This window comes from Rhopalosiphum padi, chromosome 3 (assembly GCF_020882245.1).
Source record: "Rhopalosiphum padi isolate XX-2018 chromosome 3, ASM2088224v1, whole genome shotgun sequence".
NCBI classification, from domain to species: Eukaryota; Metazoa; Arthropoda; class Insecta; order Hemiptera; family Aphididae; genus Rhopalosiphum; species Rhopalosiphum padi.
Genome location: NC_083599.1, coordinates 23,012,393 through 23,074,790, shown reverse-complemented (window position 1 = coordinate 23,074,790; position 62,398 = coordinate 23,012,393). Strand labels below are relative to the sequence as shown.

At 27.5% G+C, this 62,398-nt stretch overlaps 1 protein-coding gene across 1 annotated transcript; it reads right to left on the bottom strand.

Moving 5' to 3' along the window:
• Positions 1 to 7,116: 7,116 nt before the first annotated feature.
• LOC132927931 (uncharacterized) lies at positions 7,117 to 32,739 on the bottom strand. Its single transcript, XM_060992497.1, has 2 exons — positions 32,452 to 32,739; positions 7,117 to 8,330 (listed from the first exon to the last, which is right to left on the bottom strand). The coding sequence occupies exons 1-2, from the start codon at positions 32,498 to 32,500 to the stop codon at positions 7,720 to 7,722; spliced, it is 660 nt and encodes a 219-aa protein (XP_060848480.1). The 5' UTR covers positions 32,501 to 32,739; the 3' UTR covers positions 7,117 to 7,719.
• Positions 32,740 to 62,398: the final 29,659 nt, after the last annotated feature.

Here is a 62,398-nt window from a genome sequence, read left to right as displayed (position 1 = left end):
AAATAATTATTTAAATCGGACTGGTAGTTTCAGGAATTAGCGCGTTCAAACGGAAGCTCTCCAGATTTATATAATATTAATAATATAGTTAATTTAAAATGCTTTTAATATGTGCTGTGGTCATAACGTTATTTAACACTAAATAAACAATTGAAATTATTCAACGTAATTAAAACATAAAAAGGTAAACGGACGAAATAAAATACCACTAAACAAAATAGGTATGACGATAAACAAAATAATGTGTTTAATGGAATTTGAATAATTATTTAAAAAAATATACCAAAAAGCCAAAATCACGAGTAAATGAAAATAAAATCGTCCTTATAAAATAATATATTATTATTTCACTGTGTATTACTCTATTGCGCGGACGGTCGCGCAATTAAGAGGACGTTATACCCGCATGCAGGGCCTGATTTAGGCATTTTGTGGTCTTAGGCAAAATAAAAAATATAGCCCTTTATTGTCAATAGTAGCATATTATATACAATTTTATGAGTTGTATAAAACAAAATAATAATTTATTACAATTTAGTATTTACAATTTACTTATAACGGAGGCCATAGGCAATTGCCCATCCTGCCTAATGGTAAATATAGCTCTGACCGCTGTGTTGTCTCTGTCTTACTAATGTAGATCATAACAAATTTTCGTTCAGCAGAACACATTTTGTGATGTTAGCTTTAATATTAGCGTAAATTTACCTATTATCAAATTTAAAGGTAAGAATGTTATCTAGGGAATCTCATAGGCTTTTACTGATATCTTAATTTTTAAGTGAGTTATGGTTATGTAAAATATTAAAACTTTAAAATGCTCGTAACTCGCTAAAAAATTAAAATACCAATAAAAGCCTAACATTATTACCTTTAAGTTTGATCATAGGTAAATTGACTCTAATATTAAAGCTAACATCACAAAATGTGTTCTGCTGAACGAAAATTTGCTACGATCTACATTATAGTAAGACAGAGACAACACATGCGGGTATAACGTCCTCTTAATAAAATATAATTCCAGTAGTCCATAGTAAGTCGCATATTATAATATTATAAAGAATATTTTTTTTTTTATCTAAACTGAATAACTATTACTGGTTTACTAGGAAAACTTTATTTATACTCGTATTTTATGCTTCGTTTTAAACTATGTAGGTACGTAGAAATTTGAATTTGACAGGCTAAACATTTAAAAAAATCAATTAAACTCCCCAGCCGGATATCGCGAATTGCAGCCGTACATCAAAGCAGGATTGGATTAATCATATTGGACACTATATATAGGCACAACGCTTAAGGCAGTAATGCCTATACGACTAATGATGGTGTATAGAGACGATGAGCTCAATAATAAACGGAAATTTTATCATACAAATCGGGGAACTCGCTCTGTTGCGTGTACGTACCTCGTCAAAGAATTGGTATAATTACTGTGTAATGGGTTTGTTAAATTCTAATGAAGGCAGTGGCGTACGCAAGGGGGGGGGGCTAATGGGCTGAAGCCCCCCCCCCCACATTGCCCATATTATTTTTATTTTTAATCTCCCAACGATTTAATATAGCGTGTATTTACCCATTTATTAGAACCACGGACTAAGATATTAATAAATATTATATAGATATCATATATTATCTTAGTCCGTGATTATGACCACAGTCCATAGATCTTATAAAAATATAAATTATAATATAAATTTATACATAATTTTTTCATATATTTTTTGTTTATTTTATGCTTAATTTAAGTAAGAAATAAAAAAGCAACTATAGGTATTTTAATTTTTAAGCCAACCATTTTTAAGTCGACCTATAATATTTCTCAGGATATTTTATCACATATTTATATCGATATATTACGTCATATAGTAATTCATTTTTTATATTAAAACGTTCGATTGACTTAATTTTTTTTCAAAAACTAAAAATCGTACCTATTTGTACATTTTATACTTCATTATTGCTATAATATTATTATACTATCTGTTAATATCTGCGTAGCGTTTTATTATATATTATGTTCGTGGTATAACGGCTTATAAAATTAATATAAATATTTCTAAGCCCGTCTTTGAGTAATAGTAGATAATAATAAATCCAGAATGATATAAGTTCCCCACAAACAATGTATTACATCAAATAGATATTTTATTCTCAGCGAAGAATAAATAGAGTTGATTAAAAATAGGAATAATAATGATTTTTATTATTGTGAAGTATATGGGGGAGTGAAATGTTATAATAATTGTTATATTTAATGGATATTATGATGTCTTGACAATTTAGGATCCTATTCATCTATAGGGCCAGCGAATCGCTTGATCCAGCCCTGCAGCAAAGTACTTGTAGTTATATAATTATAAATATAATAAAGCGCATTGCGTATGTTTGTTCGCTAATACGTATGTCATCGAAAATCGAATTATAAAGATAAATAATATTGTATCGAACAAATCACTGCAATCGTGTTTGATTTTTATCGCGGAAATAACTTTTTGATTACTAGACATTCAAAAAAAAATGTATAATCTTTAAATTTAACACTTTTTTTAATTTTAGATTACAACAAAATAACAAGATTTTGTATTTTTTCAAAAATGATTTCAATTTTATTGATCAGTTAAGTTTGCAAGTGTTTAATAACAATTAAATTTATAACTTTGTAATGCCCCTCCCCCTTGTCGGTAGTTTCATATAATAATAAATAATGATATATTTATCATCTAATACCTACAGCAATGTTGTATACAATGCATGGATAATCGGAGAAAATGTACCGCATAGTGAACAAAATAAGATAATATTTCACATAATATGTATTTATTAGGTTGGTTATCGATGCGTGTAAAGATTATAAATTAACATTATAGTGAAGGAAGGCTCCCCCTCCGTGGCTTACAAGTATATTGACATCAAAAGTAATTTGCACCTACTGAGCTAATCTTCAATGTCCGTCGTTGTTCAGCAATTAGACGTTCATTCGTTACGTATTTAATAATATGATATTATATAGTATCGTATTATATTGTTTGTACAAATACAATACACTATTGTACTAACTACTTTATATTATATAATTAGGTATGTATTGATCATATTCTTGTTTTATCTTATATATAAATTATGTATATATGTTTTGTACCAGTAAAGGTTTTTTATGTATTTTTAACGACTAAATTTTAAATATATACACTAAATAGGTACTATAAGTAAAGTTAAACATAATTATTAATTGCAATATTAGTAATACTATATAGACATAGGTTCAAGGCTGTAGGCTGTAAAATATTAAAATCTGGAAACTTGGAAATCTTGTTTCACTTTATATTTTACTATTTTTTAACAATTAAAATAATAACTTACCTATAATAGTAAAACCTATACTCAAATAGTGATTAAGAAGAACCTGGACATATTTTATTAAATTAAAATATGATGATAATAGATTTTGGTTATATAGTAATATTATTTATAATTCCAAATATTTATAATAAAAAGTAAAAAAAAAAAATATATTAAATAGAATGTGTTTAATACAATAAAATAGTATTTAAAATGTACTCAAATACTTGTAAATAGACAATAATCAAAATACGTATTCAATAATCGAAAAAGTATTTTAACGCTGCATATATGTAAGAAATATGCAGTATTTATCACCGAAATATTTAAAATATAATTCATGTCAATTTATTGAAAATATTATAAAACTTTTAATTTATTCAACTGTATTCAAATTTTTGATAATCACAAGAAAATATTTATTTCGATTACCATCCATTCTCTACATGGTAAAAAGTAGAACAAGGATTTTAATGGATTAAAAAATAATCAAATATATATTTAAAGTTGTGCACTTATGGATCAAACAATTTAAAATATGTGATAAAAAAATAAATAACTATTGAACACCATCGTCACGCGTACTATTCGTAATATTCAATAAAAACAGACGTAATAAATGATTTGATAAACTTTGTCTTGCATTTTATTCTAATCTAAACTACCTACTGACCGTTAAGATAAAAAAAAAGAGTCTCTATCATCTTCGTGAAAAAACACAGTTTAATTAAATAGTCGTTGACCTTAATTCACGAAAAACATTTACTAAAGTGCTAGATTTACAATAAACATTAAAAATTTGCCTTTAAAATAAAATATACGATCTATAAATACGCAAAACACGCAAGAGTGTACACCAGCGCTTCTCAACCTGTGGTACGCGAAGAAAATCTCCCTTTATAAAAAAAATTGGAATGAATCATTATTAACATTAAATATTATTTGGTTTATTTGGTTAATAATAATAATTGTACATATTTAATTTAATTTAATTTCTTTTTGTACATTGAATATTTAATTCCTATCATTTTGTAATTCCTGATAAAATAAAATTCTATTCATGTAATATAAACGTAAACATTATTAAGTAAAAAAAATGGTCAGGTGGTACGTAAAAATTTAAAAACTGTGTAGGTGGTACGCGAAAAGATTGAGAACCGCTTGTGTACACTAAGAATGTAACTTTGTATTTTTTCTTACTAGAAAAGCATACGATCAAATTAACTGAAACTATAACTGTGTATAATTAAACGCATTGCCCCTAGCTATAATACCCAAAAAATAATGCGCTTTTTATCGAACTCCAAGCTCTTGTGACGAGACACGTATATGTCGTAGGTATTTCGTGAAATGGATATTGAGAAGATCGATTTCACATTTAGTGGCTACGACGTATACGTCTTATAATGATTATAGTTTAACAACAATTTGAACAATCTATAACACAGAGAGACTTGGGGGAACAGTATACATCGTGGAGTTGGTGGTTTTATATTAATGTGTAGGTGTGCACCTCAATGCCATGATAATAAAAAGTAAACCTGTGATTTTTAAAGTTAGGTAGGTAGTAGGTACATTGTACTTAGATGGTAGACTACCCATTGGTAGTATAAAGAGCTACAATTATAGTTACATTTATCAGCTGTTATACTTATCAAACAAATAATATAATCGTTATCTATTTATTTATTTTTTGTTAATATTAAAAAACGTCAACGCGTATAAGGATTAAGGATTATTTAAAAATAAAAGATTATTAATAAAACAATATAATATAGATAAGTATCATATATTTTACACGCATTATTTTTTTCTATTAAAAATAACATAATTGTATTTTCTTGTTACTTTCAGTAAATTTAAATTTATACATCATATTTATATACCATAATATACACTCATGTATTTAACAATAAATAATTATTTTCTAACGCAAAGGGGGGTACCCTTTTAATACCTATTTATACGCATATGTTTTTCCGATGTTACACGGCTGAGAACGATTTTTGGCAAATCAAATAGATTATATTTTACGCCTTATATTCAAACGATTGAGAACGATTTTTCGAGCGACGTTGTCGTTTATCTAAATTTTTAGCAAGCGTCTTCCTACACGTGTAGTGATTTCTGTTTTGGAGGAAATTCAACACAAACTGTGACAATAATGAAATCAATCTAAAACGATATTATCAAAACCATGACCAGTAATGACTATGATCGTATTATTTCTACAATTAATTCTTACCGGTAGTTTAAACAAACTAAAGATATCATGACTTCGTGTGGTATCTAAAATTTACTAGAAACAATTACTTATGGGAAAAAAAATTTTAATTGTATCTTAAACTGACAAATAATTGATATTTGTATATTTTTTAATGGCAAAAAAATCTATGTTAAATTTTAATAATATATTAGATTAAAATTTAATATCAGATATACTATTTGGTGTTTTTAATCAATGCGGCAACGTTGCATAAAAGTTAACAGGTAAAAACGTTCTCAATCGTGTTCTATATCAGTTTTTTCAATACCGTATAGCAGCGGTTCTCAACTTTTTTATATTCGCGTACCACCTGATCATTTTTTTACTTAATAATGCATACGTTTATATTACATGAATAGAATTTTATTTTATTAGGAATTACAAAATGATAGGAATTAAACATTTAATGTACAAAAAGAAATTAAATTAAATTAAATATGTACAATTATTATTCTTAACCAAATAAACCAAATAATATTTAATATGTTAATAATGATTCATTCCAATTTTTTTTATAAAGGGAGATTTTCTTCGCGTACTACCTATGAGCTTTCCGCGTACCATAGGTTGAGAAGCGCTGCCGTATAGTAAAACTCATTAACCGCATATACGTATACGTAAAAACGCGGATCTAGAAGAAGGGATTTAACCTCTCCCCGAAAATGTTATATATTACGCGTTTATTTATATAAGAAACAGTTCATAAAACGTCTTGAATTATACATAATATACATATACATTTAAAATATAAATACAATTGTTACTATTGTTTTCTAATCTTATCTATGCAATGTTTTCTATAATCTATTATAATAAGTACTAAAATTATAACTGTATATTTCTGATAAAAAAGTTGTACTACTTTCTCACTTCATATTTTTAGATTCACGTTTGCGTAGGTGCCTACAAACCGGGTTGATACAGACCGTACAAAATATTAATGTCAACCTCTAAATTTGAATTTTAAAAATTATAAGTTACTAAATTAGATTATTATATTATGTATACTATTATAGTTTTTGTGCTATGCTATATTGTTATCGAGTAAGATCGACATTTTTGTGCGAATCGTGGCCACCAGCACTATTGGACGATTAAATTATATGTAACACAAAAGTGACCATAATTTGAGCGACAAAACGTCTAAAAATATTTGATACAATTTTCGTTTTGTTAACTATATGTAAAATCGAGAGTATGTTATTGTTATACATACACACGTACTTTGCCAACAACATTTGTGTGCATTTTTTTTCATGTGGCCCGCATGGTACCTATTATAGGTCTTTGCCCCTGCTGATACGTTATTGCAGATATGACTGCTGCAGCAGGTTATAGTGTTTGGATATTTTTTTTCTCTCCAGCGCACGCGTCGTTTCGTACAGTCTTCCTATATATATATACGTTTATAAATAATAATATACATACGTACATACTACACGCATAGTCACTATAAAAACAAAATTGAAAATAGGTTGACACGGGAGATATTAAAATAAAAATTGAAGTTCAATAAAAATAATACTTATATTAATAACAGTGGCGTACGTACATGATATTATTATATTATATTCGCAACAGCAGGTGTTTTTATTATCACGCGTATACATATATATATATATATATAATATTAATATAGCCATACTACACATAAAGGCGTATAGCTTGTGTCGTTCGACGTCGATGACGGGACAGGGACGGGCGCGTATGGCGTTCCTGCCGAGCCGTATAATAATATATATAATACGGTATAATATTAATAATAATATCAAATATGTGTAATAATAAAATAATAATTATATGCACATTGCAGTAGTTTTCATGTATACGGCTGGTCGATGAAACACATAGATAACTGCATATCACGAAACGGGTATTTTTTTTTTTCATAAATATTTTTCGATCACAATGCGTAGGTAGGTATACGATTTACCGGCGATTTCAGAGGCGACGAAAATGTATGATTATATAACGAATACAATATCGTATTATCGTTGTATACAATAATGTTATTTTAGCGTGCATCGTTGACGATCCAAAAGGAAGGGAGAAATTGTTTTCAACAACAACAACAACTGAACAACAACAACAAAAAAAAAAAACACTACCGGTTAAAAACTATGTAACACCGGCGATATCAACGTGGTGTAGATAACTTTGAGTTTGTACAGCGACATGTACACGGCCATTTCCAGTTTTTCGAAAAACATGCTCGCGGCGGTCAATATGATTTGCTCGATCATTTTCACGCCGGCTGTCCTCGGTCGGACGTCGTTCAAGCCGTATCCGTCGGCGCGGCGGTGAGGATTCGCGTCGAGACTTCGGTCCGTTCGTCCGCGGTCGTCGTGGACCCGCGCGACCGGCGACTCGTCCGCACCGTGTCCGATCCTCAGAGCAGACGCGACCGTACTGCAATCGTCGTCGTTTCCGCTTTTGGCGGAAGTTGCGGCGTCCGCGGTGTTGCACAGATCGGCGGTATCGTTGTCGCAAGCGATCGTGTCCACTGCGGCGGCCGACGGGTCAGTGGCGATGGCCGAGGAGGCGGTGGCGATGGCCGAAGACGCAGTGGCGATGGCCGACGAAGCGGTGGCGATGGCCGAAGACGCGGTGGCGATGGCCGAGGAAGCGCTGGCCACTGCCGAGGATACGGTGGCGGTGGTCGCCGGCGGGGCAGCGGAGTCGGCGGAAAACACATCGTCCACAGGCCACAACAGCACCAGTCCTGAGGAAAAGGAAAATTTTCCGTCAGAACATTTCGTACATTAAACAGTATATATTATATAGACAGTGGCGTAGCCATTGGGGGGGAGACAGTGGGCCATCCCCCCATCTGCTGTATCAACTTAATATATAAAAATGAACTATTATTGTTAATTATGTTTTTTTAGTATTTTGGGTTTGGCCTCCCCTTTTTGAAAACGCTGCGTTCCTGGCTACGTTACTGCAGTATATAGATATTGTTTATAACAACGTTTGAGGGACTAGGAAAATAAGTCACGATAACCAATTACCATAGCAAGAATCATTCTAATTAGCTATTTTTGTTTTGCCTTTTATCAAAAAGTATAAAGTGTGTTGATCACAAGTTAAAAAAAAAAATTGTTAGTTTTATTCGCAATGGTTTTTTTTCTTATAAAACTCATTATGTCATTGCATTCGTATGGCCGTTATTAGAACGTATCATAACAACCGATGCAAATCAGCATATATTGTTATAAATAAAATGAGTTTTTAATTGTTATGTCATTATTAAGCCTGGCACGCCACTACAACCGGTATCATTATAATATATAAACGATTTTTACTGTATTAACGTATATAATAATATTACTTGTGCGTTGTACATTAATTAATTTCGGTATACGGGTCGGTAGTATTGCCCATATTATACAGAGTGATTCGCCGATATGCATGCTCATCATCGTTTTTCCTCATTGATAATAATTAATTCATATACTAATTATAACTTTTGAAATTGTTCAGTACCTACTTATAATATACATTCATCAAGACCATAGTATTATCAAGTAACCTGATTTTTTTTTTTCATGCCACTTAAAGAATGTCCTTTGACGATATAAACTTTATTTTTACCAAATTGTCCATATTTATGTTAAGTTATTAAGGAGACAATAATGTCAAAAATATAATATATATATTTTAACTGTTTATGTATACAAATCGAAAGTCAATCGGGTGGTTTTGAATTATTAAACTTAAAATACTAAAGGTAATCATATAATTGTACTAATACTAATGGTAGTTCATATAATTATACGTTTAGAAGATATTACGTGAAACGGGGTTTACTAAGGGTTAAAAATCATAGTAGTTATTATATTGTTTATAATAGTTCATAATTTATAAAAACTTTTCGAGTATAATAGCAAGGTAGACACTATATAAACAAAATACTACTTTTATATTTTTTGTCCTTTTAGTCGTTAGTAGTACGTAAAGTTTAATGACTACCTATATTAAAGTCTTGTAACTATCCTTGTTTTAATTGAGATTTAGATGCGCCAAAATTGAAAAATAATTCACCCGATTTACAATTTACAGCAAACAAGGGTGTTTTTCATTTGAAAAAACAATATTTGTAACGCGTCACGATTTGCTCTTTAATCGCATGAAAAATCTTCTTTTTTTAATATGGTCTTTAAAAACATATTATATTATCTACAACTTTTATAAACCTACAATTAAAAAAATATCCTAATATAATATTTAATTTAATGCATAATATTTATGACATCTTATATGTATCAAGAAAAGTAAAACCAAATCTTATTCTGTTTATTTTTATAGATATTTAAATTCTAGTACAAGACCTTCTAAAAGTCTATACGTTATACTGTATCCACATTGACCTCAACTGGAACAATTTCTATTTATGTATTTAAAAAATGGATGGTTAATATGATATTTGAAAAAAAATATCTTCATGACTTGTACCCGTTATTAGTATACATTTAATCGGTAATTATTATTTAATTGTTTATGTCCCTTATTAATGGTAATATGTTGTACATGGAGAGACATCATTTTTATGCTAATAAATTAGATAACACTGAAAATCAGTAGTACTTCAAGCAATTATAATAAAACAAGACAAGTTATTGGTCAATTTATGAATAATTTTATTCTTATACTCACGTTTTGAAACGTAATAGGTAATCAAGTATTATAAAATGTTGAAAAATGCATTTTGTTTTATTATACAAGACATAGCAGGTAGACTATGTTAATTATATTTATTTTAATCGAACTAATTATAGGTACGTTTATTGTTTTATTGAATCAATAAATTATGGTCAAAACAAAAATGTATTACATTTTCTCTGATCCATGTCAACCGGATTAATAGTTATGAGGCACACATCATACAACGTCGACGTTTTTTAAAATACTGAATGAAATTGAAATATTTTAAATTCAATAGGGTTTCAAGATATTAATTGTTTCGAGGGACAAAGAGGCTATTTTGTTATTTCACGTCCCCTTTTCCTATTGGATAGAATATACTGTGGAATCTATGCGTAGGCGGCTAATGATACGATGTTAATATTGATATTATAATAATATTATACAGATAATTTCATAATGAGAAGCAAAACGAGATCAATGTTGTTATGAACGACATTCTTAAACAGCTATTTTATCGGCTATTTATTATGCTTTCCATTTTAATTTTATTGCATACTTGACAGATTTTTTTTTTAACAGATAATTTTATAATTTATTTACTATGTTATGTAAACCTGAGAGCCACTATTATTCTAACACTGTTAAACACAAATCTATAAAAGCAATTTTAAGGCATGTCAATTGTATCACCAAAACATTGTAAACATTATAAATAAATACAATTCTTATAATGTATATAAGTCCTATAAGATGTGTGTAGAGTAGGTGTATACTGTATATGATGAATATACATACATATTATACGTGTAATTTTAACATTTTTATCATTTAAAAATAATATGATAAACGACATGACCATACTAACAAGTAAATTAAATCTAATTAATTAAATAATAACCTTACTGATATTTCCTGAAAAAAATTAATAGATTGATATTTCCACAAGACTTTCTTACCGGGAAGAACAGAATATATGTCCACTGTCGAAAATAGCCAAAGTATTATCACGTGTTCACTAGCATTACCTTTGATTGCAGTTTTTGAATTTTATTTTATTTTCAAAGTAAATATGAAAGCAAATTCTTAGTTCTTTGGTATTTATGCAGATTATAGAAACATGTTTCAAAATCTCTAAATACCGTAAATAAGAGTTTTATTTAATTAAATACAATAATAATAATTATAGTATGTATTTCATACCGTATTTTTATTTGCTTAGTATAGTTATTTTACGACCATTTTTCTTAATAACTGTGCATTTTATGACGATTCCCAGACTTCAAACTGTTTAAATATTGTTTTTATTTCAAATCTACCTTCGGCATATTCACCTATATCACAATTGAACTTAATAATTTTTAATTTTACTTATGTCATGCATGATGCATGTGTATGTTTATACTATATTATAATTCCATGTTTATGTTCTCACAAATAATTACAGTAGATTCTCGTTATATCAAATCTCAAAGGCAGCGCCGGGCCTAGGGCCTGGCAAGGTGTGCATCTGCCAGGGGCGCAAAATATCGAGTAGGAATGGGGGCGCAAAATTTGATATCATAAAATTTGAATTTGAAAATCTAAGCCAAAATATTTTAATATATTAATATCTGTTATTAGATGCGAGTTGATTAATACTGTGTTAATTCATTAATTGTGTTATATATTTAACACTTTTTTACAATTTTTATAATTAAGCAAAAAATTTACTACAGAAATAAATTTTCATACACGACGATCGACGATGGCTGTTATTGAATGGTATCGTAAAAGGAATATTATATTGTATTTATAATAATGTAAAAAATATTAATGCGTTTCCCATGGCCGACAATTATAAAAATAGAACAGCTATGATATATTATGTATATAAAATAATTATCAGTTTTAAATCGACCAAAATAATATTTTCAAAGATTATATTAAACTTTATTTAATAATTAAAGTATTAAAATAAGCTATACAATATACACACACACAATCGTATTATTAAATTACAATAACAATTATTCGATTATTTTACAATCGACATTCGATTGAATGACAACGCGCATACGGAGCTATACCTACCTAATCTACGCTCTGAAACAGTGAAGCCTGAAATAGAATAAGGTAATTAGGTAAATATTCTAATAGAATTTATTTAAAATTTAACGATTATGAAAAATTATTAGCATTAATATTGTGTCATTTTTCCCGTTGTATTTTATTATTTTATTTTAATTTATGCACAAATTTGCGTACTTTTGGATTAAAGGACATCAAAACACTAATTTTTTTTTTTAATTTTAAGTTTATTGGTGTATTATTGTAGTTAACACAATAAAAAATGTTTTGGTTAAAATCCGAAGTTAAAAAAATGATTATTTAACAAAATAATGAGAGTAGATGGATAGCCGCGTGACGTCATAGAGCCGACGACCGAGCAGTCGCCTATGTTTTACGCGTAAAAGTAGTTTGATTTACACAATGATATTAATAATTTAAAATGGTATTTAAGAATTTTTTTTTCATAATCCGAAGTATATTTATGTGCTTAAGACGATGGTGTGATTTAAAATTGAATATACTTGTTGTTGCATACATATTATAAATTATAATTTAGTAAAATTATTGAGTTCACAACTCGCATTGTATTGTTGCGCAAACCAAAATTTGTTATTATTATCTTTATTTGAATTTGAAATATTATTAAAGTTTTGTTATTTCAACTATTAAAATAAAAAAATTTAAGCTTTACAGTAAGTATTGATTATGCTTATAGATAAATAAGTTAACATTTATTTTTTTATTTTGAGGGGCGCAAATTTTTATTTCGCCAGAAGCGCCGATAATGATCGGCCCGGCCCTGCTCAAAGGGAACAGGAAAGAGTTCGAGATATCAAAAACATTGAGATATCGAGTTTATTAAAATACTTAAAAAAAAAATCGATAAATAATTTGAATGCTTAAATACATAATTTGAATACTTAGAGTACTGATACTACATACATATCAATAAACTACAATAATGAATAAATTAATTTTTTTTCATTTCACTGTACATTGTATACAAATTACTACAACTATTAGTATAATGTTGTTAGAGATAACGACGTTTGGCATAATAAGAATCTACTGTACATTAATAATTTATATTGATCTTTTACTCTTAGTATGTGATGACTTGACACGTACACATTTTTTTTTGAAAACTTCAAGAATTATCCTAAAATAATCTTTTTAAAGTATACAATAAACTACTTATACAGTAACTTGCATAATATGTCAATATGACGTGTAAAATAGTGTTTAAGAATAGAAAGTTGTTTTTAACTTAATCGTATGGTTTTACCTACTTATACGCTAAAAAGGTGTAAGCTCACGCAATTTTTTTCGAATAGATACAATAATATGTTACTGTCCGATGTGGCAATGTCCATAAATATAATAATAATATTCATATAATATTCTATCGATTATCAAGGAAATTTTTTACTCTCGTAAATTCCTGGCATTTTAAATTTTTAACCGCGTATTAAATAATATTTTATCATATACAGTAGCTTCTTACTATCTCGAACTACATTGAAATTCTCTCGAAATTACCATTACACTTATAGCGTTTTGCTCTCGATAACTCAAAATAAAATGACTCGTTTTCGTTATCTCGAATACACAAATAATATTTTTATTACAGTAAGAACAAAAATTAAGCAGTATACAGTCAGTTTAGTGATTGTGTTTTCACGCGTTGGTAATCAATTTTTGCAGTAATTCGTACAATTATACAATGAAATGGAAAATAAGCGTAAAATAAATGTACTTATAATTAGTTTTTACATTCTTACAAAAACAAAAGTAATATTAAACAAACCGTAATGACGGATATAAAAAAAAAATGAATTTATTCATCATTGTAATTTGTAGATATAATATATATGTAGTATTTTAACTTTAAGTACCTATTCAAACTATGCATTTTGAACATATTCACCAATTTATTTTTTAAGAATTTTAACAAAATTCGATATCTTGTGGTTTTTGATATTTCGAACATTTTTCTGTTCCCACTGAGATTTTACACAACGAGAATCTACTGTATATTTATTGATAATTCGAGATGTCTGTACGTGCGTTGTCCGTTGCGCTTTTTCAAGTTGCAAACCCACATAAAAAGGCATATATCAAAGGCAAGAGGCAGCATAGGCTTACAGTTTTACAATGATAATATGATGTAATGACAATACGTGACCCGCTGAAATTGGATTGTACATCATAGCCATGGGCAATACATATACATATACTTGCAATAATGATCAATTTGTATGCTCAACCATAACATATTATTTTACGGCGGAATCGGTAGATATACTCAAAAATTTTACACACGGCTTTTCAACTCCGGTGTGCCCATTGAAAGAAATCGAACAAAATTATTAGTGGGGAACGGATGAGCAACAACAAAAATTTTTGAATAATTTCACAAATTTTTCAAACGATTGTTTCATGTATCTCCCCCTCCTCCCAGAGTGTCACACTGTTTTATTTTCCTATATATTAGGCCAACCGAATGAAGGGGAGGATACATAGGTGTTGTTTCGATGTGACAATATTTTGTCAGGGCATTTTAATAATTTAACGGTTTTTTTATTTTGTTACTATGAACGAAGCTTACGTTATTCAGCTATAGAATATTATAGGTACTAATATTTCGAGCGATATAATCTACTTTTTTACTATCGTGTAAATTTAAAAATAAATAATTTAAGAATATATAGTACTTGTAGTTAAAAAGTCACAATGTATACGCTCGAATCGCCATAATAACCAGAGAGATGACTCAAGCGCAAAACGGTGAGAATATAATATTATTCTCAAGAGGTAATCCGCTGATTGTAAGCACACCAGATGAGTTTACGCTAACTTGTGCAGTTTGCCATTAAAACGTGTAGTTGTTATTCAAATGTTGTTCAGTACGTAAAAATATTAAGACTTAAGAGTTATGAATAATTTTAATGCTTTATTTTATGAATTGTGATTATAAATGGTTGTCATTATTGTTATGAGCATTGATGATATAGTATTATAAAAATTATTTAATAAGATAATGGTTTAAAATATTTTAAATTGCGCGTACAAACCGGGTATGTGGTTGATGAATGTTGAATTTATTATTGTATGGTTAATATAGGAATTTATTATTTAACGTCAAATCGTAAAACATAGTATAACCTGCAACGTTCTAACAATATTTTCTTACCATTTTGCATTTATCTATGTTCGCACGATAAATTATTAACTATCGCTTATTTTTCAGAATCACATAACACTTTCAGTCTTAATGCTTAAATTGTCATTGCCTAATTAAAATTTATATTTAACAGTTCAATAACTCAATAAATAATAAAAAATAAAAAATATTAAATCTAACATAAAATATTATTTTATATATTTATTTTAATATTACTAAACTACACTAAATTTTGTATTTACAGTTTGAACGACAATAGTCCAGTAAAATTTGAAAAAATCCAATATAGGTATAATTTATCGTACCTATAATTATAAAACTATTCGATTTGCAGCTATTGAAGCTTAAATGAAGCAATATGGATATTGGCGAAACAAATAGTTGTATAAATTTATCAATTTTGCACAAGTATATGCATTGTTCTAAAGTATCTAAAATGTCCTTAGCATAAATTCTCTGATATCGGGTATCAATAATTTTTGTCTATATCTTTTATATTATGTTTAAAAAAAAGGAAAAACTATACTAATTCAGATTTCATACATCAATATTAATAGGTGTGATCGATGTAATAACAACGTGATAGTAATTATATAAACAGATTTTTATTAAGCTTAAAGTAAAGTTCACGAAATCGATCGTCGCACTATTTTGAATTTCACTCCTTATGTAACCACCAACAATTTTAAAGTCTAAAAATTACATTTTTTATTTAAAAAATAACTTCTATTAAATTGAAAAATGTAGCTAAAACGATGATCTGTCTAAACGCTAACTTCAAGTATATTTTTATAATATTTATCGCTTCATCAAATCGATCGTATACCTAATGCTGTTTAGACGTAAATTAAGGACAATTTTATTAAATTGCGCGAGTGAAAGACAGAGACAATTGCAATATCGGTAACCATCATTCCGTTCGGGGCTTAGACACGCCTCGTTACGTTTAATGTCCGAATAATATTATGAGTATTATGTTTTAGAGACGAAAAACAAAAACATCGCAGTAACGCCGTTACTAAGGCGCCGTGCGAAATAATAAAAATTTCGATTCAAGTAAGTATCATCATAACCGCTACGGCCACGACTTTTATGGCCTAAAATAAAAAAATATATTAGTCCAGCGCGGCTATGACGCACACTGTATATTACTACATGTGTAATTTCTGAGATTCGTTTTAGAACTGTGGCAGACCAAATAAATAATCGCAACAATGTGCTTGTGCGCTTGTTTATTTTTTTAGTATAAGAACACCGTGCGTGGTGACAGGAACAGTAAAGAGTGTCAAAAGTTTCGTGCGTAACCTAACTTATATTGAAGTGGCAGCTAATAGAAAGAGAGCAAAACGACCAAGCCCGCTCGTCACCCCCAAAGCTCACAACGCACAGTACACAAGTTGACATTGTTTAAATTACATTTTTATAAAAAAAAAACCAATTTATTTAATATTTTAATTATAATATATGTAATAAAATAAAATGTAAGTAAAAATTGTGAAATCTATAAGTATATAATATACACTATGTATTTATTGCACTTAGATCCTGTATAAGTATACAAAGTGATTCACCAACCATGTCCATCTTCATATTTTCCTTTAATAATTAATTTTATGAATTTTGATTTTTAATTTTTAATTATACTCTCAATAATACCATATTTTCCAGTTTTTGAGTGCCTTGATGTATTTTTATTATTAATTTTTATGTCTAAAGACACATTTTTAGTAAAATAAGTTTTGATAATCATTTTTAGTGAGCTTTCTGATAGAAAATTGGATCTAATCGATACTTTTGGAACGTCAACAATTCAAAATTGAAAATTATCAGTACTTTTTAAGTTAATCGCGGATAATAAAGCGGGTAAAAACACTAATAACATTTGTTAAGATTTTAATATATAATTATTAAAATATATTTGTTTTTGTGACCTTGAGATTACTAAAAAGTTAGACCTTCTTCGAATCGTTACTTATTTGTCGTACAAGTACAACGATTTATTATTATATTAAAATGTATTCCATGCATTTCAGTGCCCACTCAATGACGAGATACACGTCTTGACGCCTACTGCACAACAGAGCGGTTACCTATTTGGCGGTGTTTTTTTGTTTTTGGTTTTGGAGTGGTAAGAGGTTACCGTTTTTCTTTGGTTTAAATGTTATAATAGGTCATTTTACTATGATATTATTGAATTGTGTATTACAAAATATATAAATAGGTTAAGGGGGTTGGAAGTGCGTCTTTTTTTTTCTTTAAGGAGTATTCGATAGGCAATTATTATTACGAGCGTGATTGCGTTTATCTATAATACAGTACGAGTAGCAAACTATAATTTTTTTGCGTGAGTCTCCAACACCACCAACATAGTCGAACCGTATAATATATAAATAGACGATGATCATCGACCTTTTTTTTCTTTACTAATGCTATTTTTCAAAATCTGATTTTTTGAATATTTAAATATAGTTAGACATTATTTCTGGATTCTTGAAATTTCTGGTTATATTTAAGGAGTAAGAAAAACTCATCCAATTAATAATTTACATTTTAAAAAAAAGGATTCTAATTTGAACATCATTGAGCAGTAGGTATAAAAAAAAATTTCAAGAATTTGAAAATATGTTCTTAAAGATTAAAGTATATTAAAAAAAAATAGCAAAAATCATAATTTGAATAAATTCATTATTAAAATAAAAAATAGAGGAAGTAAGCATTTTTATTTTTTAGTGAATCATCTTGTAAAGTAGATGTAATCATGACAGACTCGAGCTCTTCGTTATGGCTTTATCGTAAACAAGATTGGCGCGGCGTGAATACGCGATGGAGGTATCTATGTGTAATATTATGAAAAAGAAAATCATTCCCTTAGCGGGCTTCAGGTGGGATGCGTATAAGTATATTATATTTGTCGAGTTCGATAAACACCTATACGTATAAAAAAAACTGTTTTCGCTACTTTAATTTGAACGGACTTTTTTACGCGTGACTGAACACTGAGAGGAAATATGATTTAAAAGGTCACGTGAGCATTATATAGGTATACGTATTTATACTACATATCATAAGTAAATTACTTATGCCACTATATATAATATAGTAAACACGTGTACAGGATGATTCACCAAAAATATATTCGACCTCATTTTTTCTTCAATTATTATTGAAGTATTTATTCAAATTTTGATTTTCCAGAATTTATAAGCAATATTTTTATTTATTTTTTTTTTTATTTTTACAATACGGGACGAACCCTTTAATACATGAATATAATAGTATAATAATAATATAATATAATATTATTCGAGTTATTTAAATATTATTCGGGTAATAAAACTTGCGTATTTTCAATTATTCAGATTTATTATTTATTATATAATATTTATAAAATATCCACTACAAATTTTTTTGTTAGAATGGGTACCACCTTTTTTTTTTTAATAAAGTAAGATATTATAATGATATTATGAAGTAAATGATTTTTTTTTTTTAATGTTTATACATCAAAAGCCGCGTCATTCAAATGAGTAGTTTCTAAGTTATTAAATTCTACATAAAAAATATTATATCTTTATTATAATGATTTTACATCAAATAAAATGTATACGTAATTTTTAGTCTAATATTTATTACACTCGGACAGTTTTTAAATATTATTATAAAATTCATAAACATACGTATTTATATTATTTTATATTTTATATTCAAATCACCATACATATCCATCACTTAAAATAACATTATAACATATTATATTATCATATACGTAAATACTACATTTATATATAAGTACTACAAATAGCTACTAAAGCTCAATAGTTCATGAACTAATCGATTGAATATGCATTTTTACAATATGCGTTATTTTTTTTTCTTTTAATCAGCCGCAGCTTATCAATTTACTGTAACAAAATTAATGGTGTCTTTTAAAAAACAATTTTTTATCGTTGGGACAAGAGGACTCATATTTTTAATGGCAACAAACAAAAAGTGTGTACATATAAATATATATATATATATAGTTTACACTATAAAATATAAATGATTAAGTATTAAAGAACAAATGTGGGCGAGGATGTCCGGTGAATCACCCTGTATATATTGCTTATATTATATATATACACACAAATAGATGGTAGTTATTCGCCACGAGTTATTATTAGGTAAATGATGGCTGCCATCGACGTTCCGAGAACGCAAATATAACTGCAACAATGACAGACGTTTAAAGTCCAAACACGGACAATTAGCATTAATAAAATAAACGCACTATCTATACGTTTTGTTTTTGTCGTCGTAATTATGATATTATATACACGATGACTCATCAACCATCACCCTATTTTTTTTTTCAACAGTGCGGTTATTCAAAATCTGATTTTTAAAATTTTCAAATACCTTTACTATTAAAGTCTTAAATATACCATATTTTGAAATTCTTGAAATTGTTTGTACTACTTAGTAAGTTAATAGTAGTACTTACAGAGTGCCTTGTGGAGTGTATTAACTTATTTTTCAAATGTGATCTCTCCTTTTCTACTATAAACTATACTGCAGATAATTTTTTTGAAAATGTTGACGCATCGAAATCAGACTTCGAACGAGTAGTTAGAAATAAAAAAAGCAGTCAGTTTTTTTTTTAGTCAGGTATTTCTTAATTTTATTTACTAAGGATAATATAGATGCGTAATTAAGGACTATTATCTTTAGTATAAAACATACTAAATTTTAGTAACTGATAAACCACTCGTTCAAATTTTGAAATCAGTTTAATTAACATTAAAAAGGGATTTCTTAATTAAAAGGGAATAAGGAATATCTGCGCTAATTAAATCACCCTGTATACAGTACTGTATAAGTCATATTATTAACTATACTGTCCGAAAACTCTGCGGGAAATATTTCGATAATTGTGATAATATTATATTATACCTATACTAGCTACCTATAGCTGATCCTGCACGTCGTTTTCCGTGACAAATTAAATTTACCACTTCTTAAACTCTGTTAAATGTAAACCGCATACAGTTATTTGGAATGTTTTGACACAATATAAAATATAGGTTTAAAATAATATTAGATAATATAAAAGTATATGTGTAAAATATATATATTAAATAAATATAAAATATGTCAATATGATACTGCGTGTTCCGGCCAAAGTCCAAAATTGGCTAACGTGAACATTAATCTCTGCAGAACGGCTAAAGTAAAAATTCAAAATTATCTATTATATATACTTACCAATTTAGACGTTAATGATGTATGTAATATTGTATTTGTATTGATAAATAATGTATTTGTATTATTTGTAAATATACCACCCACAGATGAAAGTATAATATGTGAAAAAAGATCAACTTGTAACTCAACATGTCATAATTGTTTAACATGTTCAAATCGGATACAAAAATGATGGCACGATCATTAAGTAAGAACTGATTTGAAACGTAAAATGGCGTTGGTGTTATAGCTCGGAGGGTTTTGGGCTGGGAACGCTGAATGCGGTTGTTGTAAGAGATTTTTGCAGAATCCTATAATTGGATTTCGTACGTCCATATCGGCTTAAGATAGAGTTTATAGATTGGTAGTTTAATTGTTAATCTGTAGGGACTGGAAGTTAAAAAAATAGTGGAGAAGACGAAATCGATAATTTAAAGATAAGAGTTTTTTGCGTTTATGTGAAGCTTTAACTTAAAATAAGTTAAATAAAAAAAATAAAAATAAAAATGTAAGTAACAGCTATCTGCTATATTATATAGTCTCGAGTATACCGCGTAGTTGAGTATAAGTTATTTTAATGTACCTTTATGTATTAAATTTGAATCAAATAATAATTTATTGCATACAAAAAACGATTCTGAACAAAGACGAACTTTCAGCTTGTCTTGCTAAGTATATTTTATGATAAAGATTAAAGGTATTAATATTTTATAGTATAAATGTATAATATAATAAAAATATATTATATAATAAATATTATATTGCTATTATAATATGGTAGGTTGAGTTGAATTAATTATTGCCAATAATATTGTACTTGAAAATATCATTGTGTGTATAAAATGTATTGAATCATTTCACTAATGACACTAATGGTGTGCATTAAACATTTCAATTATTATAATTAGTACCAACAAATAATATTTTTAAATTTTAACGAAATAACTAAAATCGTTATTATTTATTTAAATATTTAATTTTGTTCATTTTTAACTTAAAATGTCTATAAAAGAAACTGTATATTTTTATGATTATTTTGGATATAGTAAGAACTATACTAATGTAAAATCTTGTATTAAATTGTTAATCCTTAGTTATAATACAAATTGGAAACATTATAAATCTTCAACTATAAAATGATTTGCTCATTCTCGTAATTTTGTAAAAATTTCAACATCAAATGCTTTACGAAAAAATCATACCATAAATTTTTAATATTTTTAAATAGCTATAATAGAAATTTATGAAAAACCTTGTATTCAATTTTTATGCTTTTTGACTTTGCGATAAACGTTTTATCGATAATTGTAAGAGAAACTAAATTGAAAATAGAAAATATCTACGAGTAGCTCAAATACAGTCAAAATTATTTCACTGCGTATAGAAAATGTTAGTACATACGTATATAAATATTTGATGAAAACTTCAAGTATTCGCGGTAATTTGTTTTTAAGTTACACCAAATAAATAAAATCGATTATGTAGTAAACCCGATTAACGTGCTAAAAGTTGTTTTTCGTGATTATTTATGTTCCGGTTGTTCCGCGAAGAATCTAGTATAAATATTATATTATTCATTAGTAAAAGTAAAAGTCTTAATCCATAATAATATTACATAACGAATTATTTACGTATTTTATTATATCTTTATAATATTTATTATGTATACATAGGTGCCTTATAACAATATAAATCATACATTGTTGCTATAAGCCAGTAATACTTTATTGGTTATTGGCTAAATTAGCCTGTTAATGTATATATTATACACAATTTTACAATTTTATTATTCTTCGTGGCCAAAGTTTGAATAATTGGCTAATGCGTACTTCAACATGCAGTAAGTGAGGTATGTATACATTAAGTAATATACCAACTGCGTGTTAAACAATGGCGTATACCAAGTGATCTGTTTAAAGTAAGACACTATAAAAATATCAAAAAAATTTTAATATTTTTAAAAATATTCGTTCTTACATAATTTAAAGCATTTAAAAACAACATTTTTCTAAAAATAAATACTATTTATTTTAATTTTTAGCTCATCTATTTTTTTTCTATTTTTAGTGACAACATATTGTATTTAATATTTATAGAGGAACGAAGTGGATTCGTACAAAAATACCCAACAAAATGTTACTCCACTTTACTCCGCCCATTTAAACTTTTAATATTTATATATAGCCAATAAACTCCCTAAATAATATATGTAACAAAAATTATTTTGAATATATTAGCGAAAGTTTAGTCACGGTTGGTCAACACGGGGAAGTGAACTTCACTCGCGTCCTAGCCTTCTAGGGTACGGCATTTACCGTACAGGTTGTATATTACAACTATATGATATTATTTTAATGTAAAATATATCAACGAATTGGACCTGCTCGTACTAATATTAGTACCCGTATTTCTAACACAATAGTCAATAAGTGATAACGTGAAGCCCGTCAAAAATGTCGAGCTTCGGAAAACCATTTATTAATAATAATAATTTTAACGAAACGGGCTTTGTGTAGCGCGTCATTTGACGTTAAACACTCGAGTTTCTAGAAAAAACTTAATAACGTATTGAAAAAATATTTATCCAACATAATTTTAAGTCGTTGCAAAACAACATTTTTGGAAAAGAAATGATATTTTTATCGTTATTATTTTTTTTAAGTTTTTTTCTCTTTTGAATGACAATAATATACATTTTTCATTTCATTTACCTACACAAAATATTACTGTTCGGAGCTTTTCGATCTATAAAAATTAAATTTAAAATAAGTCGTCTAAAATAGTTAGAAGTATTATAAAAGTTTAGACGACGAGAGGAGATGTGGACCGACATCTTGTGGGGTATCCTTGTAATTTGTATATACGAATTCACTTCATTATTCATTTAAACTACGCCGGTATTGTCGTTAAAAAAAAAAAATAATAATAATAATATTACGTAAAACGTTAAAAGATTTTGAAATGACGAGTGATGTCTTACGTTAAATTTTGATCATCCAGTATACGTATATCAGACATTATCGAAGGACATCGTAGAATTATTGGCCATTAAGACCGCAGGAAGGACGTCAATATAATAAGACGATCAAAACGATCGAGTCGATCAGGCGCCAATTATTGGAGACGTAATAATATATCGGTTCGAAACGCTATAATAACAATAATAATAATGCACGAAATCGCGGACACGCGCAATACACTCGGAACAATTTCCCGTTCTACAGAACTGCAGTTTGTCGACGCGTATAAGAGCAGCAGTGCTTAAACGGTAAGTAAGTGGGTAGGTATATATTATTTTGCTTTTTAAAAAAACGCACCTTCGACTCGTCATCGTTATCGTGTCGTCGCTGTCGTTATTGCGTTATCTTTACGAACTATGCGAGTCGAGGACGCGGTGACATCTTTCGAGCGTAGTAAATTTAAACGTTTTTTACACGCTCTCCGTGATATTATAAATCGCCATAAATTCACTCGTGTTTTACGCGCGTGATTAATTCTCGGTAAAACTAAATATTATACACTATATTATAACGTAAAATTATATATTATATTTTATACTGTATATAGGTATATACTCGTGGGTACGTAAATTCACTCGACATTATTATGCTATAAATTATAAAGTTAAAGTTTAACGACATTTTTTACGTCCCAAAGCTGCGAGTTCTTGTCGCCGCATAAAGGATGCGATGATAGTTAGCGCGCTTGTGTGTGTGCGTGCACAGCTAGTGTTTTTTTTTCTTCATCGAAGACGAATATTCGGAATATTCGCTTTATTTTATGTCGATTATGTGACGCTTTGTATATAATATAATATATATCACAGAGACGGGCAACTGGCGGCCCGCGGATACTATTTTTAACTGGCCCGTGCTATATACATTTCGAATTACTTAACACAAAAATATAAAACGTTAGAATTTTTATTGTAAAACGTTAGTATAAATTTTTATCTAGCATTGAACTATAAAAATGTCAATTGTAAATTGATTCGACTTTTATTTTTTGCTTTTGCTTTCTATTTTGGGCCCCGTTAGATTTTCACCCTTCAAAAAATTGGCCCTCTAGTAGGAGTATTGAGTTGCTCATCCCCGTAATATATTAATATGAGCTATCGATAAATTGCAAAAAGATCGCATTATCGATTGTTAAATTATTACCTTGTGGATTGTGCACACATATAGAACGATTGGAAAATGAACATTTGACCTCCGACCGCGGATGGTATTTACCGCGAGTGGAAATAATGAAATAGTTTTTACGCCTTAGACAGACACAACATTTCGTCAGCCGACAATTATTTACATTTTATATTTATTTTACCATCAATATTTCAATCAATTGTTTATTACAAACATATTTTCTTAATCTTTTAGCAGTAAATAAATAAAACATTTACACATGGCACGTCATATGTACATTGAAGTTGTTTAGTAAATAATTAATGTGTGTACTAAAAATGTCATTTACAAATAATATTGATATATTATAATCTTTGTTACAGTCATCATCTGACCGTTATAATTGTTATAGTAATGCGTATTGCGCGTCTACAGCTACAGCTGCATAATAATATGTAGTATTAAATATTAAAATTTAATAATTATTATATTACGACGTATACCTAATTGCTATTAAAATGAATATAAATAGTGTAAACAATAGTTTATTAGTTGTTTAAATTGCATAATTATATAGACATATAATAGTCCGCTGTCGGTAAGACGTAAAATGTACATGTCGTACAATATATAGTCGGAGATCGGAGCCTAAAACTCCCTGGCTTAGTCCCGAGTCGTCCGCTCAAATAATGTTTTTTAAACTCTATCAAAATAATACTAAGACAAGTTATATTTACTAAAATCCAATATAGTGACGACTGAATGACTGATTATTGAATAATATTTTACGTCCATCTCAAAAATCTCAAAACTAATGAAACATATATAAATGACTATAGTATATAAACTGTCGGGGCTTATTGTAGAGATTATTCGCTGTAGTTATCCCGATAAAATAATAACATTTTCATTTAAAGAAACATTCATCTTAAACAATGCATATACGTATAGTGCATGTTATAATAATATTATACTTAATATTCAATATGTACACATTGAAATATGTTATCAATTTCCGTAATTATAATTATTGCTCGGTAAGTATGTATGTATAATATAGTGTTTCTGTCAAAAATGTGCGCTCATTGATGAATTGGTAATGGGGATGATTTCGGAGTTTCCTTCGTCTTAACATTTACCAGGATATATCAGTCTATCGTGGCTTACGATAGTGCAGCGTCGGATGTCGAATGTTCTAGTTTCGCAGAACGATCGTCGTGTCCGCGAATACCTGCTATTACGTACTTATATATATAATATATAATTTTCCGGGCAAATATTTTTTCGACCGCAATAAATGGCGCAAAACGTCACGTTTAGCCACCACCATTGTATAATATATTATAATGTAAGTAAACGTAATATCAATACATATTCTATTACGCTATAAATTATAATATATATATATAACGAATTGTAATAAAATAATTATATAGTCGTTATGCGCGGACAAAATGATGGTATAAAACGAGGTACCTGTTATATACCTATATATACGAGTATATATATATATAAATAGCGGTTTCAATTATAATATATATTATAAACTCGGGGAACCGCAACTATATAATTCCCACGTGTACGTGAATTACACGCTGGTTGGCTTTGAAGTTTAGAACTTATAATACTTGTATATAATATACAAAATAAGCACATATATTATGTATTTATAAGGTAGGTAGGTACTCGTATAATTGACTAAGCGCTAAATAATTATAAACACGACGTAATACCGACAGCGCGTGTAATCGGGTGATCCATTTAACGTAAGACACTCGTTATTTAATAACTAAAAAATAAACGTTTTTAAAACATATATTTTCAAGTCGCTAAAGACAAAACATTGTTAAAGCTGTTCACTTTTTATCTTAATGAAAACAGTTTAAAATTTTAAATCAGATAATTTTTTTATCCACAGAAAAAAATAACTAACACAATAATAATATCAAATGTCTAAAAATAGGTTTCAAAAGAGTAAAATTTCAAGTATCTATACGATTATTCGTTTTTAAATTTTGACGAAATAGGAAATGTAGTTAGGAAAATCTCCGTTTTTACCTGCAATAATATAGTAATGATAAAGAAAACTAGCTACCTATATAGTGAATTTTTACTTTCTTTTAAACTTCTAAATTATTAACTATATTTACTTTCTTACTAAAAAAAGATTATGATCAAAGTTAAAAATATAAGCACTTTTTCTACTACAAAAAGTTTCATCAGATAAACAAATCCACAAATCGTTGTAAAATCAATATAATATTCATAATGGTAAAATATTTTAATGGCTTAAAATTTAATAGAGGAGAATATTAAATACTCTAAAATAATCGTTACAATTTCAATTACAATTTGAACAAAATTCAATCGGATTTTTTAATAAATTATTAGTAGGTAATTAGCATGAACTAAGTTAAGAAAATCGAGTATTTTTTGTTTAGTTAAATGATTGCCATTGGTTATAAATTATATTATTACTATAATAATAATTAGAAATATTTTAATAAATACATTAATGAACATTTAAAATCTTCTTTGATATTTTAATTTTGAAGTGAGTTAAGAGGATTTCTTAAATATTTTAAAGTTTATACATAATATAATACTCACTTAAAAATTAAAATATCGAAGAAAACACTTCCAATAAGCACAATAATATATTAATTATTATAAATTCGTTTTAATATTAAAATTAATGAAGTTTAATAACAAAATAAGGACTATTTATAGTTCACATTTTAAACAATTTAAACGTAAATATTTGGAGTGTTACGTATTTGTAAAACAGTAATAATACTTACAGATGAGACATTCTCTTAAAACTATTTTAAAATTGTAAATTTTAGTGAAGGTATCGGTATGTTTTATTGTTTTATTATATTCACAATTCTTATAATATAATAAGACAGTATGAGTCCATCATACTGTATATTATAAATATTATAAAGTTTTGTATACAATTTTTAAACAATTATTATTGTACACATAATTTTTTCAAATAAAAATAGTTTTATGTAATTGTAATGCCTTAATACTTCATAGATAAGTGGACTGGAGTGGTGATTTACTGTGACAAATATACGCGCAACATGGGAATTTAGACGTGTTATTTTTCTAATATATTTATTTATCGAGTTAATAAGAATTTTGATAAAAAAATTAATTTTTCGTTAAATTTAATTAAGACTTCACTCGCATTTTTGATTTTATCCTCTAAATCCTAAATCCATAAAAGTAGGAATCATCAATCAGCAAATTGTGGAAATGTTGAAGAAATTAAAATCAAAAATTTTAGAAAGCCGATTACAAGTGCATTTACTTAAAATTCAAATTTATTTTCTTATTTCTTATCACTTTGCAGCCGGATCCACCTGTAGATATATTAAATATAGAATACGGCTAAATTATTATTGTTGCTCCTAAGAGGACGCAACACTCGCGTGTGTCTTTGTTACAAACGTAGGTATGTCATAACAAATTTGTGTTTAGCAGCTTCAATTTTGAACTGTAATAAGTAAGCGAGTAGCAGTAAGTACACGACGAGTAGGTATGTATACAATATTACAATTTACGAATTATCATGATTCACTTAAAATTTTAAATATCTTACAAAAACACACAGTATAATATTTTGGTAGGTACCTTTAAATTTGATAATAGGCCAATTCACTCCATTATTGAAAGTACATTATAACAATACGAATTTGGAACCACTGGAAACAAATTCTGCCATCTTGTATATGTTTGTAAGACAGATACAACATAATAATATAATATTATTGATATTATTATTATTATTGTTGTGTCAAAGTCCGATATGGTGTCAACTATTTAGACTATGTTTGTAAACAATATGATTTTAAAATTATGTTTTAAATATTTATGTTTCATATACAGCGTGTATAAAAGTGTACGGGTAGATTTAAGATTATAGACGTGTGTGCAGCATGTGCTGGTACGGCGCGTTATTCGGAGGACAAAGCGCGGTGGTTCATTTTTCCAAACGATTTCATTGTGGTTATATATCAAATAACTATAATTCAATGTTTACCAAATGTTAACCATGTGTTTATTTTCAACACTTATGTGGTGGGAGAGGGGTCGGCGTAGACAACAGTCCAGATTCGAGATGAACACCTCTAAAGTCGTTCGCTATTTTCGGCGGACCGAATTATAACTAATATTATTATTATTTCTCGGTTTTATCGCTTCAATTGCAGGGTACGCGAACTTACATTTTTACTGATTAATAAACAATATTTTACATTAACGTTGTCGTGGAAAAACTTTAAGTTACAGTGTCTTTCATCGTGACAGAACAGTGTAATAATAATGAATTTAAATTTTAAAATTGAGACCTAGACACCTGCTAGTACTAGTAGGTACTATTTGATAATAGTTTTTGTATCCTACGAAAAAGTTCATTTACTGAACACCTATTATTTCTTCATTACGCTGGCGGCGTATGTTGCCTATGGAATGGGTATTTTTTACAATTTACTTTTAACTTTATAAAAATGAATTTTGGCCAAAACTGTTTATTCTGTGTTATTTTGAACTTAAATAAAAATACATTTGTTGAATCTATAGTGACTCGAATGTTAAAATATAATGAATAATACTAATACATTTTTGTGATATTTTATAACACAGTTAATGGTACCAAAAATATCGATAACTTATGTTAAGATGTGACTGAAGTGAGCTATTTTTTTTTTATATGTATTGTTTCTGCAATCCATTTCTGCCCAATTATTGTTTAATTTTTACCTGTTTTTCATTTATCAAGCGACTGAAATTATACCCTTGTAAGTACACATATCGTGTAATACTGTAATAACTATAATTAATAATATGTTATTTACATATATATGTTACGGGCAATGAACACGTTGTCCAGGTAATTTGAATTAAAAATATTTTAAAACGATGACAATTCATTTTATTAAATAGTATTATATTATGATTATTTTAAAATAATTGTAATTTATAATAATAATATAATTATCTAAAAATTCTTCAAATGCGGATGGTCGTTCGCTGGTTCGCAGCTTTGCAAGACAAATAAATGCAAGCATATAGAAAAAAAATAAATTTTGCGATTCATAAGTGCTATTCTAATCAATCATGTACTTATAAATAATAATAGTTTATGATTAAATTCTAAATAATTCTAATATTATAGTAATAAATAATAACTTGATTATTTATTTACCATGACATTGTAGATATTAATAAAAACTTCAGAATATTATTGATTAATACAATTCAAAATATTAATATTATTGGTATAATTATTACTAATGCAAAATATATTACTAATGCCTGGACAGGACAAAATATTGTCCACTAACCAAACTATACATTGCTCTATATTCCATATTTCCTGTAGTTCGTAACTTATATATTATAAATACGCAGTAGTAGATTTTGTACCCACGAAAACAAATATTTACGCAACTAACATCCAGTTGCCCGTAAAATTGCATTCGAGCTCGACACTTCTCATTAACCTCTAAATTAGAATTTTCTCAGTCAGATGCAGCGACTATCTTATTATATAATAACTACTACCTTTGTTTAATTAAATATTGTAGTTTTCGTTTAATCCAGGACTTAAATTATAAAATATACTTAGTTTTACCATTTTTGGGTATTTAAACGTTATCAAAAATTAGTGTTCAACGTTATTTAATCGTTTATAAGTTGTATGTTAAAAATAATAACAAGATATTGTAAGCACCAATGAAATTCAACATTAATATAAGATTTACCAAGTTGAATTTTAGAAATATTCTAATGACAAAAAATATATTATTTAATAAAAAAGAAGAACAACTAAATATTTCAGAATACATTAGTTATTTTCGTTAACAGAAGTTAGTCGACTTAAAATTTATCTTACCTACAAGTGTAACAAAAATAAATAGAATTTAAGTATTCATTAGAATGATAGTATGTAAAAGTGTCTTAGGTTTAATGTAAAAAAAAAGTAGATAAAACTATTATTTTTAATAACGTTATTTATAATTATTTTTTTAATTTACAAATTTTAATAAGATATTTTTCGTTTTTCTTTTGCTTTTTTAAATATTTGTTTTCCATTGTAACGTTTTAAAAAACGCTTTTTCTATTATACTAATTAATAATTATGCTATATTATACGATCTAGTGGTTCATGGCACGTACAAAATTGGTAGTGTTTCTATGTAACTACTGAAATATATTATGCTAATAGTTTTACATTCCGTTGGTTTTATAAAGAAAAGTTATTAACTGATTTTTGTAAATATCTAGTTTCGTGGTATTTATTTTACCATTAATTTAACGAACAATGAATTAAATTATGCGTCACAACTCGCAATATTATATTATTTCTGTGAATTCGAAATCTTACAAATTCTACATGATATAAAATATAGGTGTTTAATTTATTTTATACAATTGCCAAAGCTGGCGCTATTTACATTTTAAAAAAAAATTAAAGATTATTTACTTGGAAATGTTAAACATTAATTCTTATAAATAAAAGCTTTTTCGATTTATCAAAAATAATTTTCGGATATTTTTTTGTATTTCGTTTATATCTGCGTAGGAACAAGTAATATTATTTAAAGTTTTATATTCAAGTTATTTTGAATGTGTTTTGTAGAATATAAGAAATGCATTTTTTTTTGTTTAACAGTACTGTATGAAAAAAATGAGGAAAAGAAACATAAAGAACATCAAAGACCTACTGCAGAACGACTTTGCCGGTTTTATTTATAAAAGTATCGTACAACTACTTGTTGTGTATTTGTGAATATTTATTTTTCTCGTACGAAATCGAATATTTTATACGGATTTATTCACATGTAAATGAAAAAACATACATACTTTTACCTAACTGCTTTGCATTATTTTAAAATGAAAAAAATAAAATAATAGAAATCCTTCTTTTAATTATAAATTAAATGCAAATAATTGCTTATAATAATAATATACGATGGTTTACGTACAAGTAAAGAAACTAAAAAACTGTTTCTTCTTAGTTACATGGTTAAAATAATTTAAATCAAACATTCGTTCATCAGTGACGTTCAAAAGAATATTAAAATAATAATCTTAAAAAAATTAGTATAAAGTGCTTTGAAAATATTCTTAAGATTCATAATTTAAAAAATATATAAATTTAATTGGAAATAAATCTTTCAACTATAAAATATTATAAATTAAGTGCGACGTGCGTACAAAAATTTGAAATAATTATTTATAAAACACATGTAATCAATTTTAATTGGCAGGAATTTTTAAAAATATCATAAAAAGTAATAAAAACGAAAAAATAACTTAAAAAAGTAAAAATACAGAACAATTTGAAATAAAAATGTAAAAATTAAATTGGTAAGTAACTAATATTAATCAAAACTTTATTGTTATATTAATTGAATTAATTATTTCAGACTACACGCAGTATATATATATGATAACTATAATAATATATTGTAATGTATAAATAGTATATATATATTAACGGTTGTCGACTAAAACAAATACGATCCGCGACGGAGTACTCCTCAGCCTCCCCTTGCCCTATACGCCACCTCTGGGTAAGAGTATATCTATGTAACGTCACTCACCTGCAGTGATTGGGACAAAGGCTGCGTACAACGCGCAAAATCGTTTCATGTCTGATAATCGTCCTGCAGAATCGCCGGCGGACACCAAACATCTGCAGACGCGTGTACCGCGGCAATGTCGTAGGCAGGTAACTATTATAATATCAATCCGCGCACAGTCGTAACTATACTGCGGCGCAGGTGATGGACTTGAGCTACGTACAACTGTACTGCGGGCGCGTCAAACGAAATTGGGTACGACAAAGCAACATCGGTGTGCTCCGACCGCCAAACCGCTAATGGAGGAAACGATGATAATAATAATGTTATATATCTGTCTCCGAGGGCCTCGTCTTATAGGTGCGTCCCGAGTCCAACTAGTCCGCCGATCCGTATAGCCGTTATAACACCACTGTGGGGCGAGCCGGAACGACAAAATCGAATTAATCGACTGCGAGTCGTTTTCTCATCGTATTATATATATATATATATGTATACAAGTATTTTAGGACGCCCCTGATGGACAATTATAGGTAATAGCCGATTTAACGTTATACGCATATATATATATACCTATACGATAAATGAGTAATAATAATAGTGTTATACGATGTTGCGACGACCTCGTATATATAGTTATAATAGTTATAATATTATTATGTTCTGCAAGTAGGAATTATATACATCTAAACAGAGCGATTATTCGCGCGCAGTTATTTCTGTTTATTTACTACTTTTTTTTCTCTGCGGTGAGACAATAATGTATAGGTTCCATGCAACGTAATGGAAACGCTGCGCGTCGTTCTATACGACGGTCGCTATATATTAAGACAAGGCAATTATTATTATAGAATTCTCTGAAACGAAAAACAAAATATTGGACGCAAAAGTATATATATATATATATATAGGTAATATTAAATTATATCGACGTATATTTTACATAATAAATTTATTTTTGTAATTATTTAATGAACACATATTACCAGTAAATTTCCAGAATTAATAAATCTCTATTGAACACGACTTATAGTAAGTTTATATAGTGTTTACACCCATTCAATTTTGTAACAATCATTGTCGCAAAATTATACACAAAGGAAGCAAGTAAAACATAAAATAATACAATAATTATCGATCTCTTCGATACCATATAATAAAAAATAAAATAATTATTGATCGTGAACCATGATCTTTTAATTTGTTATATTTTTTTTAAAAATTTCAATTTGTATTATAGTCCTAATCTATTGATAAAATGTACAAAAACACGGGGGTCATTCAATTTTTAGAACAGTTACAAAAAATGGGCGCAACACGATTTCGAACGTTTTATCTTTTTTATAACACGATTGCAAACGAATGTCCCTTATCAAAAAATAAAATTTTTAACCGAAAAACGAACAATTGCGAATGTTTTTTATAGGCTAGTTTGCCAAGTTTATAACTTCTGAATATGTTTTACTTTTTTCGGGAACCCGTATGGGAGCCTACCGTTTTAATCGCCCACCCATTTTGTTTTTGGGATAAAGCTTTAAGTTTTTGTGCACAAACGTTAGGTTTAATAAGAAGTTCAATTTTTGAAATTGCCCCCCATCACAAGTAATCAATTATAAAGTATACAGGAATAATATACGCAATTATTAATAAAATATTTTTACACGAGGGTTTTATATATTATTCATCTGAAGTTTTAATTAAAAAAACTTTGATCAAAAAATCGATTATATTCGACGTACACACTTATATATAATAATTGCATACATATTTAATTCACGACGTGTTTTATTTTTAATGGGTACTTTCCATTAAGTTTTTTGAAGTTTTTAAACAATCACTTGTCATCTTTATTGCGTCAGCTTTGGAAAACTAAAAATTATTTTAAAATATTACCACATATATATATATGTATATAGCCGGTATCACAATAGAACGGTCGATATCTAAACTTATATTAAATCGAAAACAAAAAATCAAACTACTGTAGTAGCGTAGTAGCTGTCTGGCAGTGTCGATTAAATTATTATTCCGATAATATATTCATCTCTCGACAATACAATTCCTAAAGAGCAGAGACTATATATTATTATGATAAAATAATGCGATGACAAACAAATAAAACGCTGTGTAGTGTGTGGTTGTGAGCTTAAGCAGATTTTTGAAAATTGAATTGACTTAATGCAATACGACCAGATGACTCTATTTTTTTTGGTAAATCTGTTTTATTCAGTAAAACAGTATTTGCAGTAAAATATAATATGATAAAGACAAAATGTATACACAAGTGGGCAGTGGTGGATCTAATATTTATTTTATTTGGAGGAGAAGTGTAAAATAATTATAATATCTGGTAACTATACTAATATTTAATAATGACATTGGAGTTTAATAAATTCACTAAACTGAATAGGTATCTATATTACAATAAACATTACTTATTATCATATACAAATATGGTAAATTAAAAGCCCACAGTATGAAATCTGGTATATAGTTTTCAATTAATACCGTTTGGACATTAAGTATAAACCAATATTTATATTTTATTTATTTATTTAATTAATTTAATTTTGTATTCACATGAGTACTGCGCCCCACTGTGAGTTCTAAATCAAATTATGTATAAATAGCATTTCTATAGAATCATAGTAATTTATATAAATTATAAACTAAAAATTATCTGACATTGATTACAACTCTTATTAATAAAAACTCTAAAATAATAAATTCCTGATTATAATATCCGTTGTGTATAAATATTATATAGGAAATTTGAAATCTATGATTTATTATAATAATATTTAATACAATATAATTAATTCGCGAGGAAATTCCATTATCTATTGCAAAGTGCCTTTTTTGAATAAATTAATTGGCTAACTGTATTAAATTATTCAAATTGAATTCTCTGTGCATATCTAATAAACAAAGACCCGTAAGCTCAGCTTCATCTATTCAGGTCGCAACCAAGTTTTCATTACCTAAGCGAAAATATGAAAAGCTTCTTTCAGAGAATGCTACTCCACCATACATTGGATTTGAAGATAAAATTATATGTTAGGAAAGCATAGTTCACTATTCACTAAATCTATGATAAGTAAACACAACAACTATAACACTAATGTTATGTAATTAGACCGTAAAACTTTATTTTAAAAATTCAAAATTGTTGTTTACAATGTTCAAAATAATAAACTTTATAGAAACTGAATTTTAAAACTCTATGCTATGGATACATAACTGCATTTAGGTTGCATACGAATTGCATCCCGATTATCTGATATCAATATACGTATATGATTGTATAAATCAATAACCGATACGGAGTACAAGATTGTTAATTTATTTATTACTTTGTTTATATCGTTCCAAAAGCCGTTTGGCGTTTAATCTAATAAAATAAATAAATAACTATTATCTATCGAATAATATTTTGAAACTTATGAAATAAATGTATACGGTAATTATTGCTTATTACTTATTAGTATGTGTTTCGAATGCGAACTGTTAACCATCGTGCGCTGTTATATTTTAAAAATGTATTAAAAAATTATGTACAGTGTTGAATGTGTTGCAAAAAACATGTAAGTCATACATTAAGTTAAATAATAAAAATAAAATATTAAAAATGTTAGTGAGCATAATCATGAAAATAATTCTGATGAAATACAAAATAGACAAAAATTAAGCAATAATTTAAAACACAAGACAATTGACGATCTCCATATGATAATAAGCCATTAAAACTAATTCTTATCAAATTATGTACGGCGAAACCCAAAAGCGCAAATCGTCTATTTTTTTCGACAGTCCAAAATCGCAAATTCGTTTTGTGCTTTTGTACCTTAGTAGTGTGATAAAAGCACGAAAATAAATTGTTTTAGCTGATACAATATATTGTACTCGTTACACTGCAAGTTTCACACCCATCAATTTATAATTTTATCGAAGTGTTTAAAAAACACCAGGCAGAAGTTTACTGAAAAATTCAATCAAATAGACGAAAACCTACAAATCGCAGTTATAAAGTCAATTCTTATATAAAAATATAGAACTTGTACATATAGAAAAACATTTCCCGATTGGACTATTTAAAAACTGTGGGCTTCTAAGTTCAAACTTAATTTTAAGATACTCATTATAATATTATACTATAATAACTACTAATATGTGATTTTAATTTAAAATGTGTTTACTCATTTTAATGTCATTACTGTAAAACATTAATTAACAACTACACGATTTTGATAAAATACACTTTATTTTTGTAAAATTCATTTGCGCTTGAGGAATATTTATTTTTGCGCTTATGGGCCACAGCCATGATGTATTCAAATCGCATAGGTCCCAATTAATAAATAGTCATATAAATTAAATCGGACGCAATTAGTGTAGCTGTTAAATATTATCGAGACGCAATTCGTATGGAAAAGGGATTTTGGGACGCAATTTGTTTGCTACGGGAAATATGAATATCTGCGGAACCTAATATTTACACCCACTACGGCACTACACGGGGAAACACGCTAAAATATGCTATACACAACTAAGGTATTTGGGGGGGGGGGGAGGCAAATGCCATCGTTGTCCCTTGCATCCAACACTTCGAGTGGGTGCAACAGACACAGGTATTTGTACTTCCGAATTATTACTGAACATTATTCGGGGGTGTTGGTCGTTGATGTGAACTGGCGTGCAACAAACATAATATAACTTTAGAGATGGTCGCATTGTTGTCGCGCCGATTATATTGTTTTATTTCATTCTTTATAATAGTCCTGAATACATTACCTTAGACTTTTTTATTATTTATTTTCTATTTCATGTGTGAATTTATTAATAAACACGTGATATTATATTATGATGGATAACCAGACAACTACTGAAAGTATAGCATTTAACTTTTTAAATATTTTAAGATATGAAAATTATATTATTACATTTTATAATAGTATTGTCATGCAATATCTAATTTATAAATAAATTATTAAAAAAAAAAATAATTATTCAATGAAATTTTATTTTTATTTAGCAAAGTTTCTACTCTATCTTAAAAACTTTGCGTCATGTAAATGTAGTTATCTATGCGCACACAGGAACCATTCGATTACATTTACAGCAGTTATATAAAACAATAAATCAATACCTCATCTATAGCGTGCAAATCGAATACATTCGACGGAATTAGAAAATTATGATATAATGCAATCCATAAAACAAATGTTTGTCAAACGTTTTACATACGTAAAACATATAATATTTATCGTCTACGTAAATTGGATCTCCGGTATAGGTATGATATTGTAATATCGTATACCTGTCCTGTATCATATGATATCCGACGAGCGCAGCTGCTAAAACTATTCGTTACGGCAAAAAAAAAAAAAATGTAGTTATAAGAAAAAAATATAAAACGTCAATACGATACGATATTGTACGTTTACTGCGTATAAATATTGCAGCAAATATATTTTAACAATTTAAATAATATCATACCTACTCTGAGCATATATTGTACGTATTATTGTACACTCACAGCTTTAATGTGTACATAATAATAGATAATAATACGCGTCTACACAGTATAATATTTGTCCAGACGAGACGTTTCAAATGTATATATATATAAGCAATGATGTGTAATCTATAGCTGAATGTTTGTTTTGGACTCATCTGTGTTGGCGGTTTGGACGTTTTTCGTATTGAATTTTAATATTATAATAGTATATATAGTGTTCTCGAAAACTGAACAATTTCTCGTTCCTGCAACAATGACCAAAGGGTACAACTGGAGTAGTGATTATTTAATGGTGAAAATACAACCGAAGACAAATTTATTTTATATGTTTAGAATATTATATTACCCATCAAATAATAAGGTTGAACATTTTATAAATGATTAACTAAAAATGAATTCGTAATTTTCACTATTTTTACAAAATGTACCATTAACTCATTTACTTATTTATCTTATACTAAATTAAATTACGTTCTTTTTAATCAAATATATATTTTTTATTAACACTTAAAATTATTCTAAATATTTTTAAAATATTATTGAGTATAAAAAATTGTAATTTAAGTAACACTGGAATGTTTCGAGTTCTTACTATTAAAGCCCTTTGAACAATACTGAATAAAACTAAAATCGTTTGCTGAATAATTGAGATTTTATACGTGAAATGTGAATTGCGAGTTTGTCAAAACTTTATAACTTCACGACGCTCATCGTGACTTAGTAGTGTAATTTCACTATTCTAGTAAGCAAAAATTATAAGGGACATTATATTAAATTTTAAACTTAGAGTAGGTATGAATATTGTAAATTTTAAGAATTGTATAATATATTATATAGGTATTACAAAATAATTTGCAAATGTTGGTGATTTTAAGGAATTTTGTAAACATTTTATCTTAACAAGCTTGATGTATTTTAAAAATTGTATATATATACATATATATATAAATTTAAAAAAGCTAAAATATTTTAAAATTATTTCATGTTTAGTAAATTCTTACCTAGGTATATAAGTTATATAAATATTCAGTGGAACTTTCAAGTTTTTACAGTTATTCATTTATCTGCAGTTTACTACAAAACAAATACAATAATTAATATCGTCAAAAATTAGTTTTGAGTAAAATTTTTCGTTAATTTTTTTTAATTGTTTTTATTAGAAGTCAGAATCTTCATTATGAAATATCAATTAATGTCGGCATGAGAAAACGGTGACGACTAAATGTGAAAACATCATTGAAATGTTTCTTTTTTTTTTTAATTTTCTTCGTATACAACGATATATATTATTATAAAACGTGCGGTTCGTAATCATGGCCGATTCTTTTAAAGCTATTACATGACACTATATTGCAGTAGTATTTTGCCAGTCAACTGCAAATCGTTTCGATTATAATATTATATGTAGTCACTTAAATGCGTCGCGAGATTTAAGATATATATGTGACGGTCGACGTTATCGATCGAGATTCCTCGAACGATCGTGCCCGCAGGAAACTATAAACCACAGGAATATTAGAGTTTGAATAGAAAAAGGATGTGTATAATAAAGGATAATAGCCAGTTATACAATATATACGTATAGTTTAGTTGACGTTGACGTTGAATATTTTAAACTTTAACACGTAGTTTTATGTACGAGCGACGGCCGCACGTCACACGACTGCATATGTATGTATAATATTTATGACATTAATTATTTTGAGGCATAGGTATATAATATGACCTCCGACGAGGGCGTACCGCGCGCAGGGATGGGTCGAGGGATATTACAGGACTGCACGAGTGACGGGTCCAACCACGTAATAATATAATATATATATACGTATGCAATATGTATGGTGCTTTTTTTTATTATTTTCACATTGCACCATCAATTTATTATTAAGGTCGTTTTTCTGTCCGTTTTACAGTTGTAATTATACGGAATGCAAATCTTATTATATTATATAATAACATGGTTTCCGGGTAGATTTCCTTAGTTTTCCATTAAAAGTAATTAATATTTAAAAACACTTCATCAATCAGCGAATGTACTCGTGTACACTACACATCGAATGTATATTCCTAGCTTATTTTTTGATAAGCGTGTTTTTTTTAAAGTACAAATTATACTAAAAATATATACGTTTCTATAGAGCGAAATGACAATTTTTAAATTATTAAACACATTATTGCAGTTATAGATCGACTGTAATAGCAAAATCAAGTTTAGCATTTTTTTAATTGGTAACACCGCTATATCTTTTAATGCGTTCTGGTAGCAAATTTTTATCTGTTATTATTGCATGTCGAATTATCAATTTTAGTTTACCAAGTACTTTATGAATTATTATGAACTACCTATATACGCGACCTTTTGGAGTTTAATAACTCATTAATAGTTTTAATTGAAATAATTAGAATAATTGGAATAAATTGAATAAACTAATGCAAAATATATTTTTAACTCCGAGTGCCGAGTGGAGGAATGAATTTATTGATTATACAATTATATGTAATTTTGTGTGTTTGTGTGTGTGTTTTGTTACCCTTTGGCGCAATATTTAAAAATATTTAAATAAAACAAAAAAAGTGGAAAAGAATATTTTCCTAGTGGCTTGATTTTTTTAATAAATTTAATATGCATAATAGTATTTTCTATCTTTATTTCAAAATACATTAAATTTTAAATTTTTGTTTTTGTATAAAAAAAGCTTGAAAATTTAGCGCAATGGGTTCAACATATAAGTTATCTCAATTGAAAAATATCGAAAATATATACTTAGCCAAAGTTTTTCATAAGCGTTGAGAGTTTACGTATATCTAAAGACAAAATATCCAAGATTAAAATATACCAACGCATAAAGGACAAAATATTTAAATTAAAACTAAATCTGAAAATGGCCTGTTTATAATAATTATGCATACGTTGTTTATTGTTTAGTCACATATGAAAAAAAAAACATTATATAAGTAGTATTATATATTATAATAATTGCTTTATGAAAAACATAAATCTGTTTCACTTATATAATATAATTTTTTTCATTATTTTTATAACTATCAATGTCATATTAATTATAATAATCAGATACTCGGATATAATAAATATTCAAAACATTATTATTATTTTTTAAATTGCTATTTTGTTAATTTTTTTGATTTGGACATTTTCTCCTATTCATTGATAATTTTAACAACGAACATTTATTATTTATCTATTAGATACTATTTTATATACTCTGCATTTATTACAGGATATATTGATCAATATTTACACGTACTATATACAGTAGACTGACTAGACTGTATAATAGTTTCCCAATTTTTTTTTTTTTTTTTACAAAATAAAAATATTTTTTTTTTCACTTTTGGGGTGGATATCTAAAAAATAATTGATGACCGTAGTAGTTAATTATTTTTAAATAATAGTTATTAATCAATTATCATACAATAATAAAATATGTATGTACTTCCCAATTCATTATTGTAAAATCACGATTTATTACATTTTTCCCATTCCGTATAACTTACTCGCTCAAAAGAACTCAAATCTTAATATTATATTATATAAAATAATATATCGATCGATAATCATATTAAAAAAAAACAACGACAACAGACGATAAACTGCGAAGTTACACTTATACAAGACTTATGTACGCATATAATACACTATTAAATCCATCTGATAAGAAACGATTGTACCTATTTTATTATTTATATAAAATATATGAATGATTCCGCAGACTACGCGATGTCGTCGTCAACGGTCTACATATTTTCGCGCAACAATTCCATCTTGCACGGTTGAGAAAGGGGGCAGGTACAGAAAAATAAAAACAACAAAATACGAGCATTTACGTGCGGGCGGAATTTTTTTCGCTCAAGAATATTATAGCACTATTTGACCAGCATTTATTAGGCACTTATTTCCAAAAATATATTGTGTATTTGTCATTTATTAGTTTATAATACGCAATATAGTGTTCAGAATAAAAAAGAATATAGATTTGAGTTAAAAATTGTTTTTTATATAAAAAATATAAACCGTTAAATTATAGTTATTAAATTTATAATTTATAACGATTAAATGCCATTGGTCTAATAAAATCATACCGACTAATCGTTTCTGATTTATATTGTTTTTGCTCTTCGTACTTTATAAAAAAAAATGTGGCCAAAAAGTGCTATAATATTCTTTGGCGAAAAATTAACATGGTTTGAAAATATTTCGGCGAAAAGCGAAAGGTCATTTTTGGGCGAACAGAGTGTTGCCCCTGTGACTGCAGCATATTGTAGAGCTGCATCAGTATATACGAAAACCAAAACGATTTCGATTTATGAAAAAAGTAATAATAAACAATATTATCATTTATTTATTTATTTATTATGACGCGAAGATCGCGGGAAACGAATAATTCGTGTACGGAAATCACATATTCGATATGTAAAATATGAAAAAATTAAGAAGCGTTTGCATCGGAGCCCACGGCAGTAGGTAATAGCGATATATTATGTGTGGCCGTAAGCCCGCGGAATGAGCTGCAGTAGCGCGAGTCGTGCGCGTGTGCCCGCGACACAGTTAGGTGTTAATCTGCCGGCAGCGCATATCATAATAAATTTATTCTTCGTATACGTTCGCGTCGTTTTCTCCGTATAATACCTACGCGTGTCGTGACGATTCTTATAACGGCGCGGTGCCGTAAACCGTTTTAACGAGGTAAGCGCACACGTCGCCTTCAGAAAGGCAATAATAATAATATAATAATAATAATAATAATAATAATAATAGCCACGATCGGGTTGCGCAGATATTATAATATTATATACTATACGGGGGGCCTGCGTATAATGCGTAGTGTACACAGCAAATCGGCAAATCGAGTAATTTAAAAAAAAATATATAAATATTATAATATATTGCACTTTAAAACGTCGTCGTGTTATACAGGGCGATCGACCCGAGTCCGCTCACTCTTTTATTATTTTTTTTTTATTTCAATATCTAACGGTGTTGAATTTGTTCGTATATATTCCGGTGGTTGGAATTTTCGAGTATACTCTGCAGCTGCAACTACTGCATAATACGATGGCCATCATTCGAGGAGTGCCCGTGACGATATAAAAATACAGTTTTTTCAAATTAGAACTAATACCTCTTTTCGGCTGTAAATCGTTATGATTTTTTTTTTTTTTATGTTTTATTTGAAAATTGTTGAAACATCTAAACCAAAATGTAAACTAGTAGTTATTTAGAGAAAAAAACAAATGTAGGTATATCAAATGCATTATTACTTAATTAATTATCCGCTTAATAGTTAATAGTAAAAAAGATTGCTTTTAACTTAAATTTGTATATCGACTACGCAACACGCGTTTATAAACGGAATTCGGTAAACTTGATTAGAAGAGCTAAAACCTGGTTCTATTTTTCATAAGTTTTATTTCAATGATTATAATATTATTATATTTCATATTAAAAATTAGAATCATCAATCAATTATTGAGTTAAATATAGATTTTTGATCTTTTTGATGTATTATATAAATCAAAATTTAAACTGTTTCTCGTAGATTTCGACTTATTCTGAATAATTTAACTCTTTTTATGATTTGTAAAATTAATACGCGTATAATAATAAGTATTTATACTATACTAAAATTTATTGCGTATATACATAATTGTTTTATAAAACCATTATTAAGAACTATTTTTAATATAATACAATATTATAAATCAGAATCTACTTTTTGATAAACAATATTCGAAGACAATAGTTTTATATGAAAAATATAAGTTTGTGGAATTCTCCTCAAGTGATTTAAAAAAATTAAATGCATATTTGATATTTCAAAATATGAAGAAAAAAAATATATACGCTACACTGTTTATTTTCAGCGGTAAAAACTTGTCTACGGAAAACAAACAAAACGACATCAAAAAGTGTTTTTAGAGTAAAAATACCTATTATGAAATGTATAGAGAAAAATAAAAAAAAAAACGAAAAGTCTTCCTTAAGAATTCAAAAAATCATATTTTGAATAAATGTGCAATAAAAATTAAAAGGATAAAGTTGGGTGAGCATGTTTGATGAATCTCTCCATAGGTTTGATTTAAATATTAATTAATCTATCTTAAGAAAAATTATAAATATGCTTCTAGTTATACAGTCTAACTAAGATTACTTATAAGTAGGTACAGTGTTTTATTTTGAGGGGAAGGGACTATTTATATTTACGAAGGCTTAGCTTCACCCGAGTCATTCACTAGCTCCACGAATGATCAAATTCTTTTTATGATATGAGAAATCCAAATAATGTTAAAATAAGATTCTCGAGTAGGTGTATTTGAAAATTCCAAAAATCAAAGTTCGTATTATAAATTATTCATCAGCAAATTGAAATAAAACGAGAGCTAGTCTGTTCAGTGAATCGCCCTGTATATACATTATATTACACACACATTTGCGTATTGCGCTCAGTCTCTATTGCGGTGGCGTGCCGCCTCGGCTTTGTCAGCGTGCGGATCAGACGAGAATGTTTTATGGTCGTCGTTCGTAAACCGCTGCTGATGTATAAAATATGTATATACACGCGAATATATATAATACATTATGGATGGAGTGTTGCAGTATGACCGGGGATTAATAACGTGGTGCCCCAGAGGTATTATATATACACGTGTGTGTGTGTGTGTGTGTAACAGATAATGTATAATACTGGACAATTTGATCCTGCCCGGTCAATTTGAATCACGAATACGAAAAAAAATGATTTTTGAGCAATCCTTTTTTTATTAAATGTATATTATTACTAATTATTATATAATATTGTTAATAAGTAATAACTGTATAATATACAGGAACCTAATATTTATATCTGAACAAATCACTTGTACGCAGTGTCGCAGTTTAGCAAAAACAAACAAATGAATGTTTCAGTTAGAAAACCAGATAGACTTTTTAATTCTAATAAATCGTGTAAGAATAAGTAGGTGGTAATGACAAAATTCCAAATAATCGATATAATAATACGATATATATCTTTTTTTTAATTATTAGTATACAGTAGATTTTTGTTATGTCGAATCTCGAGGGAAACAGGAAAAAGTTCCAGATATGAAAAACTTCGAGATATAAATTTTTATTATAATTCTTAAAAAAAAATTGGTAAATAATTTGAATACTTAAAGTATTGATAAGTACTAGTAATACTACATGCATAATATAAAAATGGACTACAATGATGAATAAATTAATTTTTTTTCAAATTTGTCATTTAAGTTTGTTTAATATTACTTTTTTGTTTGTAAGAATGTTAAAATTAATTGTAAGGACGTTTAATTTACGCTTATTTTCCATTTCGTTGTGTAACTGTACGAATGACTGCAAATATTAACTACTAACGCGTGAAATTAAAATCACTGTACTGAATGTAGGTACTGCTCATTTTTCCGTTCTTACCGTAATAAAAATATCATTTGTATAATCCAGATAACGAAAAACGATTGATTTTATTACGAGTTATCGAGAGAAAAACGCTATTAAGTGTAATGCTAGTTTCAAGGGGCTTTCAATGTAGTTTGAAATACTGACGTTCGACATAGGTAATAAGAATGTATACTGTATATTAATTTTTTTGTTGTTTTTTTTATATTTTTCATCAATAATATTATATTTAATTGTTAGTAATAAAGAGTATAATAATACATTTAAAACAAAATATTGCACAACAATTAATTGTTTGTATTTGTGATTCCAATTTTCCTGCGGCAGTACCAAATTGCCCGAGGTACCTATTCCATGTTTCTCATAAGATAATAGATATAATATAATATATTATCTAAACATAATTTTAAACACCTTCGACGAAACTATCGAAATGCATATTAATTCGTGGTATATAATATTATAACGAACACGCGGCAGTTCAAATATTATAATCATGTTATTGGTGCATAATATAATTAATATTATGCTAAATATAACTACTAAATAAACGGCTAAATATTTTATACATACTCACCTACATAATACCGTGCTTAATACTATAATATTAATAACAATGATAAATCAATCACTGATTAAAAAAAAAAGTCGGAAAATAGATTTGACTGCAGTTTTGTACAGTTGTAGACGTCGAGTGTTGTGTACTTCGCCGTTGAATAATATAAGCATAGGCGTGCGCATAGGGGGTTCCGGCTGTGACTGGGCACCCCCCGACATGTAATTGGGGCCCTAAAATTTAAGTCCTATAGCATATATATGGGTCCATATTTTAACTAATGTTACTAAATATGTTGTAAAAAATTATGTTTTGTGATAAAAAAAAACAATACAACTTAAAATATTTTAAATTTGCGTGGTAAAACTTATTATGATTATAACAGCTAGATTTTATTGACTACAAAAGTAAAAATAATAAATAAAATATATTGAAATTATTGAATTATCTTGAAAATAGATTTTAGATCCAACTATCTAATGAAATATTATATAACTTGGTATTAGTAGTAATACTGCTGATTAATATGTGATATAATGTAAGTAATGTTTATTCATGCATTATAATTTATTAAAATATGTACATGTCTTGTTAAGAGAGGGCCCGAAAAAATTGTAAGCACCCCCCGAAGTTCAGGTCTGCGCACGCCTATGAATATAAGTAATTGTAAATTGCAATATGTATATGTGTAATATATACTAATACTCGTATGTGTGTAGTGTAGGTATTGTATTACATACGAAAAACGTTTTTGAAAGAGGCGGGCGAAGGTGACTTAGACCCGTACTATTACTAAGCATATTTTATCTTATATTTAAATTGCTATCAATTTATTTATTTATAGATACAATTGGATTTCTACCTATCTATAATAATATAATATAATGTTTAAAATGTTTATATACGTAAGTTAATATTTATTTTTTACTTTGTCCTCTATAAACTAAAAAATTACAAAACTATTTACAATATAAGTTATATAATTTCTCGAGACTCAGGGGGGGGTTGAAGTTTTCAATCCATATATTGTTTGATTTTTTTTTTTAATTTATTATAATAGTAATATAATCTGACAGTATAACAAATAAACAAAAACATGTTTGATTTTTATAAGAAAAAACTAAATTTATGTGCATAGATCATAATATAGCCTATAAATATGCGTAGAGGACAGAAAAAAAATGAAAGTACAAACACTTCCCAATTCTCAAGGAATCTATTGATATAACTTTTATTAAAAACAGTCCGGAGTTCTTGAGTTTATCGAGGACAAACAAAGAAACATTTATTCATATAAATATAAGCTGTTTCTATTGGTTACAGAAAACGAAATAGGTAATAAAATAGTTATTACGATTGGATATCATTTTCTGTATTATATTATACATATATATATATGTATTGTAATTTGGGATAATAAAGCTGTTCTGTGTAAATGTAAAATCGAGTAACGGCTATTGTGTTATATACAACAGACAAAATGTATGAACTGAACGCTGAAGTTTATATATATACCTACTGGCTACTAAAAATATCTTCAATCAATTGTGACAAAAAGAAGCAATAATTGAAAATGTTCTAATTGAAGCAAAACGGAAACGACAGACAGTCTAGTATTATTAGTAGGGTTATATATATATATATTATAATTGACGCACGTGTTAACCCACAGTTTTTGACCAATTAGCACCACCAAAGTTTGCACATTTATTATTTAGGTTTCCGGGTGAAGTCGTAAAAGCATTAAAATCAAAGCCACGGGTAACAGCGATAATATTATATAACAGGCAAAGCGCAATGGATTATAAAATAAAAAAAAAATTCAACACATTTACACGTTTAAATGATTCGAGGAATATATATTTATATCCCTATATAATATTATATTGAGCTATTGAGCCATTTATTCTTTGTGGTGGCTTAGCCACTGCTAATAATATTGGAATTATAACCGCATATAAATTTATTTCTGCTTAAAACTTTATTTAATTATGCATAAGACAAAAAAACATCAGCGTTAGAGATGCCGAGTAGTCCGGATAGTTTTAAGTACAACATAATACATACAACTAGATGTAACCATGTAAAAATAACAAAATGAGTTTCGGGATATGAATTACAATAATGATACAAGATTACAAAGTTAAGTATGTATAAGGCCGGATATCGACATTAATATAATTTAAACGTTACATATAGTTGTGATCAAGAAAAAAACCAAATACCTTTCTTAGGTACACAAAAAAAAAATCGATTTTCTCAAAAACTGATTTCGCATAAAAATCCCTATACTTTTATTATATTTTAACGATTATTTCCCCCCCCCCCCAACCACAACTTCAAAATATCGGCTTGATATAAATAGTTAAAAATCGAAGCATTACACTCGTAATAATTATAAATACTCTAAAAGGCGATAACAAACACAATGTAAAAAATTTAAAAATACAGTCGTCATTATAAATCAATAATTGTTCAGAATCAACATTATATACTATTCTTATTAATTGATTGAACTTTAACGTGTGTAGTGTTTATGTTTTACACGGCCATATATATATATATACGCGTGTGAAAAACATGTAATTTTTTTTTTATAAAATACACGATTGATTTGCGTTTCGGCGAAAAAAAAAATAATTTCAAAATTTTAACGATTGCCCGTGCTACCCGCACAAATAAGATGAGCTAAATATGGCCGTAATTATATTCGTCATATAAGAATAAACGGGCCTCGAACCGCAATTTCAAAAATATCATATTTTCTGTTACGATCGAGACACAGCCGATCCTGGAAATTGTACACTTCATAGGAACTTAGTAATTAAACGAGTCTAACGGTACGAACATCATAAATCAATACCTTATACGTTATAATTTATATTGACCACTGTAAATTATACATACATATCACAATATTAAAAGCCCGAATTCCGCTACAGGTATATGATGTCGAATATGAGCAATACAGTCTATATAGGCCCTATAATCATGTAATAATAACGTGCGACTATCGTTTTATCCACGTCCATGTTGACATAATATAATAAACACCACCGCCAGTAATAATATTATAATATAATTTATAATTATAATACGCACGTGCCGGCTCGCAGGACGTCATCATCGTTATAATGACATGATGTATAATGCCGCTGCTTTGACAGATTTCATATTGTGCACACTACATGATATTATTATTATATTATGTATTAAACAAAGATGGGAATTAACCAATTTAAATGATTGTTGAAATAACTTAGCTTTTTTTAATCGACTTATAAATAATCCATCGAGTTATACGTTTTTAAAATTATTGGTTTTATAACTGTTATTTACACATTAATTACTGAATATTTCAGTTATGCTTCCCGATACAATAATAATTATTTATATTATAGATGGGCGCAAATTATTGTTTACAATTAATATAAAATCTGTATGATCCACGTATTACCTATAATTAAAAAATAAGATTAATTTTTTTTTAGTTAAGTTAATATTTCTTCCAACAGGTAATATTAACTTACACTTAGAGTGTTAAATTTATTATTTTTTAAATAATATTAACTTCTAACGACACAAGTAATAGATTCGTGTTCATTTAACTTAACATAATTTGAGTTAATGGGTCTTCGTAGTTCGTTGTTTATCTTTGATTATATTACTTATATAATATGGCCATATAGGTGGATATTATTTTTTTGTATGTTATTGGAAATATGTATAAAAGCAGCTAGGCCACGTATGAAATTCGAACAAATTCCACAGCAATAATGCAACAAATTTATGAACATGATATGTTCATATGTAATATATTTATAATATTATTATTATTATTATTATGTATTTTTAATTTTATAATATGATATATGTTTTTTAATAATACACTCTTCACAAATATTTTCTTTACAGATATGTTTACATATGCATATATATTATAGAAAATATAGACAATTGTTTTACTACCATCTTACTATTTATTTTATATACAAACCATGTTTTAAAATAATTAGAAGAAAAATAATTTATCGTAATGCGTGAAGACGATATTTAAAAAATATTGAAAAAAAATTTATATTTGTCAAATTAAGTAATGGAAAACTTTTTTATAGACTATATATTTTATAACAAATTTGTTAATAAAAATCATAAAAATATTCTCAGTGACTTCTTGAATCTTATTGGAACCGCCTGTAACAGTTTGGGCCTAAAGAAAAAAAATCACATAGACTTATCTGCTGCTAAATGTATATTGGAAACAGGGTAGATGTGCGACGTGCCTTAGTCTGTCATCCCCATCTATCTGCACACCTAAAAAACGAAGTAAAAAAAAAAACAGAAAACTCACTCTGCTGCATAGTAAAAGAATTGAATGTACTTTGTCGTTGAGTAGATTACTGTACTGATGTGTTAAATTTGAATTTATTAGAAAGGGCCCCAAAGGTATTATGCCATATTGATATATATTATAGTTCAATAGAAATATAAAGATTACATAGGCGCAACTAGACTTCTAAAACAAACTGTTGACAGTTTACCAATTGATGGTATTTTACTTAAATAATAATTGTTGGGTATAAAAAACAATGGATTCTAAATTTTAAATCGGGGGTGCTTAAGACCTTTTTGCACCCCCCCGGCCTTAGTTGCGCCGCTGATTAAGATTAGAAAGAACTATAAATTGTACAATAGTTTTAAGACATTTTTTTTTTCTAAACGTTATCTTTTCAGAAAAATGTATATTTATTTATTTTTACGAGCAGTTGACCGATACAGTTAGTAGTATCCATACCATTTATATGAGATTAAAAATGTACAAGTACATTAAATAAATACAATTAAATGCCAATTTAAATATTTATTTAAAATGTAAACATTTACTTATCAATTATATCAATACTATACTTATTAATTAAGTTAATTTTTATATTTATTAACAGTAATAATGAGACAATCGATTGAAAATGCATTACAATTTTTTTTAATACTGCGATTGTGCGACTGTAGGAATTGAAAAATTTAATTTGGCAAGAAAGATTGAACAGTAAAATATAATATGTCCGTTAAGTAATTTGAAAATAAAACAATGATTCTTGTTTTCGATAATAAATGTTTTAAAAAAATGAAATATGGATGAGTTTTTATGTATTGTATTTTAATCAAACGATACCTTCTAATCTAATTATAAATATAGATATCCATTTAAAGACGGTTTTTTACTTTTGTCGAAATTAAGTGTTATTTTTTTAGAAGATTTTTTTTATAATTTTGATTAATTTAAGCTTTGTTTTATACAGAATTTTGTGATTTATCTGGAAAAAAATATACGACTACCGTCTGTATATTATGTGTGTATTGAACCATTATAATTACTGAACTGGAAATACTGTTTACATTATAAATTAAATTATACATAATACACACTCTTGTGGTACACCTTGAATCAATTTTAGCCCACCATCCTGTACATAATACTATTTAATATAACCAATTGAAATTCTATCATACAAATAACAAGAAAAATATTTATGGTTTTTATTGATTATATTCCAAAACTGGGTCATATATGTTCTAAAGTACTTACTTTATGGTCTGCTGTATCAAATGTTTTGGAAAAATCTAAGAAAATTGCTATTAATTTTTTACCCCAGTTTCTAGCGTTTTATATATACAGAGTGATTTATCAAACATAATCAACTTTATTGTTTTCTTTAAATTCTGAAATTATTAAAATCTTTAAGTTTAGTATACTCGAGAATCGTCATATTTTCAAACATTAGATTTTATACCATTTAAGAAGTGCACTATGGTGATTTAAACTTCTTTTTTCAATAAGAATTGCCTTTTTCTTATATTTTATTTAAGTAGATAAATTTCTTTTAAAATATTAATTTAGGTATCTTAATACCAATTCAAACGACTAGTATTTAAGTTGTGAAAATTGTCTGGGTAAAATCGGCACTAGGTATACATTAAAGATAAATTAACCATTTTTATGAAAAGTTTTTTTATTATTATTTATTAATTTAAATAACACCGTGTTTTCAAATATTTAAAATACAATATAAACTGAACTTAAAACACTAAGTTTCATAATTTTGTTTCTTTTAAGAAGTTAATGATATTTTTGTTTGATAACTGCATGTCTGGTTGTAGTAACGAAGTATTATTTCTATTTTAAAGTTATTATTCTTAGTATATTATATATTTAAAAAAAAATCATCTGTTTAATACTTTATAGTAAAAAAATTGATTTTAATTTAAAAAAAAGAAATTTATATCACCATAGGACTTCTCAAATTGAAAAAATAATCCGAATATTTGAAAATATTATGATTCTTAAGTTAATTTAAAAAAATCCAAAAAGTAGAATTTTTTTCATATGATGTATTGTTTGGTAATTAATTATCTCACACTTTTTATTAAAAAAATAAAAATGTATAAAAGCAAACGATACAGACACAAATAATTTTATCCATTTATCAGAATATATAAGTTGTAATTAATGCTTAAAATATTCAAATATATAATTGAATATTATTTTGTTCGAATAATTTTGAATTTGAATAATTATAATCCAAAGGTACATTTTGCACTTAAAGGGGTCACAACCACATTATATATTGCATTAGTGTACAACTGTATTGTTGTACACTAATGCAATATAACATCGACACTACGTCTTTTACATAAAAGGAGTGTTGTATACGCCAACCCATTTGGTGCATACAAAATAATAGTACTAATAATAATAATAATATTAAATAGAAAAATGTTTGTACGTTTGTTTTTATAACACACTAATAAAGTAGTTCAGTAGTGTGAACTATAAAATTATAATTTTATTTTGAATATATATAGCTACGATTACTCATATAGTCTCTTATTCGTAGTCTGGTCTGTAACCGATTAATTTATAGTCGTTTTGAGTTCTTATAAGGTTATAGGCAGAGGCGTGTATACCATCGAAAGTTAGGCATGCGACAGTAGTGTACATAAAATGTAAAATTGCAGATTAAGAACAGTTAATGTTACGTATTTTTGTAGTAGTTGGTAGGTATACGTTGCAAACGCATAAAAAAAAAAAAAAATCACCACGTGAAACTTTTGAAGCATTTACTACGCCTACACTGCAGGCTCTTATTTGGCCGTAAATAAAACATTTCCGGTCCCGGTCACGTACAGGAGTAAAATAAATACAATCACTCCGGTCGTCGTGTAAGATTCAAACATTATTATTATTATTATGACACCCACTGCGACGTGAACGCGTCCCCGGCAAATAATACGACGTTACGCATAACATCGCGTATTATACATGTGTTGGATGGGATTTGCGTGCAAAAAATAAAGGAAAACCGAATGTGTTTAAGTCGCCTCAGCCATTCAGAAGAAAAACCCAAGCATGATGGCAGTGAAATCTGCGCAGTAAGTAACACAATACAGTCTTTATTATATCATTATATTGTGTATCGCACCACCGTCGCGTTATGTGTGTACATATATATATAACAGTATACTCGAAAAACCGTGTTTTCAGACTCGATCGAATCCAAACGTTTTGCACGACGTTATAAATAGTGCGAAAAGTGTATTACAATTATTTAAATACCACACCATCATATTATTATCACACGATAGTATTGCGGCGAAAAGTGCATAATAGAAACTATAATACACAAGTGCGTCGTGAAGAAATAGTCACTATATACGTTATATTATACTCATATATTTTCATCGCACGAAAACACGTTTAACCGAAAACCAAAATTATTTTCGGGATGATACGCTAATGGCTTTTGTTTATTCGATGGTATCTTTAAACGCGCTACGTATTACATTTGTATACGTTTTACAACGAACAATAATTGTATTAAATAATATAATATATCGTTATAATCGGTCGACGGTGATGAGTCATCCGCCGCAGAGACGCCTGCAAGCTGTACATGTGTACACATTACATTATATACATATATATATATATATATAGATAAAACAATGATTACTATGTTTTACTGTAGACGACGCTTTTTTTTAGTTTGGTTTTTTTTTTTTGTTTTTTTTTTTTCAAAATACCTATGTCATTTAACGATTTATTACTATATATATATAGATATACTATATCTATATAGATAGAATAGATATCGTCTTTGGAAAATGAAATTTGTCAAAATAATCAATAAACCGTTGGCGTCGTTATAAGCAATTATATATATATATATATATATAATATAAAAGCTCTGGTATTATACTTTTTTTTGTAGATTTTCGTTTAATTTCTAAAATATTACGAATTTTAGTCAGAAAATATAATATTCGGAAAAGAGTTACGAAAATCAGCACATAATATAGTGTTTGGTTGTCATTTGTCAGACAGTATATACGTATTAAGTTTAAATAGGTATAATAATATATTAATACGCAAACTCGCCATGTGCTGCTGAAAAATGTATGTTTATTTATTTTTACGAGCAATTGATTGATACAGTTATAGTTACCGTTTATATGAAATTAAAAATGTACAAATACATTAAATAAATACAATTAGATACTAATTTAAATATTCATTTAAAACGTAAACATTTACTTATTAATTATATCAATACTATACTTATTAATTAAGTTAATTCTTGCATTTATTAACAGTAACAATGGGACAATCGATTGAAAATGCATTTTAATTTTTTTTTTTAATATATTGCGATTGCGCGACTGTGGGAATTAAAAAATTTAATTTGGCAAGAAAGATTGAACAGTAAAATATAATATGTAATTTGAAAATAAAACAATGATCCTTGCATTTCGATAATAAATCGAAATACATTTTTATGTCAACTCAACTAACAACACCTAATACAAAGCAACATTTAAACACGCCCAATAAATAAACAGCAAGTATATTCGAAATAAACGCGATTGCTGCATAATGTATAACTCTAACTGGCCAATTATTGATTATTTATTTGACTCAGTAAGACCCGATAAGACACCATATTTGATCAACACTGTAAGTAAATATAAGGACGTTATCACATATATAAATAGACAAATGTCGGTACGGATGAAAAATACCTAAACTAAGAAGTAAGAACTATCAAATTCAATATCATGAAAACAATATGTCTTGGTATAATATTTTGAATTTCCTAGTTTACCCAATAAATTCGTACAATGTATTAATAGCTGGTCAATGGTAAAAACGCGAGCTAGTAGATAAACGGTCTGCTGCAATTTAGTAAAAGTGTAATGTGCATCGTCGAGTATTTCATTGTAATGGATGTGTTAAATTTTAATGAATTAATTTTGTTAAAAAAAAAAACGATTTTTAGCGAAGACCAAGTACAAGGTTTAAGTTTATTTTATGATGTATTTATTTTATTATAAGTTAAACGTGAAAGTTTGAATTAATTTCTGCCGAAATCATAGTTACTTTTGATTATGCATATTATTGTAATCATTTTTTGTTTATTTAGTATGTTTAATCGTCTATTTTGAAGTTGCTGATGTTATTAATTACTACAATTAAAGATATAAATTAGTTTAAACTAATCAATAATTAGCTACTAACAGCAGAACATAAAACGAAGCGCTAAAACGATAACTAAAGACATAGACTATAACCTTAAATAGACCGTACGGAATGTGTGTAAATAAAAATAAAAACGTAATTTTGTCGGCGCGCCCAGGACAATAGATAGTGATGGCTACCCATGTCTCGCCGTAGTTGTGTTCAATGTTTTCGTACTTCTCTGCTTGCCATTTAATTATACTGTAAAACATCCAAATCTATGTGAAATGTATTAACTTAAATTTAAATAAGTGGCGATTGACGTCACAATTTATTTATGAACCTGCATAAATTATTACACTATTAATATTTTACCGTTTCAAGAAAAGAAAAAAAGCAAAATCAATAAAATAATAATCAAAAAAATTTGTAAAACTTGTGTTTTTTGTAACACGCGCATAACGGTATGATACTTTGCCTACAAAACGTCAGATAATCAAGAAATCATCTCATTAAAACATTGCGAAAAATACCTAATAAGCCAGTAAATTAATATCACATGGAAATATCTGACCAGTATATAGCGGTTGTCTTAAAGGATATAGGTCTAAGGAAACATAAAAAGTAACTATCCACTAAGAACGTAGTCTACTCCCCTCTGCACAGGTTAAAAATCAATGTGTAATACATTTTAGTAAAAAAAACTTACAATACCATTTTTAATTTTTTACTCACAGACACGAGTATTTAATTAGCATTTTACTTTGTTAAAAAAAACCTTTTCGTAATATAATCAAGCTAAATTTCAATGTCAAATTCGCAACTAATAATTTATAGGATTCTCCAACCTTTCTTCAGTCAATGTCGTTTTTTTAGAAGACGGGCTGCAACCCAATTGAGAATAATTTATTTACCTTTTTCACGACTAAATTGATTCGACCTAAAACAGATGTAATTAAAAAATATCAAAATACTATATGATTGAGCACGGAAATACGTACAACGTTGCTGTTTTTATTATTTATAAAATAATTACGTCAATTATTCTTTTGCTTACTAAATACTTATTTCCCAATTATCATATTTTTCAATATAATATTATTGTTTTGTCCTTAAAAATTATATAAAATTATTTGTAAATTTCATAAAAAAATGCATATAAATCGTAAAAAAAAATCACATTTATACTCGTACTTATATTTCCCATTTTAATTAATACTTTAGTAAATCATTAGAATTTTCATTTCATAAATATTTCTCCTCAATATTGTTAGTTTCACCTTTCCGAATTTCCGTCATTATTTTAACCCGCGTTTCTTGTGAAACCATAATACTGAGTGTACATACATATATGTAGGCGAGACTTGTAGAATTGTAAATTGTAAGTTTTATAAAAACACTCGTTTGTTCGCGAAAAATTGAAAAATTAGGTTTTCATAGAAATTAAATTAATATTTATTTATACATATATACAGAGTGTAACAGGACTATTTAATAAATATAGTAACATTTTTAATGGAAGTCTGTCAAATAGTCGTGTTACAACTTAAAATAATTGGATATTGAGTAATATACGTTGGATCAAACATATAGGTATTCTGTAGCTTACACATCATACGTGAAAAATGGAGATCCGTCATGTATGTATATAATCATTATAAATATGATCAGAAAATTCCGAGCGAACATTATTATTTGAATAAACACTCATAAGTCGTCATGCTTTACGATCACATATCTCATCCCATGCGACTCGTAAATAACAACGATTGACGATTTTTCACTGATATTCACGAAAAATTGACAAAATGACAACGTTGCATTCGTTTGATTGTGCTCAATCAGATTGTTCAAAAATAGAGAACGTACTTAATCTATAGTTCCACCAAGCAGACATGAAGCGTACCCATCATCTATTAAAGTATTGCTTGAGAAATACTTTTACCATAGGATAGCCGCCACTGTGTCTCATCACTCATCAGTCATCACTCATCATACTACAAAACTTCCAAACCCGCATACCTACAATATTATATTAAGAGGACGTTATACCAGCATGTGTTGTCCCTGTCTTACTAACGTATATCAGTAGCGTAGATGTAGCTCTATTTAGGGAGGGGGACTATTTAAAAAATACTATATTTTGTATTATCTATAAAGGCTATAACCATGATTAAGACATCACTAATAAAAAATTCCAAGGGGAGTGGGCCCGTACACACATGCCTCCCCTAATATTAGAGTAAATTTACTTATCATAAAATTTAAAGATAAGAGTATTATCCAAGAAATATCATATAATATAACATAAATTGTAAGTGTGTTATAGCTATGTAAAATATTACAACTTTAAAATGTTAATATCAATAAAAGCATAATATATGAAATTTTATAATAATATTCTTATATCTTTAAATTTGATAATGGGTAAATTTATTCTAATATTAAAGCTAACATCACAAAATGAATTCTGCTGAACGAAAATCGTCCATATTAGGTATATGTATGTAAAACAGAAACAACACATGCGGATATCTTAATATGTATAAAATATAATACTTGATGGAAAACTCACTGATTCAAATTTTAAAATATTCCATAAATTGTATGTCACAAATAACGTGGCGTTTTCGAGCTTATGAGTATAACTCAATGAGAAAACAATAATAATTTTAATTATTGTTTTGGTAAACCTAAAAATAACTACCTATTTAAAACTGTATGAGATATGTCAAATTTGACGGAAAAAAAAAGTATTTGACGGTAATAAACTTTAGACGAGACAAGCATGTGCACAGTATACAAGAACACTGCAATATTAGTTATTATTATATAATAATATATTATAATTGATAATTAATTATTATAGTGGTTTAATGGAGTATTACCATTGTACAACTGCAGTGTTCACGCCATCGGCCCGTCGCCAAGGATGCGATTTAAATATTTAAGTGACCATAAAGTGATGCAATCTACACATATTCCTATCTATTACAGTAGTACCTATTCGAGTAGGTACTTATGTATAATATTATGTGCACGATGTGTACACAAATTGAAACATTACGCATTATTATAACATTAATTTTAATGACGTATAATGTACGCGCGGTATAAACATTAACATTTAAGCATAAGATTTCGTGAGTATTGTAATTAGAGTTCTGAAATTGAAGTATTTCATTTGATATACTTTTAAAACTGGAAATATTGTGCTCTACTTGAAATATTTCAATGAAATTATGAAAACTTCAAAAAATTCGATGGACAAAAACCGCTTAATCGGATCATTGTACATGAAAATACCGCACAGCAGTAGCTATTTTTAATCTACAAACCAATTGCATTTTATGAATCTCGACAACTTTTACCGAGTTAATCAAACATTTTTGTAGAAGCACAAAATGTTTAGGTATATTCTTATACCAATAAGACTTAAAAGTATTTTAGTCTTCGATTTATACAAAGAAAATTGTTTTCACGGCATTTTAAATCTGTAAATTTATGATAGACATTGAACTTGAAAAATAGAGAAAACCTGTTAGTATTATTAATAATATATGCCAATTATATTTTCTTATCATTGTTTTAGATAAAATTTAATGTACGCTGACCGTCGTTTCAAAAAGTGACGACTGTAAAGTCACCGCATTATAATATATAATATATTATACGCATTATACGCATAATGTACCATAATATTATCTATCTCTGCGGTATCACATAGAAACGTTTATTATAAATAAACAGTAGGTGTAATCAACGCATGAACTAATAATTACACAGCTGAAGGACCGAAATCATAAAATATAGAGCTACCTACACATTTAATGTACAGTCTAACGATTATAATATTATGATGGATGTATCGTATAATACCTGTATATTGTATATTATATAAGCGTATAATAATAATAATGATAATAACATTAATAACAATAATAATATTATCAATAAATAATTGAACGTCGTTTGTTTATTGAAAATAATAATTGCCATCGCGTACGTATCGCGATACGATTTATTCCAATAATAATAATTACCGAGTGATTCTGTATCGATTTAACGTAATATTATTATGTATATCATCATCAGAATCGGAATGAAAGACTCGAAATAATAACAATTGTACCGTACCTATGGGTGGTATTGTATGTACCTACCTACTATTAGGAATATGTAACAGTAGGATTGGATCACAATGATATTATGCTTTATATGTCGGTCGCCGATCATATATATATTATCGTGTGTTTTATTTATTTTATTTATAAGAAATCCTTTGGTTTTATACGGAGTATGGACGATGATAAACGAATTTATACAATAGTTGCCGTATGTGATCATATTATGTGAAACCATAAAATCATAAAGATTATAATATGATATACGTGTGTTTAAAAGTATTTTAGTATTTACATTTACACGTATTTTTTGGTTAAGATTTCCATGCCTGATGTCTGATGCACATAATGGAATGTGTATTATATATATATATATATATATTAAGCTAATATTGATCAATAACGAAAAAATAAATCATATTCTTACAATAAGTAATCAAAAATCAAAAATTACCTTATGTAAGCTAAATTAGATTATACATTTATTTATTTTTACATACATCTATTTTGTTTTAATTTTATGTAATAATTCCATTTATTAAATTATCAAAATAAATTATGGATATTTGTTTAAACTATTTATGTATATACAAAAGTGAAGACTATATCTGTTAGCTTATATCACAAAATATATATCATATTTTCATGATTAGTTATTTTTATTGCTATAAAAGTTATTTTATTTTACTATTAGTAATAGATTCAGGGTTGATTTAATTTAAAGTTTCTAACATTTAATTAATTTTTCGCTATGTAAAAATTATTGAAAAAAATGAATAAAAATCCCACATAACTTTATATTATATACCTGTCTAAAAAAATTGAAAAAATATATCAATGCTTTTTTTATATGCATTTTAATTACTTATTTCTACAATATTTATCAAAATCACGAAATTTACAAACTACTAATATAAGTATTTTTTTTTTTTTAATTTATAAAATCTTTAATTATTATAGTTAATATTTGAAAATTTAATATAATATTCCTCATAAGTAGTACAGTTTGGAATTGATATATCTAAAAATTATTGTTTTTTATGGACATTTTAAATTCAAATTTAGACAAAATTACATGATATTTAAATAATGAATAATGGCAATAGCAATGTTCAATTTATCGTCATAATTTTAAAACATTTAATTTTTAACATTTATGCGGACTCATAAACGTTTACGTATATTATGAGTTTAAATTTAAGAAATATTTTCAAAATATAATATGTGAAAAATGTTTAGATATTACCTATATGTATACCATGAACCTATTCACACTTTATATTACAGTAAGGTATGATCGAAAATGTATAGCTGATCAATCAACTTTTACTGTCATGATTCGTGCGCCTTAGTTTGTGTAAAATGCTTTTAATAAAAGCGCGGATAAACTTCGGCTTTTCAGCTTTTACCGAGAACGGTTAGAATTTATCCTAACTTTTTCCGACGATCAAACATTGTCGGCAACATAAACATTATATCTGTGATCGGTGTGTTTGTGTTTGCGTACGCGCATTCGTGTTTGTGGCTTGTGCATTATTCAAAGTGAATCGAGAACATCAAAATTGATTTTGATCCCATGACATTTTATAAGTCTATTAAGTTATACAGTTTTAAAAATAGTGTACAGATGTCAGTATGCCACACATAAATGAATGCTACTCACTCTCATACCTATAAAAAAAAAAAAAAGGGCTTTATCAAATATTTACACTACCGTTGAATTATATCATATATAAATAGCAATTACAATATACGAATATAGTCGACTTTGCTAGAGGGATTTCACTGCCTCCTATTATAAATGGCTTATAGAAAATTCTATGTATATAAGAGTATTACATATTATATACACATATCTTGAAAAAAAAATAAAACACAAATTCTAAAATATAATATAATATCGTACGCAGCAGTGGTTTTCAATGGATTTTCACGACAACGCCTTAACTTATATCTAAGTGACGATTGGCGACACGCCTGAAAAAAATGTATTTATTTTTTTTAAACAGTTATAAACCCATATAAATCATCATATTTATATTTTAGTATTTTATAATTTTAAGAAAAAAAAAAACAAAAAAAAATAAACAAATAAGGTGGACAAATTGATTCAATTCTGCTGTACAACAGATTTCGAGTTGTTCATTATACTCATTAGTAATAAAATGTATTTAATTTGAATTGCATGATATATCATTGTGAATGAAAAGCAACTCTGAGGGAAAACGATTTGTCAGTCTATACCACTATGAGTTTAGAAAAGTAATTTATGTTATAATATGTTTTTTGATTTTTTTAAATTTAATTCTTACATTTATAAATATTATAAATATTTAATTATTATAATAATATAATATATGTATATACCATAATATGTGTAATATTATTATTATTAAATTTTGATTCAATGTCACCTTACTGTAAAACAGTGTGAATAATTTCATGGTATAAATAGATATGTATTATTTAAAAATTAATCTACGTACTTTGAAAATGTCATTGCATAAAGTAAAATTCTTAGTATACGTGAAAGTTTTAATTCCTCATGAATAATGTCTTAAACTTATAATAAAATAATGAACAGCATTCTTCACGTTTAAATAAGTAATCCTTTAAATATCAATAAAAAAAATAATAATTTATATATTTTTTTTTTTAGATTTCTTAGTTCCGGTGTAAATTACTTATGAAGAACATTGTATTAAATTTATGATCAATAAAAACTGAACTTTAGATATATAAATTCTCCAAAACATTTGCAAATTTTCGTGATTTTTGCATTTTAAATTCAAATATTTATAATAATGAACTATAGATAATATGT

Excerpts from the sequence above, each read along its gene's own strand:
- LOC132927931 (XM_060992497.1), bottom strand. The coding sequence starts at position 32,500 with ATGAAACGATTTTGCGCGTTGTACGCAGCCTTTGTCCCAATCACTGCA. Across the intron at positions 8,331-32,451 it reads CTTTGTCCCAATCACTGCAG|GACTGGTGCTGTTGTGGCCT; the intron begins GTGAGTGACGTT and ends CCTTTTCCTCAG.